At 44.5% G+C, this 71,104-nt stretch overlaps 2 protein-coding genes across 2 annotated transcripts; both read right to left on the reverse strand.

The window, feature by feature from the left end:
- Positions 1-48,607: 48,607 nt before the first annotated feature.
- LOC124691748 (probable beta-1,3-galactosyltransferase 2) lies at positions 48,608-52,672 on the reverse strand. The gene is made up of 11 exons (XM_047225022.1): positions 52,564-52,672; positions 51,852-51,948; positions 51,651-51,712; positions 51,325-51,536; positions 51,168-51,231; positions 50,280-50,352; positions 50,035-50,155; positions 49,679-49,766; positions 49,480-49,605; positions 49,281-49,390; positions 48,608-49,185 (listed from the first exon to the last, which is right to left on the reverse strand). The coding sequence occupies exons 1-11, from the start codon at positions 52,659-52,661 to the stop codon at positions 49,037-49,039; spliced, it is 1,200 nt and encodes a 399-aa protein (XP_047080978.1). The 5' UTR covers positions 52,662-52,672; the 3' UTR covers positions 48,608-49,036.
- A 3,578-nt stretch (positions 52,673-56,250) lies between these two features.
- On the reverse strand, positions 56,251-60,304 carry LOC124686456 (exosome complex component RRP4 homolog). The gene is made up of 7 exons (XM_047220401.1): positions 60,153-60,304; positions 59,934-60,035; positions 59,341-59,386; positions 58,664-58,753; positions 58,329-58,394; positions 57,567-57,635; positions 56,251-57,098 (listed from the first exon to the last, which is right to left on the reverse strand). The coding sequence occupies exons 1-7, from the start codon at positions 60,302-60,304 to the stop codon at positions 56,667-56,669; spliced, it is 957 nt and encodes a 318-aa protein (XP_047076357.1). The 3' UTR covers positions 56,251-56,666.
- Between the last annotated feature and the right edge of the window lie 10,800 nt (positions 60,305-71,104).

Consider the following 71,104-nt stretch of genomic DNA (forward strand, 5'->3'; position numbering starts at 1 on the left):
TCGGGTATAGAAATAACCGAGGCACGCTAAGACGAGGATTTATTCCTGTGTTCCCTTCCTTTGCAAGAAGGTACGTCACGTTTGGAGGAGTGGAGGTCCCACGAAGGATTCCCCGCGCCACGAAGGCTCACCCTATTCTCCGAACCACACCCACGAAGGATAATGGCCCTTTCCTTATGGTTAGCTTTTCCTCCGCTCCGGAGATGACAAGCTCCACAACCACTTCACAAGCTCCACGAAGGAGAAGCCCGGGCCTCTTCACAATCTTCTTGAAGAGATCACCGGAGCACCAACCGCCAAGCCAACTAGGAGGTCTCCCTCCAAGAGTAACAAGCTCACGGTCTCTCACTCGAATTAATCGTGGTGGAGAGCTCAACACTATGCAATGATGCAAAGCAAGAACACTAGAGGTGTAAGTCCTTCACACTCAAATCTCACCCAAGCAACAAATGCTAAGATGAGATTGGAGAGGAAGAACAATGGGGGAAGTCAACAAAAGACTCCAAGATCTAGATCCAAAGGGTTCCTCTCACTTAGAGGAGAAATTGATTGGTGGGGATTGTAGATCTAGATCTCCTCTCTCAAATCCTCAAGAATGGGCAAGAATCATGGGGAAAATCAAGAGGGGAAGCAAGTTCTTCCAAGAGCAACAATGGAGGTGAAGAAGGGGAAAGAACTAACACAGTCCAAGGTGGAAGAAGGGCTATTTATAGCCCAAGAGCAAATATAATCGTTGGGGAAAAGTTGGGCTGAGTCAACCGACGAGGAGGCCGGTCAACCGGGCCTGGGGCCGGGCCGTCCGGTCCAGGGCCCGGTCAGACCGGACCACAGACCGGACCAGGCGTCGTGTCGTGACCGGGGCGGGTTTTGCGCAGAACCTGCGCCGGGGAGGCCGGTCCACCGCCCGGTCAGACCGGGCGAGGGGCCGGACCCGTCCGGTCCAAACCGGGCCTGTGACCGGGCCATGACCGGGACACTTCTGTGTCTTACAGTACATGCCCGGTTGGCAGCAGTCCACGGGCCGGTTTGAACCGGGCCGGCCGGTCACGCCGGGTGAGAAACCAGGCCAGCGGGTAAAACATGTTATACAAAAACTGTGATAACTTTTGTGTCCGGACCCCGATTGACATGAAACCAATTTTGTTGGAAAGATAACGACGAATAGAAATATGGAGACTCCTCACAGGATATTTTTAGATGTTTTTAGAGAGGGAGTCTCCCACCGTCAAGAAACGGTAAAGACGTCCAAACTCAAAAACGCAATAGAAGATGCATGCGGATTCCGTTTTCGATGAACTTGGGCTTGTTGTAAAGCTAGCAACAAGCTCAAGAACCTCTCACAGAGAAACACCAAGAAGCAATAGTGATATGCAAAGTATGCAAAGGATTGAGCTCCCTAAGACGATGTGATCAAGTTACCCAACCGAAAGCCCCTCTTGATAGTGCGGCTATCTATCCTATAATCCGGTCTCCCAACATCCACATTGAGACCGGTAAAAGGAAAACCTAGCAAGGCCATACCTTTGCCTTGCGCATCCCGCTTGATCTTGGTGATAACTCTTCGAGCTCCACTCAAGCCGGAATGCCTTACTTGATCATTGTTGTTTCGTGAAGACTCACAAATGCTCCCCCATACACCATGATGGGAAAGCTCCATTGATGCATATCTTGATGACGATCACCACTTGATGTCATCCTCTCATGGACTATATGAGATCTCACTTTTGATGCATGCTCATGGAAAGATACCTAACCCACATAGACAACACAAGTGCACATATATGATGGGTTAGTTCATAAAGCATAATTGGACAAGGCTTACCATACCACATGACTTTATGTGGCACATTCTTCATGCTTCATGTGTTGACCAAACTTGAATCTATTCTTCACTCTTTGTATTGGTCAACCTTGTATCTTCTCATGCTCTATCATACTATCTTGAGGTGTATAAAGAATTCTTCACTTGGAATCAAGCACTCAAGATCTTGATCATCCATTGCTTATCGCATAAGCTAGAGCATGGCTAATATTGAGTTCCACATAGGAACTCCATCTTCATTTCTTCTTCTTGATCATATCACATATATATCTTCAAATCGATGATCTTGATGCCAATACACAAGGTATATTTTTATCTTCATGGCATCCTGATGTCTACGGGTGCTTCTATTCTTGTAGACAGTGTTGGGCCTCCAAGAGCAGAGGTTTGTAGAACAGCAGCAAGTTTCCCTTAAGTGGATCACCCAAGGTTTATCGAACTCAGGGAGGAAGAGGTCAAAGATATCCCTCTCAAGCAACCCTGCAATCACGATACAAGAAGTCTCTTATGTCCCCAACACACATAATACACTTGTCAGATGTATAGGTGCACTAGTTCGGCGAAGAGATAGTGAAATACAAGTGGTATGGATGTATATGAGTGGTAATAGCAATCTGAATAAAATATGGCAGCGAGTAAACATGCAACGTAACAGTAAGTAAACGGAGTTTCGATGCTTAGAAACAAGGCCTAGGGATCATACTTTCACTAGTAGACACTCTCAACATTGATCACATAATAAAACCACTCTACACTCTCTTGTTGGATGATGAACACCACTAATTGCGTAGGGCTACAAGAGCACCTCAATGCCGGAGTTAACAAGCTCCACAACATTCGATTTTCATATTTAAATAACCTTAGAGTGCATGATAGATCATTGCAATTACACCAAGTACTAACATAGCATGCACACTCGTCACCATCACACTATGAAGGAGGAATAGATCACATCAATACTATCACAGCAATAATTAACTTCATAATCTACAAGAGATTACAATCATAACCTACGCCAAGTACTACATGATGCACACACTGTCACCGTTACACCATGGAGGAGGAATAGAGTACTTTAATAACATCACTAGAGTAGCACATAGATGAATAGTGATACAAAACTCATATAAATCTCAATCATGTAAGGCAGCTCATGAGATCATTGTATTGAAGTACATAGGAGAGAGATTAACCACATAGCTACCGGTACAGCCCTTAGCCTCGATGGAGAACTACTCCCTCCTCATGGGAGACAGCAGCGTTGATGAAGATGGCGGTGGTGTCGATGGAGATGCCTCTCGGGGGCACTTCCCCGTTCCGGCGGCATGCCGGATCAGAGACTCCTGTCCCCCAGATCTTGGCTTCACGATGGCGGCGGCTCTGGAAGGTTTCTCGTACCGTGGCTTTTCCGTATCGAAGATTTAGGTCGAGGAGGCTTAAATAGGCGAAGAGGCGGAGTCGGAAGGCTGACGGGGCCACCACACAGTAGGGGGGCGCCCCCCCTGTGGCCGCACCTCCATGGCGTGTGGGGCCCCTGGGCCTCCCCTCTGGTGGCTCTCGGGTGTTCTGGAAGCTTCGTGGATTTCTAAGATGCTGGACGTTGATTTCGTCCAATTCCGAGAATATTTCCTTACTAGGATTTCTGAAACCAAAAACAGCAGAAAACAGGAACTGGCCCTTCGGCATCTCGTCAATAGGTTAGTTCCGGAAAATGCATAATAATGACATATAATGTGTATAAAACATGTGAGTATCATCATAAAAGTAACATGGAACATAAGAAATTATAGATACGTTTGAGACGTATCAAGCATCCCCAAGCTTAGTTCCTACTCGCCCTCGAGTAGGTAAACAATAACAAGGATAATTTCTGAAGTGACATGCTATCATAATCTTGATCAATACTATTGTAAAGCATATGAGATGAATGCAGCGATTCAAAGCAATGGTAAAGACAATGAGTAAACAAATGAACCATATAACAAAGACTTTTCATGAATAGTACTTTCAAGACAAGCATCAATAAGTCTTGCATAAGAGTTAACTCATAAGCAAAAAATTCTTAGTAGAAAGCTTTGAAGCAACACAAAGGAAGATATAAGTTTCAGCAATTGCTTTCAACTTCAACATATTTATCTCATGGATAATTGTCAACATAAAGCAATATAACAAGTGCAATAGGTAAACATGTAAGAATCAATGCACAGTTGACACAAGTGTTTGCTTCTAAGATAGAAGAAATAGGTAAACTGACTCAACATAAGGTAAAAGAATGGCCCTTCGCAGAGGGAAGCAGGGATTAAATCATGTGCTAGAGCTTTTCAAGTTTTGAAATCATATAGAGAACATACAAATAAAGTTTTGAGAGGTGTTTGTTGTTGTCAACGAATGGTAGTGGGCACTCTAACTACCTCATCAACCAGACTTTCAAGAGCGGCTCCCATGAAGGACGTTATCTCTACCAGCAAGGTAGATCATCCCTCTTCTCTGTTGTTTACACATGTATTTTAGTTTCATTATTGATGGATGACACTCCTCCCAACCTTTTGCTTACACACAAGCCATGGCTAACCGAATCCTCGGGTGCCTTCCAACATTCACATACCATGGAGGAGTGTCTATTTGCAAAATTAAGTTGCTTACTGATGAATCAGAGCAAAACATGTGAAGAGAATTATTAATGCAAGTTAATTAATAGGGGCTGGGAACCCCATTGCCAGCTCTTTTTGCAAAATTATTGGATAAGCGGATATGCCACTAGTCCATTGGTGAAAGTCTGTCAAAAGTAAATGACAAGATTGAAAGATAAAACACCACATACTTCCTCATGAGTTATAAAACATTGACAAAAATAAGGAGTAATAAAGTTTTGAATTGTTTAAAGGTAGCACATGAAGTATTTGCTTGGAATGGCAGAGAAATACCATGTAGTAGGTAGGTATGGTGGACACAAATGGCATAGTATTTGGCTCAAGGATTTGGATGCACGAGAAGAATTCCTCTCAATACAAGGCTAGGCTAGCAAGGTTGTTTGAAGCAAACTCAAGTATAAAACGGTGCAGCAAGACTCACATATAAACATATTGTAAGCATTATAAGACTTTACATCGTCTTCCTTGTTGTTCAAACACCTTAACCAGAAAATATCTAGACTCTAGAGAAACTAATCATGCAAACCAAATTTTAACAAGCTCTATGTAGTTCTTCATTAGTGGGTGCAAAGTACATGATGCAAGAGCTTAAACATGATCTATATGAGCACAACAATTGCCAAGTATCAAATTATTCAAGACATTATACCATTTACCACATGTAGCATTTTCTGTTTCCAACCATATAACAATGAACGAACCAGTTTCAACCTTCGCCATGAACATTAAAAGTAAAGCTAAGAACACATGTGTTCATATGCAACAACTGAAAGAACATCTCTCACATTATGTTTTGTATGTTTGATGTCAATATATGTGATACACTAATGTTTGGTTAAGTGGTACAGGGATTACATAGATATTTATTCATGTGTGTTGGATTTGATCGTCCGTCAAAAGTTATCGAAAAAGTTGGCCAGGCCGGATAATCCGGGCCGGATATTGTTGAAATATCCGGCCCCCGTTTTTGGCTAAGTCTCCGAGGAAAAGCAGCGCAAGATAGGGGCCGGATTTTTGCCCGGATATTGTCCCGGTATTGTACCGTGGCCGGAATATCCGGGCCGGATATTTTGGAAATATCCGGCCCCTCGATTTTGGCTAAGGACTCGGAAGAAAAACAAGTCTCGGCATGGGGCCGGACATTTGGCCGGATAATGTCACGGTTTTGTCTCGAAGGCCGGATTATCCGGGGGGCGGATTATCCGGCCCTTACTTAGGCCGGATTATCCGGCCCCCGAAGCTGCAACGGCTCATTTTGAGGGGAGGTATAAATACCCCCTTCTTCTACCTTGGTTGCTTGCTCAATCATTATACAAGAAATCTGCCAAGCCACCTCCATTAGAGCCACCTCAAGAAAGTCAAGATTTGCAAGATCTCCTTCCTCCCCCAACCAAAGCTCTTGATCTTTGGAGATTCGAAGGAGAAGACACCGATCTACATCCTCACCGAAGCGTTCTTCATTTCCCCTCTCTTGTTTGAGGGATCTCATGCTAGTGTTCCTATTTGGTTCCCTAGTTGATTTGTTGTTGATGTGTTGTTGTTGATTGTTGTATTGTTACAGATTTGGGAGCCTCCAATTTGGTTGTGGATGTGTGCCCCAAGAACTTTGTAAAGGCCCGGTTTCCGCCTCGAGGAAATCCCTTAGTGGAAGTGGGCTAGGCCTTCGTGGCGTTGCTCACAGGAGATCCGAGTGAAGCCTTCGTGGCTGTTGGTTTGGCTTGCGTAGCAACCACACTCCTCCAAACGTAGACGTACCTTCTTGCAAAGGAAGGGAACTACGGGAATCATCTCCGTGTCATCGCGTGCTCCACTCTCGGTTACCTCTATCCCACTCTATCTCCTATTGCGTAGCTATACCTTGCTTAGTTGATATCCTTGTCATATAGGTAAATTCACTTAGTTGCATATCTAGAGAATTTACCTTTTGTGTCAAGCCTAAATTGAAAAAGAACTAAAAATTGGTTAGCACCTATTCACCCCCCCTCTAGGTGCGGCATACGATCCTTTCAATTGGTATCAGAGCCTCGGCTCTTATTTCGGGCTTAACCGCCTAAGAGTATGCCGGACGAGGAGCCCTCGGAAGGGGCCGCCAAGTTGGTCTCCGTGGAAGACTTCAATTCGTTGAAGTCCTCCATGGAAGCCCAAATGGAAAGCATGAAAAGATGATTGCCGAGCTTTTGGCTCCGGCCCTTCCCAAGGCTCCTAGTGTAGAGGTAAAAGACACGGGTGCGTTAGATGAGGGAGAGGCTTCGGACTTACCCTCATCTACCAAACCCGTGGAAGGTGATAACTTAAACACTATCAAATCTACCAGTGCATCTCCTAGGGGAACTAGTGGAGGTGAAAGCTACAATCGAGTAGCTCCACCTTTCCTATCTCCCGATATACCGGTTCCCCATCCCCATTTGAACATTCGGGGCGACCCACCTAAGTTTTCTATTGATAATTTCGATACTTGGCAATTTGAGTTCCGCTCTCATGTTTGTAGTGCCTCCAATGAACTATGGAGAATCATCATGGAGGGCTTCAAGCCATACAACCCCGACAAGTTGACTAGAAGAGAAGCGATTGATAGTCAACTCAACAACACCGCCTTACACATGATTCAAACTAGTGTTGGGACACCGGAATTGCATCGTGTCCGGAACTACACCACCGCCAAGGAAGCTTGGGATGGCTTGGCCGCTAGTTGCATTGGAAGTGAGAGCACAAGGAGGAACAAGTATAATGCTCTTAAGAATAAAGCCGAAGGGTTCATGAGGCTACCGGATGAAGATCATGAAGTCATGTATGGAAGACTTCTCACCGTTGCCGATGCCTTCCGGCTTATTGGTGCCACCCACATCAATGACACTTGGATCAAGGAGAAGTACATTGAATGCATGATGCCATTTGTACCCATTGATGTCAAGACTCTTGTGGGGAGGGAATGCTATTCCTCTCTCACCTCTCAACAAGTCGTGCACGAGATGCAAGCTCTCAAGGTGCTTGAGGAAACCTCTCATGATTCTCGCAATCGTGCTCTTGGGATGGCAAAAGGTTCCAACCTTGCCTTGGTGGTCAACTCCGTTGAAGAAGTGATTCCTCAAGAATCTTATAGGGCATCTTGGAGTATGTCCTATCCGGAAGATTTGCAATGCCACTACCATGATCACATGGCCTTCCATGCAAAATCCTTTTGGGTTGATCCCTCCAAGGCCAAGGAAGACAACATCAAGAGGAACAACAAAAGTGGGTTCACTAGCTTTGGTCCAAAGACAAGATCTTGCTACAATTGTGATGACAAGCGCCACTTCATTGCCGAATGCCCCTATGAAAATAGAGAGCTTCATAATGGGAGGCTCATTCCCAAGGACAAGAGCAAGGACACAAAGGGCAAATATTCAAAAGCCCCCAACAAGAAGTTCTACAACAACAAGACCAAGAAGGGCAAGAGGCCCTCAAGAGTTGTGCTAGTAACAAGGGAAGAATATTCATCCGATGAAGTTGAAAGTTCTAGTGGTGATGAAGATGAAGAAAGCTCAAAGGAATTGGCCGCCATCGTCACCACCAACATACCCTCTTCATCTCTCTTTGAATCTCCCAATGAGAACCCTCCTATCAAGAATGCACATTGCTTCATGGCAAGGTCCTCCTTGGACACACCTATTGTGCTATCAACTCAAGAAGAGTATACCTCCGGAGATGATGATGTTGATGATGAAGAAGATGCAACCTCTAATGGATTGGTCGCTCTTGCCTCCCTCTCCACTAACTCTTCATCACCAAGTGAATCCCCCAATGAGGTCATTCTTGTGGAGGAAGAAAGTTGCCTCATGGCTAAATCCTCCGAGGTATCATCTCCTAGCCCCTCTATGCCTAACATATCTAGTGATCTAGGGGTTGATGATGCTAGTCTAAAAGTGAAACAAGAAATGCTAGATTTTGATGATTTCATTCTCAACCTACAAGGTAACACTAAAAAGCATGTTTCAAACCTCATGATTCGTTTAGCTCAACAAAGTGATATGCTTGAGAAAAAGGGTCAAATAGAGAGAGAAGACTCTCTCGAAATTCATGCTCTTAAAAATGCTCTTGAGGAAAGTCAAGAAACTATAGCTTCTCTTGAGGAGAGGCTAGAAACTCTTGAAGAGCCTCAAGATAAAATTAACAAGCTCACTAAAGCTAGAGATCTTGCTAGGGCTAAGTCTAAAGTGCTTAAAAAGGATAAGGCCCAATTTGAGGTTGATCATGAGAAACTTGTGAAGGATCTAGATGAACTAGACAAAGCTCACAAAGCTTTGAAGAGTGAATTCACTCTCCTATCCAAATCCTATGAGCAACTTCAAATTAGGCTTGCTTCATATGATGTGCCTAGTTCCTCTACTCCTCTATGTGATCATGCAAATATTGTTGAGGAAAATGCTAGGTTGAAGGATGAACTTGCTAAGGCCTCCTCTCCCCAAAGTAAACTTTCTTTGGATGATCTTTTGAGTAAGCAAAGATCAAACAATGGGAAGGAGGGCCTTGGTTTTAATGCCAAGGCAAAGAAGGCAAACAAGCAAAAGGCCAAGCCCGCACAAGAGAAGAAGAAAGACGTCACTAATGGTGAAGCCTCCAAGGGCAAAACCATGAATGATGATGATGCGGGAATTGCTAACCCTCACTATGTTTTATTTAAAGATTATTATGGTGATGTTTATGCTAAATATGTTGGCCCATATGATGGTTATGTTGCTTGGTCTATTTGGGTCCCAAAGACCCTTGTTGCTAACAAAAGAGGACCCATTGCGAAATGGGTACCTAAATCCAAGAATTGATCTCATGTAGGACTATGCCGCCGGAGGTTCAAAATGGGTACTTGATAGTGGATGTACAAGTCATATGACCGGCGGCAAGAACCTCGTCAAGGAGTTGAGGCCTAACATTAATGATATCACCGTCTCCTTTGGCGATAATTCTACATCCGAGGTATTGGGTTTTGGCAAGGTTGTGGTTGCACACAACATTACTCTTGTGGATGTCATGCTTGTCAAAACCCTTGGTTACAATTTGCTTTCCGTTTCCGCCCTTGGCAAGATGGGTTTCGCCGTCTTTATTGATAATGATATTGTGGTCCTCTTGTGGAGCAAGACTCTAAAAGTCGCTTTCGTTGGGTATCGCGAACACAACTTGTATGTGGTGGACTTTTCGGGGACCACCACGACAAGTGCGATGTGCCTATTCGGAAAGGCGGACGTGGGTTGGTTGTGGCATCGCCGCCTAGCCCATGTCAACATGAGAACTTTGCAAAGTCTTCACAAGGGGAACCATATTGTGGGACTAATGGAAAATGTGTCTTTTGCCAAAGATCGTGTTTGTAGGGCTTGTGTTGAAGGCAAAATGCATGACTCTCCGCATCCAAGCAAGACCATTATCTCTTCCAAGAGGATCTTGGAGCTCCTTCATGTGGATCTCTTTGGTCCCGTTACTCATGCAAGTCTTGGTGCGAAGAAACATTGCTTGGTGATTGTCGATGACTACTCAAGATACACTTGGGTCTACTTTCTCAAGACGAAAGATGAGACTCAACAAATATTCATTGACTTTGCTACCGAGGTGCAACGCCAACACAACCTCCTCATTATGGCAATAAGAAGTGACAACGGCTCCGAGTTCAAGAACTACACACTCAATGATTTTCTTAGTGATGAGGGGATTCGTCATCAATATTCCGCTGCTTACACCCCTCAACAAAATGGTGTTGCGGAGAGGAAGAACCGGACTCTTATGGATATGGCAAGGTCTATGATGGCGGAGTATAAATCCCGCTATAACTTTTGGGCCGAAGCCATCTCCACCGCTTGTCACTCCTCCAACCGGCTCTATCTCCGCAAGGGCTTGAACAAGACTCCATATGAAATACTCACCGGGAACAAGCCTAATATCTCATACTTCAAGGTGTTCGGGTGTAAGTGTTTCTACAAAATCAAAGGAGTTCGTTTATCTAAATTCGCTCCTAAAGCTTTGGAGGGTATATTTGTTGGTTACGGTGCCGAATCTCACACTTATAGAATCTTTGATGTATCCTCCGGGATTATCATTGAATCTTGTAGTGTGAAGTTCGAAGAAAATGATGGCTCCCAAGTGGGGCAAGTTGATGTTTGTGCAGGTGATGAAATACCTCAAGATGCCATAGTAAGAATGGGTGTGGGATTTTTCCGCCCCATTGAGGGACACGGTGTGGCGTCTCGGGAAGAACTATGCTCTACCACGGTGGAGCCCTCATCTTCTCAACATCAACAAACCCTACCTAGTGAAGCAAATGATGCACCAACCCAAGAACAAGAACAAGACCCTCCCTCTTATGTGCAAGATCAAGGACAAGATCAAGGTCAAGATCAACCAATCATTCATAATGGCTCCAATGAGGATCCAATCAACTCTTGCCCTTCTCCGAACATTGTTCAAGATCAAGCACATGAGATTGAGCAACCCCAAGCAATTGAGGAAGCTCAAGTTCAAGGTCAAGACGGGGACCCAAATGATCAAGTTGATCAAGTGACACCTCCAAGGCCTAGAAAGACCAAGGAGGAGATCGAGGCCCGTCGTCTAGCAAGAAGAGAAAGGAACCTCGAACTTCGTGGACACACTCATGACAAGGTTCTTGGTGATGTAAGGGCAAAGGTTTCCACAAGAAGGCAATTGGCGAACTTTAGCCATCATCATGCTTATATCTCCTTAGTGGAACCCAAGAAAGTATTTGAAGCCCTTGAAGATTCGGATTGGTTGGAAGCTATGCATGAAGAACTCAATAACTTCAAGCGCAACAAAGTGTGGACTTTAGTAAAGAAGCCTAAGGAGTGCCGCAATGTTATAGGCACTAAATGGATTTTCAAGAACAAGCAAGATGAGTTTGGAAATGTTTTTTTTGACCAAGAACTGTGGGGCAAAACCCCCACAGCATTTTATTAAACCCCAACTTTACAAAAGGTTATGTACAAAAAGGGAAGCTATACAAGAAAAGAAGAAATAAATTACAACAGAGTTTCTATCCAAGACCTGAAGGATTCAGCCTGTTTGTCCTTAATCCTATGTGCATGTAGTGTAACTTCATGCTTAAATTTATTGACCCAAGCTCTGAAAGAAGGTCTCTCATGCTGAAAAATAAAAGCATTCCTCAATTTCCAAATATGCCGACGAGGCCAGGATCACAATTTCAGTGAAGAATGGTTTAGCAAATGTTGTTCTTGTCCGGATGAACATAGTTTCAATATTATCAGCTTGTACCCAATCAATCTGTAAATAAGTCCATATTCTTCTACTAAAATTGCACTCAAAAAAGAGATGAACCCAATCCTCAGTGATATGACAGGGGCAAAGTACACAGTTATAGTCATTGGTGACATTCCAGTGTCTCCTACTCAACATGTCTTTGGTATTCAGTCTATCACTCACCAATAACCAAGCAAAAACTTTAATTCTTAGCAGCACTCTGCATTTCCAAATCCAGGAGTAAATCTTGGAGGAAGTGACATTGATATAACAGTGCTTGGAATAAAGATTGGCAGTATAAACTCCATCCTTCCAAATTGTTTCCCACACATCAGTCTTCACAGGATCCAAAGAAATAGAGCCTATGATATTCTGCATTCTATTATATTCCTCAAAAGCCTGCTGTGATAATGGCCTATAAAAGAGCTCGGCCCTGTTTGTACATTGAAACACCTCCTTGACGAGATAACCGATTATTGAGAGCAAAAGAATGCAATCTCGGAAATTCCTGAGCTGGTATAATACTCGACCATTTATCATGCCAAAACAGAATAGAATCCCCACAACCAGGTGTAGCAGTACAAATGGCTCTGTATTTGTCAACCAACTTCATGATATCCCTCCACCAAAAAGAGCCACATAAATTAGTGTCCTGTGGCACACCATTAGGATAGTAATTCCAAACAAGTTTTACCCAAGGAATGTCCTTCTTGTTGAAGAAATTATGAAGATGCTTAATCAACAATGCCTCATTTTGCTTCTGGAAGTCCATAATACCCAGTCCACCCTTCTCTTTTGGCTTACAAATCATATCCCAGGAGGCAAGGGATTTCCCTTTTGTCTCAGAGTCTCTGTTACTCCACAAGCACTGTCTTATGATTCTATTCATCTGAGCAATAATTCCTTGGGGAATATCCAAAGAGCACAAAAAAGTTATAGGAATAGAGCTCGAGCAAGATCTAATAAGCTGCAACCTCCCCCATATGCCAAGAAGGAAGAAGTGGACACCAATCTTCTCTCCATTCTGTCGACCAAAGGCAACAAATCCTGAATCTTTGGCCTAGTAGTACCCAGAGGCAAGCCTAGATAAGTAAATGGCATGGCGCCCACAACACAGCCAAACTCTTGTGCAAGGAGCTGCACCTGCTCTTCAGATATATTTATAGGCAGCATACATGATTTATGAAAGTTCACAAAAAGGCCAGTAGATTTACTGAAATCATTGAGAGCCTGCTTCAAGGCTAACAATTGATTGACATCAGCATGCATGATTAACAGAGTATCATCCGCATACTGAAGGATTGGAAAATCTTCATCACCAGTGATAATTGGTAAATGCAACAGGTCTTGTCTCAAAAGATCATTCACCACAGATTGTAACACATCTCCTCCCAACACATATAGCAAAGGTGAGAGAGGGTCACCCTGCCTCACACCTCTCTTACATTTGAACTGCTTTCCTGGAATACCATTGAGCAAAACTGAGGAGGACCCGAACCAAGAAAACACCCGACCCATCTAATCCATTCATCATTAAAACCCTTGTGCTTTAAAATCTGAACTAAAGCTTCATGTTCAATTGTATCAAAGGCCTTCTCAAAATCCAACTTCAAAATAATGCATTCAGCTCCAGCAGCTTTACATTGATAAATGTATTCAAAAGCCCAAGCAACACAATCATGAATTGTCCTCGTTCTCGATAAACCCATACTCGGTTTTTATGGATACACAACATAATTTTATCTTGAAGCCTATCAGCGAGCCATTTTTGTGAGAAACTTGAGACAACAATTTGTGAGGGAAATAGGCCTGTAGTCATTTATTTTTTCAGGACTTTGACACTTTGGAACCAGAGTGATGTAGGAAGTATTAATTGGCACCAGGTTTACTCTACCATGATAGAATTCATCAGCTAACTTGTAGAAACTTTCCTTGACAATATCCCAACATTTCTTCAAGAAAAGACCATTAAAACCATCTGGTCCAGGAGCCTTATCTGGAGGCATTTTCTTAATGACATTATCCATTTCTTCTGTAGTGAAAGGAGCAGTAAGAACCTCAAGTCCATCCACTCTTTTAATTAAAGCAGGCAAATCCAAACACATGTCAATTTCCCTAGAAGTTCCCATTCTGTTTTTGTAACAATTGAGGGCCAAAGCAGCCATTTCCTCATGATCAGTGACAGTTCTACCATCATCAGCAAGAAGACTCACCACATTATTCCTCCTGTACTTGATGGTTGCCATAGAGTGAAAATATTTAGTGTTTTCTTCACCTAACTTCATCCATCTAGCAGTACACCTCTTTTTCCAATAAAGGAATTGAGCATGCAAAAGCTTTTCATGATGCATCTTTACTATCTGCCTGAAATTTTGCTCCTCAGTAAATAAAACTCTCTCCTCCTCAAGAGTATCAAAGAATAAGATAACAATATTACACTTAGCAATGGATTGCTTTAACTTGGACAAACCAGTCTTCCATCTCTTCAAGGCTTGCCTCAAAAATTTCAACTTCCTAGTCAGAACAGAGGCTTCATTTTGTCCCATGACATTAATGTTCCAAGCAGAAGATACACAATCCAAGAAACCAGGTTGATCTACCCAAAAATTCTCAAATCTGAAGATGTGAGCCTGTGGTATAACTGTATCAATAGAAACTACACAAGGCACATGATCTGAAGTGGGCTTTGAGAGAGGAAGAACCATAGTATTTGGGTAAACAGAGGTCCAATTTGGAGTTGTGAAAAACCAGTCAAGTTGTACAAGAAGAGGATTAGACTGCATATTAGACCAAGTAAAAGACCTCCCTTTAAGAGGCAACTCAAGCAAACCCAGATGGTTAATGAGTTTGGAAATGTTGTGAGGAACAAGGCAAGATTGGTGGCTCAAGGGTTCTCTCAAGTTGAGGGTATTGACTTTGGAGAAACCTATGCTCCCGTGGCTCGCCTTGAGTCCATCCGTATCTTTCTTGCTTATGCTTCGCATCATAACTTTAAGTTACAACAAATGGATGTGAAAAGTGCTTTTCTTAATGGTCCTTTGCATGAAGAGGTTTATGTTAAGCAACCCCGGGGTTCGAGGATCTCAACTTTCCTAACCATGTCTACAAGCTTGATAAAGCACTTTATGGTCTCAAACAAGCTCCTAGAGCTTGGTACGAGCACCTTAAGGAATTGTTGGTAGACCGTGGGTTTGATGTTGGGCTAATCGACCCCACTCTTTTTACTAAGAGGGTCAATGGGGAGCTTTTCGTTTGCCAATTATATGTTGATGATATTATATTTGGGTCTACTAACAAAGCTTTCAATGATGAATTCTCAAAGCTTATGACCGATAGGTTTGAGATGTCTATGATGGGAGAGATGAAGTTCTTCCTTGGTTTTGAGATCAAGCAATTGAGGGAAGGAACCTTCATCAACCAAGCAAAATATCTCCAAGACATGCTCAAGAGGTTCAAGATGACCGAGATGAAGGGCGTGGCCACTCCTATGGTTACCAAATGTCATCTTGCACTAGATCCCAATGGTAAAGAGGTGGATCAAAAGGTATATCGCTCCATGATTGGATCCTTGCTTTACCTTTGTGCATCTAGACCGGACATAGTGTTGAGTGTTGGTGTGTGTGCAAGGTATCAAGCTTCTCCTAAAGAGAGCCACATGATGGCTCTCAAAAGAATCTTTCGATATTTGGTTGATACCCCAAGATATGGTATTTGGTACCCCAAAGGCTCAAGTTTTATTCTCAATGGTTATACCGATGCGGATTGGGCGGGTGACAAGGATGATAGGAAATCAACTTCCGGGGCTTGCCAATTCCTTGGTAGGTCCTTGGTGTGTTGGTCTTCTAAGAAGCAAAATTGTATATCTCTCTCCACCGCCGAAGCCGAATATGTTGCCGCCGCAAGTGGATGCACTCAATTGTTATGGATGAGGCAAACTTTAAAGGAATACGGTGTCATTTGTGACAAAGTGCCTCTATTATGTGACAATGAAAGTGCCATCAAGATTGCCTATAATCCGGTGCAACATTCAAGAACGAAGCATATTGAGATCCGGAATCATTTCATTAGGGATCATGTTGCCCGTGGTGATATTGAGCTTATCTATGTTCCAACTAAAGATCAACTTGCCGATATATTCACGAAGCCTCTCGATGAAGCAAGATTCTCTTATTTGAGGAATGAGCTAAATATCATTGATTCAAGGAGTATAGCTTGACCATCTTGCAAACACACCTTCGTCTCAAAACTTTATTTGGTTTAGATGTGGGCATGGAAATAGGGGGAGTGCGGTTTAAATTATTGAGCTATCCCTCCCCCATAATGCCAACATTAAGAAATCATTCTCTTTATATCATATGTTGATATGTGAGCTTCAATGATGAGTAGTGGCTTGGACCCAAGATATATGTTCGCGGTGCCATGCCACAACACTCATATATGGTGGCTTAGGCCACCACACTCTTCTTTGTGAAGAGTTGGAGTTATTTGGATCTTATCGCCTCTTATTTGACAACTCCATGTTCTTATGGGAAATCACTCTAGTTTGGCCTTATTTGCCCATATCTTGCAAACTTGAGTGACCATGTACCATTAACAGTTTGTATCTTCTAAAACCTAAGCCTACTCTCTCCTATAAGCCATTTCCATCTTGCTCATTTGTCATGTTTGGTAAAAACTTGGAGTTTGAGGTGTTTCGGTCGGATGATCTAGGTTGCTCCATCTTATTGGTAAATTTGCACCTTATATGTGACGTGATACATTATTGCATCACATATGGATCATGCAAATAACCAACAAAAGATGGGCCGGATTCCCGGTGTTTCTGGAATTTTCCAGCACCCCGGATAATCTGGCCCCAGGAGACCCCGGATAATCCGGCCCGGCCGGATTATCCGCCCTAAGCTAGGGCCGGATTATCCGGCCTGGGCAGATCTTGAAAGGGTTGAGGACGAGGCCGCGGGGGGCAAACGGTTCACACCACCCCCACGCGCCTCTCTCTCCTCTCTCTCCTCTCAAGTTCGCCGGACCTCCTCCTCCTCGCCGGAGACGCTCCGTCCGCCCCTCTCGGAGTTCTTGGGTGGATCGGGTGCATCTCCTCCCTAGCTACCTTCTCCTCCAAGCGGTTTCCACAATGGATGTGGGTATGATTCACAATCTCTAACCCTAGATGTTGTGTTTTATATGTGCTATTTTCTTGGTGGAATTGGTGTCTAGTTGTTCCAAATCAATTGTAGTGTACTCCTCTTGCATGCTATGAGGCCGATCTAGTCTTAGACAAGCTTTTGATTGGGAAAGCGCAAATCTCGCAGGGCCGGATTATCCGCCCCCGAGCAGGCCGGATTATCCGGCCAGGCCGGATTATCCGCCCCAGGGGACACCGGATTATCCGGCCTGGAGCTTCATCGCCGCTGCAGTTTTTGCTTCAATCTATCATGTCTAGATTTGTACCGACTTATAGCATGTTTCTCGAGTATATTACTGTATCTTACATGACTTATGAGCATTACCTTTCCTTTGCTACCCGCCTTTGCTTCTCACAGGTGGTGCTTCTCGGGGTGGTCGGAGACGCTCAAGGCATGATCGATCTAGTGACGAGTTTGCACCCAATGCACCTCGCAAGTCCGTCACTTCAAGGCGGAAGAACAAGGAAGTGAGGGAGAACTACAAGGCCATGGACCCAGTCTCTTATTCCGCTATCCGCATGAAGAACTGGTATGAAGATGTCCCAAGGGATGAAGAGATTGAGGGCAGGAGATACTGGTGCATTGAGCAGGAATTCATCTACAAGGACATCTATGAGCCCATGAAGAATCTGAGACCCATGCAAGCTATCGATGTGGAAATTCTGGCTGAAAACAATCACTTTGAAGATGCAATCTGGGTAGCTGGAAGGATGGGCTTGCTTGATATCATGAAGATTCAATGTGACTATAGCCCAGATTTGGTGAAGCAATTCTTTGCCACTTTGGCAATCAAGAAAGATGAGGAACGCACTATGGAATGGATGACTGGCTCCACTCACTGCAGTGCCACTCTGCGCCAATTTGTTGGTTTTCTTGGAGTTCCTGTTGATGGGGGTCGTCGCCTTCATGGACCACAACAGACAGATAAGAATGCTCTTATGCATCTCTATACCTCAGCGGGAAAAATTGGTTTTGCTAAGGGGCTGCTTCCCATATACAATCAGCTGCTTCGGTTCTTTCGGGCAACCATTTGCCCAAGTGGTGGTAACAATGATGCTCTCCGGGGAGTCCTTGTGAACCTTATGCACCTCAGCTATAAGTGTGCTCGTGATGTGTCTGAGGAACGGAACTACACTCTTGATGTCATGGACTTTATCTTCCATGAGATCCATGATGCCATGGTCTCCCGGACCACCATACCCTATGCTCCCTACATTCAGCTTCTCATCAACAACTCTGTGGCTGTGGTTGGTGAAGACTTGAGTGGGTACCCTCTGGTGAAGCACCATGTCAAGAAGGCCTACAGGGTTAAGCCAGTCTCTTCAGCTGTACCTGCTCCTGACACTTTCATGGGTGATGCTCGTTCTAGTGGTTTTGCTCCTGCTCGTCATCGTGATGTCCCGGCTATGAGGAAGCAAGTGACCCGGCTTAGTTGGTTTCAGCGTCACATCCTTTGCATGAACATTGAGATCCATAAGGAGAACTATGCAGCTAGCCGAGAGCGTTACGAGATTAAGCATACTCGGGCGGTTATTCTTCACAAGCTCGGTGGTGATCAAGGACTCCCGCCTCAGCCTCCGGCTCACCGGGGTTACGGTGGATGGCACTCGCACGAGGTTCCATGGAGTGATCTTGATGATTGTCTTCAAAGGTCCAACACCTCTCGCCGCTCTCCGGATGCACCGATATCGATGAGGAAGAAGAGGAAGCGGCATACGAGTCCGATGATGATGATGCGTCCGAGTGATTCCCATGGGACGTGTAGCATCGCGCTTGTCCCCTTTTTGGCGTCTCGATGTCAAGGGGGAGAAGTGTTCTATTAGGATTCTCGGGGATTTGCATGGTTTGGGCACAAGCATATGCGTTTATCATTCTTATATTGCTTGTGTTCCCTCTTCTTTGAACTATTTGGTTTGTTTGTGTGCCGTTCAAAACTATGTGCTATGTGGTGTGAGACATTGTCATGGTTTTCGGATTTCTATTTGTTGAGATCAAGGATATTACATTATGTGTGATACTATATCTCCGTATTATATATCTACACATGGGTATGATTTCTTTCATCCTATCTCAACTTCATATTTGACGATGTCTATGTGTTAGAGCTCATGTTGGTTGCCTCTTGTGTTGAGGCACCTCCCTCCTATGTGTTGTGTATTTGTATTCAAATGCAAATTACTTATATGCACACATGTAGGGGGAGTGATTCTCTTGCAAATCCGTATATTGTCATCAAACACCAAAAAGGGGAGATTGAAAGAACATCTCTCACATTATGTTTTGTATGTTTGATGTCAATATATGTGATACACTAATGTTTGGTTAAGTGGTACAGGGATTACATAGATATTTATTCATGTGTGTTGGATTTGATCGTCTGTCAAAAGTTATCAGAAAAAGTTGGCCAGGCCGGATAATCCGGGCCGGATATTGTTGAAATATCCGGCCCCCTGTTTTGGCTAAGTCTCCGAGGAAAAGCGGCGCGAGTATAGGGGCCGGATTTTTGCCCGGATATTGTCCCGTATTGTACCGGGGCCGGAATATCCGGGCCGGATATTTGGAAATATCCGGCCCCCTCGTTTTTGGCTAAGGACTGGAAGAAAAACAAGTTTGGCATGGGGCCGGACATTTGGCCGGATAATGTCACAGTTTTGGCTCGAAGGCCGGATTATCCGGGGGGCGGATTATCCGGCCCTTACTTAGGCCGGATTATCCGGCCCCTGGAGCTGCAACGGCTCATTTTGAGGGGAGGTATAAATACCCCCCTTCTTCTACCTTGGTTGCTTGCTCAATCATTATACAAGAAATCTGCCAAGCCACCTCCATTAGAGCCACCTCAAGAAAGTCAAGATTTGCAAGATCTCCTTCCTCCCCCAACCAAAGCTCTTGATCTTTGGAGATTCGAAGGAGAAGACACCGATCTACATCCTCACCGAAGCGTTCTTCATTTCCCCTCTCTTGTTTGAGGGATCTCATGCTAGTGTTCCTATTTGGTTCCCTAGTTGATTTGTTGTTGATGTGTTGTTGTTGATTGTTGTATTGTTACAGATTTGGGAGCCTCCAATTTGGTTGTGGATGTGTGCCCCAAGAACTTTGTAAAGGCCCGGTTTCCGCCTCGAGGAAATCCCTTAGTGGATGTGGGCTAGGCCTTCGTGGCGTTGCTCACGGGAGATCCGAGTGAAGCCTTCGTGGCTGTTGGTTTGGCTTGCGTAGCAACCACACTCCTCCAAACGTAGACGTACCTTCTTGCAAAGGAAGGGAACTACGGGAATCATCTCCGTGTCATCGCGTGCTCCACTCTCGGTTACCTCTATCCCATTCTATCTCCTATTGCGTAGCTATACCTTGCTTAGTTGATATCCTTGTCATATAGGTAAAATCACTTAGTTGCATATCTAGAGAATTTACCTTTTGTGTCAAGCCTAAATTGAAAAAGAACTAAAAATTGGTTAGCACCTATTCACCCCCCCCCTCTAGGTGCGGCATACGATCCTTTCAACAGCGGAGCGTGTCTCTCTCCCATACAAGAATGAATTTATTCAGAGAATGAAAATAACAAAACGAAAATAAAAGCACACAGACGCTCCAAGTAAAGTACATAAGATGTGACCGAATAAAAATATAGTTTCAAGAGAAGAAACCTGATAAGTTGTCGATGAAGAAGGGGATGCCTTGGGCATCCCCAAGCTTAGATGCTTGAGTCTTTTTGAAATATGCAGGGATGATCCACGGGGGCATCCCCAAGCTTAGACTCTTCACTCTTCTTGATCATATTGTATCATCCTCCTCTCTTGACCCTTGAAAACTTCCTCCACACCAAACTCAAAACAAACTCATTAGAGGGTTAGTGCATAATCGAAAATTCACATGTTCATAGGTGACACTATAATTCTTAACACTTCTGGACATTTCTCAAAGCTACTGGAAGGTAATGGAACAAATAAATCCATCCAACACAGCGAAAGAGGCAATGCAAAATAAAAGGCAGAATCTGTCAAAACAGAACAGTCCGTAAAGACAAATTTTAAAGAGGCACCAGACTTGCTCAGATGAAAATGCTAAAATTGAATGAAAGTTGCGTACATATCTGAGGATCACGCACGTAAATTGGCAGATTTTTCTGAGTTACCTACAGAGAGGCATATTGAAATTCGTGACAGCAAGAAATCTGTTTCTGCGCAGCAATCCAAATCTAGTATCATCTTTACAATCAAAGACTTTACTTGGCACAACAATGCAACAAAATAAATATAAGGAGAGGTTTCTACAGTAGTAACAACTTCCAAGACTCAAATATAAATAAAAGTACTGTAATAAAATAAACACATGGGTTATCTCCCAAGAAGTGCTTTCTTTATAGCCATTAAGATGGGCTCAGCAGTTTTAATGATGCACTCACAAGAAACAAGAGTTGAAGCAAAAGAGAGCATCAAGAAGCAAATTCAAAACAAATTAAGTCTAACCCACTTCCTATGGAAAGGAATCTTGTAAATAAACAAATTCATGAAGCATGATGCAACAAGCATAGAAAGATAAAACAAGTGTAACTTCAAAAATTTCAGCATATAGAGAGGTGTTTTAGTAACATGAAAATTTCTACAACCGTATTTTCCTCTATCATAATAATTTCCAGTGGCATCATGAACAAACTCAACAATATAAGTATCACATAAAGCATTCTTATTCACATGCATAAAAGTATCATTACTCTCCACATAAGCATAAACAGTTTTATTAGTAATAGTGGGAGCAAATTCAACAAAGTAGCTATCATTATTATTCTCATCATCAAATATAGGAGGCATAGTATAATCACAATAAAATTTACTCTCCATAGTAGGCGGCACCAAAAGACCACTATCATTATAATCATCATAAATAGGAGGCAAAGTATCATCAAAGAAAATTTTCTCCTCAATGCTTGGGGGACTAAAAATGTCATGCTCATCAAAACCAGCTTCCCCAAGCTTAGAATTTTCCATATCATTAGCAACAATGGTGTTCAAAGCGCTCATACTAATATCATTGCTACTAGCATGCAAATAAGATTCCATAGGTTTTTTAATTTTCGCATTAAACCATTCATGTCTTGACTCAGGAAATAGTACAAAAAGCTCACAGATGTTTTCCATTATGCCTTACTAGTGTAAAACAAGAAACAAAAAGATGCAATTGCAGGATCTAAAGGAAATAGCTTCGAGCACACACACAACGGCAACAGAAAAGTACTTAGTTACTCGGGACCGGAGTATGAGTGCCTTTTACCTTTCCTTCCCGGCAACGGCGCCGAGAAAAGTGCTTGATGTCTACGGGTGCTTCTATTCTTGTAGACAGTGTTGGGCCTCCAAGAGCAGAGGTTTGTAGAACAGCAGACAAGTTTCCCTTAAGTGGATCACCCAAGGTTTATCGAACTCGGGGAGGAAGAGGTCAAAGATATCCCTCTCAAGCAACCCTGCAATCACGATACAAGAAGTCTCTTGTGTCCCCAACACACCTAATACACTTGTCAGATGTATAGGTGCACTAGTTCGACGAAGAGATAGTGAAATACAAGTGGTATGGATGTATATGAGTGGTAATAGCAATCTGAATAAAATATGGCAGCGAGTAAACATGCAACAAAACAGTAAGTAAACGGAGTTTCGATGCTTAGAAACAAGGCCTAGGGATCATACTTTCACTAGTGGACACTCTCAACATTGATCACATAATAAAACCACTCTACACTCTCTTGTTGGATGATGAACACCACTAATTGCGTAGGGCTACAAGAGCACCTCAATGCCGGAGTTAACAAGCTCCACAACATTCGATGTTCATATTTAAATAACCTTAGAGTGCATGATAGATCATTGCAATTACACCAAGTACTAACATAGCATGCACACTGTCACCATCACACTATGAAGGAGGAATAGATCACATCAATACTATCACAGCAATAATTAACTTCATAATCTACAAGAGATTACAATCATAACCTACGCCAAGTACTACATGATGCACACACTGTCACCGTTACACCATGGAGGATGAATAGAGTACTTTAATAACATCACTAGAGTAACACATAGATGAATAGTGATACAAAACTCATATGAATCTCAATCATGTAAGGCAGCTCATGAGATCATTGTATTGAAGTACATAGGAGAGAGATTAACCACATAGCTACTGGTACAGCCCTTAGCCTCGATGGAGAACTACTCCCTCCTCATGGGAGACAGCAGCGTTGATGAAGATGGCGGTGGTGTCGATGGAGATGCCTTCCGGGGGCACTTCCCCGTCCTGTCCCCCAGATCTTGGCTTCGCGATGGCGGCGGCTCTGGAAGGTTTCTCGTACCGTGGCTTTTCCGTATCGAAGATTTAGGTCGAGGAGGCTTAAATAGGCGAAGAGGCGGATTCGGAAGGCTGATGGGGCCACCACACAGTAGGGGGCGTGCCCCCCCTGTGGCCGCGCCGCCATGGCGTGTGGGGCCCCTGGGCCTCCCCTCTGGTGGCTCTCGGGTGTTCTGGAAGCTTCGTGGATTTCTAAGATGCTGGGCGTTGATTTCGTCCAATTCCGAGAATATTTCCTTACTAGGATTTCTGAAACCAAAAACAGAAGAAAACGAACAATCGGCCCTTCGGCATCTCGTCAATAGGTTAGTTTCGGAAAATGCATAATAATGACATATAATGTGTATAAAACATGTGAGTATCATCATAAAAGTAGCATGGAACATAAGAAATTATAGATACGTTTGAGACGTATCACATGCATACTTGAATCCAACACATGGAATACAAGTAGTACCTATGGAATATTCCATCATATAAACTTAATGAAAACATTAGTCCATAGGGGTTGTCATTAATTACCAAAACCACACATAGGGGCAATATACCCTTACAGTAGCACCAGCCACGCATCGGGGTTGTAAGGGCTCACACCGCTGGAGTTGACCCTGCAGGTGATGCCCTGTCGTTTGACGTACCTGGTGACCTTTAGCTTGCAGATCGCGTCCCGAATACGGACAGCTTGGCCGGGATGCGGTCAAGGACGGCCTTGGACAGGTGGAACACGGACGCCAGCACGCCAGTCGCGACGAGCCCTAGTGAGACTGCATCATCCATGGGCATCAGCGGGGCCGCAACGTCCACATCGGCAGATTGTTGAGGCATGTTAGGCCTAAAAGTTTTCGCCTAGAGCTAAACGATAGAATGTTCGGCTAAGGCCAAAAATTTGTTGCCTTGATGCTAGGGTGGAAATATTCCAGCCTACACTGACACGTCTGACATAGGCATCCCAAATGGACCTGCCGAAGATGGTACCCGGGGTTTATTGAAGGCCCATAACCCGAAGAATATGAAGCCCAGAAGCCTACTAAAGCATCGACTATGGCATGAAGAGATTTGTAACTTTACGGGTCGAACTCAAAGAGTCTCCCGGATTCTGTAACTATACGAAACCCTCGGCTCCGCCTCCTATATAAAGGTGAGTCGAGGGACAAAGAAAGGATCGATTTTATTATCAACACAACCCTAGTTTTCTAGCAGTCGAGTACTTTTCCGGCTGAAACCCTCGAGATCTACTTGCCCTCTACTTCCACGAAAACCCTACTCTACAATCCGTAGGCATTGACAAGTCGATACCTTGTCAACATCCTCGTGTACCCTCGACGCTAGAGACGATACGCCGCAGCTCGCGTCGACGGAGGCTGGTCAGAACTGCGATACGCAAGATAATCCGGTTGGCGCTTTTTAAGACCCAAAGCCCCTATTCCTTCGTAGGGACCTGTTGGAGGTCCTGATGACTATGTGCTGAACTTGGCCCGATTAGACCGCTCCAAGCTCGATCTCAAGGGAAATCTAGGCGAAGTCGCCAAAGAATGGAAGCATAGACAAGGGTTTGAGGAGGCAAAAGATAGATATATTGATGTTTAACGATTGTGTGCTTAATTTCAAGCGGATGTCACCTCTCACATATATATGAGGTGGATGAACTTCTCGTACAAGGTTTGAACATCTCTTTTCATGTTTACAAGGTGGAAACATAGTCTAACTCTAACTTTAAAATAGGTAAGTCTTCATCCGGCTTGGTACTGGATCCGGATCCAAATATCCATGCCTACTCTTGTTTAGAGACGCCTTGATCCTTTAGTGTTGGATTCAAACTTTCCTTCGTATTCATGCTTGAGACACATAGATTATGGTATTTGAGCATCTGTCAACTATTGTCTGGTTAAAGTTGACCAATTTTTTTTGTATTAAACATAAGTTGACCAAAAACTGCCTTGGAGGTAAAAATGGCCCATGACCCTCCTAGGACCTTATGTGATCATAATCCCACCTAGGGACCAAGGTGGTCGGAAATCTTCCTTGAACCCATGATATCCTAGGATCCTCCTAAGACCTTAGGTAGTCATGATTCCACCATGGGACCAAGGTGGAAAATAATATGGCTTGGTCCTAAGGTGGTTTCAATTGGCTTTCCTTCCCATCACGATTTTTGGATTTCTTCAAGTTCATGCACCTTCTTTTCTCGCCAAGTTGGCTTAGGCCTAAGGTGGCAAAATCCGCCTTGGACCTAAGATGACCAAATCCTCGACGGATCCTCCTTGAGGCTAAGGTGTACCCGGATCCGCCTTACTCTTCAATCTAGTTCAAATCCAGACGCGTCCATCTATCATCTTTAGCTTCAACACGTCCAGCTTGTTTGACCGACCAGTGGCCCATAGCGTGGGTGATAATATATGTCCCCTGTTTTCTGGTAGAGCTTGGGTGCCAAAATATAATATGTGTAGAGCTTGTATAAGGGCGATGCTCAAGCTCATCAACCATTTTCTACTAAGAACGATATGTGTATATTGGCCGTTTGAGTGTTTAGGAGGATTTCCATACACTTGGGTGAAATGTCTTCATGTATTTTCCATTCATAGCGCGAGGAAGCATGTTTCCCTTCATATATTTCACCAAATACGAGTTTTTTCGATAAAGGGAATATATTAATATAAAGAGATACCAATTACACCCAGCCTCTGCAACAACGCACCACCCTAATGGCACTACGGATGCACACAACCAAAAAAAAGGAAAAGAAAACTAAGAAACAAAAGTCCCGCTACAATATCTCGGGCCAAACAACAGCAATACATCCACCGCCATGAAAACACCTGAATTACAGACTCTCCAAAAAATGACGCCTCCAAGAAGGGAACAGTGCTCAAACACCGTCGTCGCCCGATAAAAAATCTTAGGTTTTCACCCTGAAGATAGTCCCCACTCTCAAAACAATGCCTCCACCAAGGTCACTGCCAGGCACAACCAGTTAAGGCCAGACCTTGGGTTTTCACCCTGAAAGGTATGACTCGCGCTTCACCCGTGTTGTCGCCCCCACTTTCATACCGCTGCTCCGAAGCCCGGACACCAAGCAAGCCCCTCAACAGCGCGGAGACTTGAACCTCCCTTAGCTAGTCCTCCCTCCGGCCTTCATGAAATTCTCTTCTTCCGGCTTTCATCATGGATCCATAGTCACTTGATGTCAACACAGAAAAGAGCTTCGCGCCGCTCCCTCCAGAACCAAACGGTCGGAATAAACGCATGGGTGCGCACGACCGAATACCCCCGATCCAGCAAACTCCAGGCAAATCACTATTACATTCGCTGGCGGAGCCTTCCGGAACTCAACCCTCCGGCCAGATCACGAGTACAGGCCTCCGGTAGGTCCTCCTCTTCACGCAAGAGAGGCCCTAGGACCGCCGCCTTTATTCAGGTCAGACCCCCACGTCGGCGACCATCCCGGGCTGGCCAACCCAACCCTCCACCGGCGACACCATCGCCGGCTTCCATGCACCTCCATCTCACCGCCGGATGGCGGTGATAGATCAGAAATCCACCACCACCAACCGCAGGCCGACCCTCTCCGATGCATATCAAGGTCAAACTTCATGTATGGATCTAGCCAAACAATGAAAATCCAATAAAATCCAAGAAGATTCAGCTTTGTGTTTATAATACACATCCTTATATGCCTGAATACAACAGTTGGGTAAGACATCCCTAAACATCAGGATCAGATGTGTAGTATATAACACCACATAAGATAGGTTTAGGTTGTGATACTTAGCACGAATACGTGAATTTCTACTATTTGTCTCAACATTTATCTTAACTGCACATTTGCAATGAGACAAACTTGAAACAAAATGGCCTGGGATAGTTGAAGTTAACCTAGTTTTCTTTAGAAGTACTAACAGAATAGTATACCATATATATGTGCTATTGAGGACTACTTCCTATAATACAATTAGTTCTAACATGTCTACTCTAAACACATGATTGTTTAGAATATACCACCTATAACTCTATGATTTCTCTATGTGACATGCTCTCAATAAGCCTTCTTTAAACTAAGGACTATGGTTCCAGCATACTTGGTACAGTTATTAGGATTTTAAGGCCTAAGCTTTCGAACTATTCCTTAAATCCTACTCCTCATCATACTTCTATTAACTCACTTATGATGTTCTACTCCCTCACATCATGATTCTCAAGTGAATCATATATGATTACCAACTTTACCATGAAAAGTAAACTTGTATAACTCCTATCACTCTTCCTTACCTCCTATGATTGTCTCATCGTAGACATATACTACCTTATATAACTTATCTCCCGTACTTAACATCAGTCATTTGACATTTTAAATGACTCTTACTTAACCATACTTGTATTGGTATACTTCTTCCAATAGGATATCTTCCTTGTGGTTGTATCCTCTCTTTGGACTACCATGTGTTGTATACCAACTGTGGTCTACTACCACCCATTATCTTAAGCTTCAATGGTGTTCTAGTTGTTTGGAATGAAGCAAGATAACTAATTCACTTTACTAAAGAAAGATAGATAAGAAAGATTGACTCAAGTGTGTCGAGATTATTCTCAAGTGAATACCCATCTCAAGTCAAAAGAATAGTTCGTTTAGCATAGTTGGCTTAACTAAGATACTTCCTATAGACACTACCAAACCTATAGGTCTCCTTTAAAGGGTTTTAATCCTAGGGTCAAAGCATTTGCTTCGATACCAGTCTGTGGTGACCCCGCGTACCACTCGCATGGTGTAGTACACAAGTCGTTGACATAACACAAGTGAAACACCGTTCCACTCATATTACATCTCTCGAGTGGTACAACGAAACATATGCGAGTCCAAGGTATGTCTATAGAAGTACACACGAGCTGTTTACATAAGATCAACACAACCTCCTACTTTACAGTGAGGTAAAACTTCAAATAAAGCTCCAGAAGAACGACTCGTAGTCTATCTTATTGCTAACTTAAGTTCAAGAGCTACTTGGCTTGCTATAGAAATCTAGCTACTTAGGTGCTAGGATTAGGGAAAGGTTCCCTTCTATTACTAGTCTAGGTTTCCATTATAGCTGATGCGAAGTTGACTCCATTGACTTCTTTGATTGGATTCTTCTTCTTGTTGCAGTTGACTCCTTTGTCTTCGAGTTCCACGGTAGTTTCTCCTTCGGTGCCTTGATCTAAGAAGGGGTTCAAATGGGATAGAATGAGTACGAGCGTACTCAGCAAGTTCATATTAGGAAATATGTGTATCATGCACTAGCTACAGCCATAGACCAGAAAGTCATAGGCCAATGCAAGTTTTCATAAACATTTATTCAAACGGTTTATTTTATTCTGAAAACTATGCCCGTCAGTCTTCACAGGTTGACTAGAACTTCGTGGAGTTCCTTTCCTGCCGCGTTCGCAGTTCCCTTCCCGGAACAGGGAGTGACAGGCACAATTCTTGATACCCTCTGCAGAGGTGCGTTACTTTACCCCACAAGAGATCTTAACCATGTTGCCGCCGAGAGTATGTCCCCGTCCACACTTCCTTGGGTGTGAGGCCCGATATAAGATCCAAGCCAATCACCGCCTTCTCCGCGACCCCGCAAACCCACCCTTTTGTCCAACCGTACACCTCCAGTAGACTTCCCCGATAATACGGCTTTACTCATGGTGTACTCGGACAATCCCTCATAGATCGAAGAGCTTATCATCACTAATGGATGGGGATTTAAAAGGATTTCCCAACCTATTGCGGCGAGTGCCTCCAACACCCCACCGGCTCTCCGATCCGTTGGCGTGCAGAAGGGAAAAGATACAGCTGACTTCCCAGAGCCATTATAGATCTTATGGATAACGCGATATGTACGGCGCTAGAATCACTGGACGGCATTGGTACTTAGTCCTAGATGAGTAGTACCCATGCAATGGAACCTCCACCATATCAACACATACCATGGTTCCATTGCCCACCACATAGTCATATTCATAATTGTAAAATAATACTTTGCTTTTCAATGCATGAGTGATAAGTATAGTACTTTGCATATAGTTTGATACAAATAATCAAATGACATGAGCAAGCGATGAACTTGCCTTTCTTGACTGCAAGATTATGCAGGCAAAAGCTTCGATACGTGATAACTCCAAATTCTGAAATACCATCATCGTCCGGTAAGGACAATGTTTAAAGAACTGGCAAAGATGCTATAATGCATAGTATGAGATGCAATCGTCCCGAGCGTAACCTAACCTCGATGATTTAGGATGTATGAGTTGTAATGATTTCTTTAGGGTTGGTTGCACTTTTTAGAATGGTTCTCAAACAAGGTTCTTATTAGGGTTTGGTTATATTAGCATCATAACCAAGTGATATAAGGCATCATAATAATCATGCACATAAATAATAGTGGTGGAATAATATGTAAGATCGAGTTGTCAATTTTAAGTTCTGCAGAACATGGTTGATGATTACTTATACTATATTTTAAAAGAATAACTTTTGAAGAACATGTTGATTAAGAAATAATAAGTATTTCAAAGAAGTATTGGGCTTCTAAGGTTTGATTGACACTTGTACTTCAAAAGAATAACTTTTGAAGAACAGGTTAAAATAAGAATATGAACTACTATACATAGGAGCTATGGCTTTCTAGGGTTTACTATTGAATTCATTTAGTTTCAATAATAGGAACTAGTTGGTTCTTAACTTGGAATGGGTTTCTATATAACAAGTATTGGTAGGTTTATTGCTATGGTTTCTTCTAAGCATTATATATAAGGATGGTTATTAAGATGGTCCCATAAGTTTGCTATTAGGTTTACTATGGCTTCACATTTGCTTCATTAAGTAGTCACTAATGATTGCCAAGCTAAGTGGTTTCTCATTTCCTGAGTAGGGTTGAGTGGAATAGGAACATGTGATGTGCATTACTACACAAGATTGGTATTAGGGTTTATCATTATGGTTCAATTAGGGTTTGATGGTTGAGGTTGATCCTAATGGTATGGTATAATGGATTGATGATCAATGGTGCTAACATGTGGTAACAAGCTAGGGTTTATACCTAGGTGATACTAGTGAATCATATATATTTTAATTAAGAATAGGAACATGAAATGATAATCTCATGTGACTTGGTTTTATGTTGATGGATTATAAGCATGCATTCATTGGTTTCTTACTAGGGTTCTATAGGTATAGATGAATCTCACATGATCACATGTGATAAGCAACTAGGGTTTTAGAGTTACTACTAATGTGTAATGATCACATGAAATAATGAAATCAAAGTCTTACTAAATTGAAACTAGGGTTTCTAAGCTATGGTATAACTCCTAAAATGATAATTGGTAATAGAGTTGTGGTTACTAATTACTTTGAATCAAAATTAGTGATGGTTTGACATTTTATTAATTCTCACAAGATTTAATAATTAGAGTAACTCCTATTTAGGTTTTAATTAAGAATCAGAGTTTAATAATTGTTATTAGGTTTTAAAATATTTAATTTGTTAACTTAGGAATGTTTTAGTAAATAAGTTTTGATTTACCAAAATAATATTGGCTTATAATATTTTCTTGAGTTATTACTATTTAAGGAAAATAGAAAATAGTAATTTGCAAATTAGGGTTTATGAATTACCACTAATAATTAAGTTAATGCAAATATGATAAATAAAATTAATCTTAACATTTTACTTAGTTACTGCATAGTTAAAATTTAAATTTGAAATTTCACTAATTATTGAATTCCAATTGTATTTTGAATAAATGAAATGGCATAATTAATAAAGATAAAAATAAGTGAATTTTTATTTTGACACACATTTTTGTTTTATATTTTATTTGAATAGAGTTTATTTTTGTGAGCATTTTGATATATTATTCATAATTTTCTAAGCTGAAATGAATTTTCTACAATTTTTCAAAGTTTTAACTATTTACTGGTTTTTAATTCAAATGCTAATTACTAAACATACCGGTTTGCTCTACACACCAGAGACAGACAGGTGGGACCTTGTCCGATCAGCTGCCACGTCAGGTGCCACATGCACTGACCAAGTCAAAATGTTTGATCGGCCGGGAACACGGTGGCCGGCGAGAAATCAAGGGCGGCGCCGATGATTCGGGGTTTCCGCGCGTGTGTGTAGGTGCTGGTTGGATGCATGGACCTCTGATGAGCTAAAAGGTGGCGGCTCCCCCTCTGAATGGTCACCGGAGTTGCTCTGGTGAGCATCAACTGTGGCGGCGCACGGCGGCGGTATTCTAATCGGAGGCTAGGGGTGATGCCGAGACGAAAGGAAGAGTTCCTGAGATGCGCACGCTCACCGTGAGGCTTCCCAGATGCTTGACGGAGTCTGCCGGAGACGAGGACGACGACAAGCTCCACTTTTCTGCGGAAGGCCGACGAAAGGAAACGGACGATTGGTGATGATTGAGACCTCCTCTCCTCGATTTCCTTCCACGAGGATGCTCCCAGAGACACGGCGCTCCTCCTCGACTATGCGGCTGAGACGGGGGTGGTCTTAATCGGCGGCTAGCCGGAGAACTGGCCGTCGGTGGTTTTTGTTGCTTGCCAGAGATAGAGAGGGCTAGAGGGAAAATGGAGTGACGGAGGTGAACAAGGAGTACACGGAGGTGCTTCCCTCTATTTATAGGCCGTGGCTAGGTCGGCATTGCCGGCGCGTCGCCGGAGACGGTGCGGATATGGCGACGAGGATGAACTCAATTCGGGCGCGAATCTTGGCACGATTTGGATAGGCTCGGACGCGAGAAACTTGTACGAAATTCAGAGATGGTCTGTGACGTCCGGCGGCGTGCTTATCCTCGTCGAGGACGTGGCCGAGCTCCGCATCTGTGCTGTCGACGACGGGGAAGAAGACGATCTCGTTTTCTTCTCGCACGATTCTTAAAGCAATCGAATCGGTATGTGGCTTTGGGCTGGGCTGTGTCTGGGCTGTGTCGGCCTGCTTCGGCTGGTGTGGTGTTGGGCTGCGACGAAGTGGTGATGGGCTGCTGCGATGCTGAGGTCCAGGTAAGTTTCCCTCCAATTCTCTTTTCAAATTTGCTATTTGTATTTTATTTTCTGTTTTCCATTTGTTGTTTAAATTCAATTTGAATCTGATTAATTTTTGCAGGTTCTAAATTATTTGAACATCAAAACCATTTGATAATGATATTCACTATCTTGTTTTGTTTTCAAACATCCATTTATAATTGAGTAATGTTTGTGCTTATGAGGCACAAGTTAAAATTCAAATAGATATTATTTTAGGGTTTTGGTAATGCTTCACTAGTTGAAGTATAAATAGGCATGAGGCATGGCAGGGTTCTACTTCTAATCCAAAGTGATACTTAGATTTAAATGCAAAGGTGATCTAGGGTTCTAGTGGTGAGCACCCATGTGATACACAATTAGTATTTGGCTATGGTTAGCATCTATAATCTCTCTATTCTATTACTTCTCTCACTTCTCAATGTCTTGGAATATTCTAAGGTCCTACTTAAGAGATGATGATATGATCCTCTAAATATATGATTTCCTAGGAATTCTACCTTGGTATCTTCTGTAGCTTGTTCTTCAGGAATTCGATAAACTCTGCATCTTGTGGTATGCCTCCACCTCCTAGCTTCTTCATCTTGATCCTAGCTAATGCATGGAGTGGCTCTATGTGTGTGCTTCCTTGTTTCATGCTACAAGATGATGAAATGGATGAAGGGTGTGGCTCTATTTATAGGCTTGGGCAAGCTCTAGTATCATGACACATAGGTGGTGACTCTTGATTTGGTTTGATGAGTAAGGTGCTTGGTTGTCATGCCCTCATCCATAGCAATCCTTTGAGCATGAGGTGGCAAAGCTTGGAAAGCAAGTCATGTAGATATTTTCATCCCATGTGGCAAGATCATTATCCTCTCATATGATTTATTTTTGGATAGCCAAGTGGCATTTGCTACTAAATATCATGTGGATGATTTTATTATTGTGGATGAGTCATCATACCATCTTTGATTGGATTTACATTATAATATTGGTAAAAAGGTTAATGTTGAGGGTTATTTCTCAAGTTTGGATAGTTGGGTTTGATTTCACCAAGGCATGATCATATGAGTTTCAAAGTACTCATAGTTAGTTTTATTCAAATAGTTTGAACTATAATTCGTAATGTAAATGGATTTAGTTTTATGATATTCCATATACTTAATAAGTTATGATTTAAATAAGAATGTGTGGCATTTATGCACTTTAGACCCTGTGGTTTACCTTATTTGGTAATAAGTTTGCAAGTGAATTAAATTACACACAAAGGTAGTTGCTAACTTTTAAGTGTTAATAAGTTAGGGTTTGATTCTTAAAGAATGTGTTGTTGTAAATCTAATTCCATTTGATCTAATCCATAGATCAAATCATCTCTACCAAAACAAGGTTTAGCAAAGATCACGAGTGAAGTTTATAGCGCTTGACTTGATGATCTACTTCAATTCCAGCAAGTCAAGTGAAACTTCGATTCATCGTGGTAAGTTTTATTTGAAAGCGCGAAAATTCCCGGATTTTCTATGCATGAATGCAATGCACACTTTGGTGTTTTCTCATTTTGTAGCCTCTAAACCTGGGATATTACAGCCTCTCCCCTTAAACCGAACTTCGTCCCGAAGTTCGAACGCTCTCATGTTTCGGAATGTTGAAATGTCTTGAACAGATCACCATCCTTCAACTCCATGGTGATCACACTAGATATAGTGAAATATATCCCTTGTCCAGATCCTTCCGGATTCTTCGATATCCGGCATCGATACTTTCTTCAATTCTATGATTTCTTCCAACACTCTAAGCTTATAGGCTTACTATCCAAAAATTCTTGGATTAAGACATCTTATTGTGTTAATGGACTTTCCTAATGGTTGTGGTGACATCTACCTATTTGGGTACTCAAAGCTTGGTTCTACCAGTTGCGGTAATCCAAATTGCGGTGTAATATGGCACTACGATTTACCAATTTGCGATACTCAAACCTTAATTTTAAAAGATTTATTTAAGGTAGGGTATTGTTTTCCCTTACTACCATAACGAAAGTAATGGTACTTGGTAAGATATTACGATAGGCATGGTCCTGGTTGTTTAGTCCTACGAATGGATTAGACTCATTTAGTCCATCCAATCATGGCTTCTAGTTTTAAGCTAGTTATCTTCCTTTTGGGTTCTTTTAGGCTCCATGAAAGGAATATTTCTAATAGTCATTAGTTTTGGTATAGTCAAACTCCTTCAATCTTTTGTTTTCTTAGGCTTTGATTGTCCTCCGATATCTTCTTCATCCAACTTCATTATCTTAGACTTACTTGAGGTCTTTTACTTCTGAGTAATTATCAATTACCCACTCAAGTTAGGGTCTAACCCTTACTTCTTCGAGATATAAACCTCGGCTTCTGGTCTGACAATCTCCTGAGAGTACTTTTATATGGGTACTTCCCAAGAACCTTATAAAAATAAGATCGGACTTCCTCTCAGTTCAGACCTTTTTCTCCAGTCTATCATACTCCAAATCATATTTTAATACTTCTCCTTCAACCTTCCTCTCCCCCTTGGAGTTTACTAATGATCTTCAAACTTCCTTTCTTCTAATCATTAAACTCCAAGGTTAGAAGTTTAGTCTTGGTCTAACTTGTAGTTTGTACTTTTCTAGAGTCTCACAAAGAATCCTTTGTGGTGTATCCACTCAGTTGTGGGTATCCATTAGGAATCCTCCAATAAAAAATTACCAGCTACGAGATACCAGCTGTGAAATACTAGCTGCGGAATCCCCCTTTCTTTTAGGTAAAGAAATGTTCAGGCTGTGGCTATCTGGTACCAGCTGCAGACTACCTAGTACCAGATGTAGCTTATTGGATACTAGTTGTGGCTATGTTGTGGTTGTCAATATCTACCTACCAGCTGTGGCTACTTACATAGCTTTAGTTAAGATATACCTCACTTAACATTCTTTCTCTTCATGGTTATCCTATATCAGCTGCGGTCTTATCATACCAGCTACGACTTCACTTGTCTATTTTCCTTCTTCCAGGGTTTGTTTTACAAGATAACCACTTGTTGACACTATGAAAATAGTATTGTAAGTGACTTCGCTTGCATTCCCTTCTTCCATAATGAATACGGCTCTACTTCTACTGCTCCATATTCACTATTTTTCTCACTTTCATGGTACTTCATGTTGAAGTACTCCTTGATTAAGGATAAAAGTAAGTTTCGATTGGTCCTTCCTTTAGAGTATTGTGGTTGCTTCCCACAATTTGACTTCTTTCTTCCAGTGAACCTTCATCTTGTCTTCCAAAATCTTCAGAATTCGTCACTTCCTCACACGAATACCTTTACCCTCTAGACCTATAACATCAAGTAAGAGCTTGATATTGCAACATGCATTTGCATATCAAGGTCAAACTTCATGTATGGATCTAGCCAAACAATGAAAATCCAATAAAATCCAAGAAGATTCAGCTTTGTGTTTATAATACACATCCTTATATGCCTGAATACAACAGTTGGGTAAGACATCCCTAAACATCAGGATCAGATGTGTAGTATATAACACCACATAAGATAGGTTTAGGTTGTGATACTTAGCACGAATACGTGAATTTCTACTATTTGTCTCAACATTTATCTTAACTGCACATTTGCAATGAGACAAACTTGAAACAAAATGGCCTGGGATAGCTGAAGTTAACCTAGTTTTCTTTAGAAGTACTAACAGAATAGTATACCATATATATGTGCTATTGAGGACTACTTCCTATAATACAATTAGTTCTAACATGTCTACTCTAAACACATGATTGTTTAGAATATACCACCTATAACTCTATGATTTCTCTATGTGACATGCTCTCAATAAGCCTTCTTTAAACTAAGGACTATGGTTCCAGCATACTTGGTACAGATTATTAGGATTTTAAGGCCTAAGCTTTCGAACTATTCCTTAAATCCTACTCCTCATCATACTTCTATTAACTCACTTATGATGTTCTACTCCCTCACATCATGATTCTCAAGTGAATCATATATGATTACCAACTTTACCATGAAAAGTAAACTTGTATAACTCCTATCACTCTTCCTTACCTCCTATGATTGTCTCATCGTAGACATATACTACCTTATATAACTTATCTCCCGTACTTAACATCAGTCATTTGACATTTTAAATGACTCTTACTTAACCATACTTGTATTGGTATACTTCTTCCAATAGGATATCTTCCTTGTGGTTGTATCCTCTCTTTGGACTACCATGTGTTGTATACCAACTGTGGTCTACTACCACCCATTATCTTAAGCTTCAATGGTGTTCTAGTTGTTTGGAATGAAGCAAGATAACTAATTCACTTTACTAAAGAAAGATAGATAAGAAAGATTGACTCAAGTGTGTCAGGATTATTCTCAAGTGAATACCCATCTCAAGTCAAAAGAATAGTTCGTTTAGCATAGTTGGCTTAACTAAGATACTTCCTATAGACACTACCAAACCTATAGGTCTCCTTTAAAGGGTTTTAATCCTAGGGTCAAAGCATTTGCTCTGATACCAGCTGTGGTGACCCCGCGTACCACTGCATGGTGTAGTACACAAGTCGTTGACATAACACAAGTGAAACACCGTTCCACTCATATTACATCTCTCAGAGTGGTACAACAGAAACATATGCGAGTCCAAGGTATGTCTATAGAAGTACACACGAGCTGTTTACATAAGATCAACACAACCTCCTACTTTACGGTGAGGTAAAACTTCAAATAAAGCTCCAGAAGAACGACTCGTAGTCTATCTTATTGCTAACTTAAGTTCAAGAGCTACTTGGCTTGCTATAGAAATCTAGCTACTTAGGTGCTAGGATTAGGGAAAGGTTCCCTTCTATTACTAGTCTAGGTTTCCATTATAGCTGATGCGAAGTTGACTCCATTGACTTCTTTGATTGGATTCTTCATCTTGTTGCAGTTGACTCCTTTGTCTTCGAGTTCCACGGTAGTTTCTCCTTCGGTGCCTTGATCTAAGAAGGGGTTCAAATGGGATAGAATGAGTACGAGCGTACTCAGCAAGTTCATATTAGGAAATATGTGTATCATGCACTAGCTACAGCCATAGACCAGAAAGTCATAGGCCAATGCAAGTTTTCATAAACATTTATTCAAACGGTTTATTTTATTCGAAAACTATGCCCGTCGGTCTTCACGGAGTTGACTAGAACTTCGTGGAGTTCCTTTCTCGCCGCGTTCGCAGTTCCTTCCCGAACGAGGAGTGACGATCCACAATTCTTGATACCCTCTGCGGAGGTGCGTTACTTTACCCCACAAGAGATCTTAACCATGTTGCCGGCCGAGAGTATGTCCCCGTCCACACTTCCTTGGGTGTGAGGCCCGATATAAGATCCAAGCCAATCACCGCCTTCTCCGCGACCACCGCAAACCCACCCTTTTGTCCAACCGTACACCTCCAGTAGACTTCCCCAGATAATACGGCTTTACTCATGGTGTACTCCGGACAATCCCTCATAGATCGAAGAGCTTATCATCACTAATGGATGGGGATTTAAAAGGATTTCCCAACCTATTGCGGCAGTGCCTCCGAGCACCCCACCGGCTCTCCGATCCGTTGGCGTGCGAAGGGAAAAGATACAGCTGACTTCCCAGAGCCATTATAGATCTTATGGATAACGCGATATGTACGGCGCTAGAATCACCGGACGGCATTGGTACTTAGTCCTAGATGAGTAGTACCCATGCAATGGAACCTCCACCATATCAACACATACCATGGTTCCATTGCCCACCACATAGTCATATTCATAATTGTAAAATAATACTTTGCTTTTCAATGCATGAGTGATAAGTATAGTACTTTGCATATAGTTTGATACAAATAATCAAATGACATGAGCAAGCGATGAACTTGCCTTTCTTGACTGCAAGATTATGCAGGCAAAAGCTTCGATACGTGATAACTCCAAATTCTGAAATACCATCATCGTCCGGTAAGGACAATGTTTAAAGAACTCGCAAAGATGCTATAATGCATAGTATGAGATGCAATCGTCCCGAGCGTAACCTAACCTCGATGATTTAGGATGTATGAGTTGTAATGATTTCTTTAGGGTTGGTTGCACTTTTTAGAATGGTTCTCAAACAAGGTTCTTATTAGGGTTTGGTTATATTAGCATCATAACCAAGTGATATAAGGCATCATAATAATCATGCACATAAATAATAGTGGTGGAATAATATGTAAGATCAGTTGTCAATTTTAAGTTCGCAGAACATGGTTGATGATTACTTATACTATATTTTAAAAGAATAACTTTTGAAGAACATGTTGATTAAGAAATAATAAGTATTTCAAAGAAGTATTGGGCTTCTAAGGTTTGATTGACACTTGTACTTCAAAAGAATAACTTTTGAAGAACAGGTTAAAATAAGAATATGAACTACTATACATAGGAGCTATGGCTTTCTAGGGTTTACTATTGAATTCATTTAGTTTCAATAATAGGAACTAGTTGGTTCTTAACTTGGAATGGGTTTCTATATAACAAGTATTGGTAGGTTTATTGCTATGGTTTCTTCTAAGCATTATATATAAGGATGGTTATTAAGATGGTCCCATAAGTTTGCTATTAGGTTTACTATGGCTTCACATTTGCTTCATTAAGTAGTCACTAATGATTGCCAAGCTAAGTGGTTTCTCATTTCCTGAGTAGGGTTGAGTGGAATAGGAACATGTGATGTGCATTACTACACAAGATTGGTATTAGGGTTTATCATTATGGTTCAATTAGGGTTTGATGGTTGAGGTTGATCCTAATGGTATGGTATAATGGATTGATGATCAATGGTGCTAACATGTGGTAACAAGCTAGGGTTTATACCTAGGTGATACTAGTGAATCATATATATTTTAATTAAGAATAGGAACATGAAATGATAATCTCATGTGACTTGGTTTTATGTTGATGGATTATAAGCATGCATTCATTGGTTTCTTACTAGGGTTCTATAGGTATAGATGAATCTCACATGATCACATGTGATAAGCAACTAGGGTTTTAGAGTTACTACTAATGTGTAATGATCACATGAAATAATGAAATCAAAGTCTTACTAAATTGAAACTAGGGTTTCTAAGCTATGGTATAACTCCTAAAATGATAATTGGTAATAGAGTTGTGGTTACTAATTACTTTGAATCAAAATTAGTGATGGTTTGACATTTTATTAATTCTCACAAGATTTAATAATTAGAGTAACTCCTATTTAGGTTTTAATTAAGAATCAGAGTTTAATAATTGTTATTAGTTTTAAAATATTTAATTTGTTAACTTAGGAATGTTTTAGTAAATAAGTTTTGATTTACCAAAATAATATTGGCTTATAATATTTTCTTGAGTTATTACTATTTAAGGAAAATAGAAAATAGTAATTTGCAAATTAGGGTTTATGAATTACCACTAATAATTAAGTTAATGCAAATATGATAAATAAAATTAATCTTAACATTTTACTTAGTTACTGCATAGTTAAAATTTAAATTTGAAATTTCACTAATTATTGAATTCCAATTGTATTTTGAATAAATGAAATGGCATAATTAATAAAGATAAAAATAAGTGAATTTTTATTTTGACACACATTTTTGTTTTATATTTTATTTGAATAGAGTTTATTTTTGTGAGCATTTTGATATATTATTCATAATTTTCTAAGCTGAAATGAATTTTCTACAATTTTTCAAAGTTTTAACTATTTACTGGTTTTTAATTCAAATGCTAATTACTAAACATACCGGTTTGCTCTACACACCCGAGAGACAGACAGGTGGGACCTTGTCCGATCGGGTGCCACGTCAGGTGCCACATGCACTGACCAAGTCAAAATGTTTGACTGGCCAGGGAACACGGTGGCCGGCGAGAAATCAAGGGCGGCGCCGATGATTCGGGGTTTCCGCGCGTGTGTGTAGGTGCTGGTTGGATGCATGGACCTCTGATGAGCTAAAAGGTGGCGGCTCCCCCTCTGAATGGTCACCGGAGTTGCTCTGGTGAGCATCAACTGCGGCGGCGCATGGCGGCGGTATTCTAATCGGAGGCTAGGGGTGATGCCGAGACGAAAGGAAGAGTTCCTGAGATGCGCACGCTCACCGTGAGGCTTCCCAGATGCTTGACGGAGTCTCGCCGGAGACGAGGACGACGACAAGCTCCACTTTTCGCGGAAGGCCGACGAAAGGAAACGGACGATTGGTGATGATTGAGACCTCCTCTCCTCGATTTCCTTCCACGAGGATGCTCCCAGAGACACGGCGCTCCTCCTCGACTATGCGGCTGAGACGGGGGTGGTCTTAATCGGCGGCTAGCCGGAGAACTGGCCGTCGGTGGTTTTTGTTGCTTGCCAGAGATAGAGAGGGCTAGAGGGAAAATGGAGTGACGGAGGTGAACAAGGAGTACACAGAGGTGCTTCCCCTCTATTTATAGGCCGTGGCTAGGTCAGCATTGCCGGCGCGTCGCCGGAGACGGTGCGGATATGGCGACGAGGATGAACTCAATTCGGGCGCGAATCTTGGCACGATTTGGATAGGCTCGGACGCGAGAAACTTGTACGAAATTCAGAGATGGTCTGTGACGTCCGGCGGCGTGCTTATCCTCGTCGAGGACGTGGCCGAGCTCCGCATCTGTGCTATCGACGACGGGGAAGAAGACGATCTCGTTTTTCTTCTCGCACGATTCTTAAAGCAATCGAATCGGTATGTGGCTTTGGGCTGGGCTGTGTCTGGGCTGTGTCGGCCTGCTTCGGCTGGTGTGGTGTTGGGCTGCGACGAAGTGGTGATGGGCTGCTCGCGATGCTGAGGTCCAGGTAAGTTTCCCTCCAATTCTCTTTTCAAATTTGCTATTTGTATTTTATTTTCTGTTTTCCATTTGTTGTTTAAATTCAATTTGAATCTGATTAATTTTTGCGGGTTCTAAATTATTTGAACATCAAAACCATTTGATAATGATATTCACTATCTTGTTTTGTTTTCAAACATCCATTTATAATTGAGTAATGTTTGTGCTTATGAGGCACAAGTTAAAATTCAAATAGATATTATTTTAGGGTTTTGGTAATGCTTCACTAGTTGAAGTATAAATAGGCATGAGGCATGGCAGGGTTCTACTTCTAATCCAAAGTGATACTTAGATTTAAATGCAAAGGTGATCTAGGGTTCTAGTGGTGAGCACCCATGTGATACACAATTAGTATTTGGCTATGGTTAGCATCTATAATCTCTCTATTCTATTACTTCTCTCACTTCTCAATGTCTTGGAATATTCTAAGGTCCTACTTAAGAGATGATGCTATGATCCTCTAAATATATGATTTCCTAGGAATTCTACCTTGGTATCTTCTGTAGCTTGTTCTTCAGGAATTCTGATAAACCTGCATCTTGTGGTATGCCTCCACCTCCTAGCTTCTTCATCTTGATCCTAGCTAATGCATGGATTGGCTCTATGTGTGTGCTTCCTTGTTTCATGCTACAAGATGATTAAATGGATGAAGGGTGTGGCTCTATTTATAGGCTTGGGCAAGCTCTAGTATCATGACACATAGGTGGTGACTCTTGATTTGGTTTGATGAGTAAGGTGCTTGGTTGTCATGCCCTCATCCATAGCAATCCTTTGAGCATGAGGTGGCAAAGCTTGGAAAGCAAGTCATGTAGATATTTTCATCCCATGTGGCAAGATCATTATCCTCTCATATGATTTATTTTTGGATAGCCAAGTGGCATTTGCTACTAAATATCATGTGGATGATTTTATTATTGTGGATGAGTCATCATACCATCTTTGATTGGATTTACATTATAATATTGGTAAAAAGGTTAATGTTGAGGGTTATTTCTCAAGTTTGGATAGTTGGGTTTGATTTCACCAAGGCATGATCATATGAGTTTCAAAGTACTCATAGTTAGTTTTATTCAAATAGTTTGAACTATAATTCGTAATGTAAATGGATTTAGTTTTATGATATTCCATATACTTAATAAGTTATGATTTAAATAAGAATGTGTGGCATTTATGCACTTTAGACCCTGTGGTTTACCTTATTTGGTAATAAGTTTACAAGTGAATTAAATTACACACAAAGGTAGTTGCTAACTTTTAAGTGTTAATAAGTTAGGGTTTGATTCTTAAAGAATGTGTTGTTGTAAATCTAATTCCATTTGATCTAATCCATAGATCAAATCATCTCTACCCAAAACAAGGTTTAGCAAAGATCACAGTGAAGTTTATAGCGCTTGACTTGATGATCTACTTCAATTCCAGCAAGTCAAGTGAAACTTCAGTTACTGTGGTAAGTTTTATTTAAAAGCGCGAAAATTCCCCGGATTTTCTATGCATGAATGCAATGCACACTTTGGTGTTTTCTCATTTTGTAGCCTCTAAACCTGGGATATTACAGAAAGGCCCACGCCGCCGCCACGCCCCGAGGGACTTTGCCCCCCCCCCCCCCCCGGCGCTACCGGCGGCGGCGACGGAGGGTGGGGTGCGGGAGATGTTAGGGTTGGCGTGCGGGAGAGGTTAGGGTTCACCAAATACGAGTTGCCGGGTACGATCCCCGCGATCCATAGAGGCCCTTTCTAGCTAGGTGACCACTTGTCAAATTTCCAACTTCTAGATCGAATCAATTGGCAGGATAGTTTTCCAGACCAAATCTCCAACTTGGAATTCTTTAAGTCGAACCTTGTTGTTGTATTTTTAGCCACACACAACTTTTCCTTCTCAATGACATGTAAGGACACCAGGCATCTATTGGCCACTTCGTTGATGTTGTCCACCATGAGATCGTGGTAGTCTTTAGCCGATAAATCATTATGATGAGCAAACCTTAGGGCGGCCAGATTCACCTTTACAAGTAAGACGACGTCTCGTCCGTAGACCAACTCAAAGGGAATAACTTTGGTTTCTCCATGCCTTGATATTATATGATCCCACAACGCCTCTGATAACACCTCATGCCACCACCTTCGATGAGCCTCAATTTTCTTCTTGATAAGCTTGATCAAAACTTTGTTGGTAGACTCGGCGTGTCGATTGGCTTGGTCGTAGTAAGGAGATGAACGGATCATCTTGGTCCCATGGGATTCTACTTGACCTCCTTCGCCATGAAAGATGTGCATTGATCTGTAGTGAGAGTCTGGGTATGTCGAATCGATGAACAATATGCTCGCATATAAACTGGATCACCTCCTTGTGAGTTATATTTTTGAGAGGTACTGATTTAGACCATTTAGTAAAGTAATCGGTGGCCACCAATATGAACAAATGCCCCTTTGATGAAGCCGGGTGGATCATGCCAGTAAAATCAAGCACCCATCCTCGGAAAGGCCACAGTTTTATTATAAGATTAGGCATAGAAGTCGGAGCCAGCTGAATGTCGCCAAACTCTTGGCACACTTTGCACCCCCTTGTAGTATCTGAAGCATTCATTAATCATAGTCAAACAGTAAAATACGGCTTGCCATTACATCCATTTCATCTTTTGGGCCGACTGATGTGTACCACATAAGCCGTCGTGTTATTCTCCCATGGCGGCTCTAGCTTGGTCTTGACCCAAGCATTTCAAGAGCAAACTGTCCACGTTTCGGCGATACGGGTCATCAATCATCATCGACCAATGTACTATTTAATAGTCATTTGTCGAACAGCATTATCCGTTTTCTGGCTTGGATCTATAGATAGGTGATAACGGGCTTCCTCCAGTCGGCGATCTTGCTGCTCTTGGATCCCCTACCATCACCTGAATCATCGGTTAAACTGGATTTATGAATGTCTTCGGAAATTTCAATGCCAACCAAATCAGCAGGCAAGGCGGATCTTCGAAGGTCTTCGGATATTTCATTGTCAACTGAGTTAGCGGGCAAGGTGGATCCTTTCCATGCGAGCGAAAAACGCTTCGGGCTCGCTCTCGCCCCCCGCGCGGGCGAGAGGAGCCAACCCTAGCGCTGCCGCCCGAACTCCTTCCCCTCCTCCTCCCCTCCGCCGCCGCTGGCGCGGGCCGCCGGGCGTTGCTCGTGCGGTGCCGGCGGCGGCGGCCGGCCATTCCCCGCGCGCGTGGCAAGGAGGCGCGGAGCTCGGCGCCCGCGGCGGTGCTCTTCGGCGGTCGTCGGTCCGGCGCGGCTGGGTGGATTCGGTGGCGATGGCGCTGCTCCTTGGCGGCGGGGCGGCGTGGTGCGGGTAGGCGGCAGGCTGGTCGCCGGCGTGCGGCCGGCAAGGTCGTCTCGGCCCAGATCTGGACCAGTTTGGGCCCAATCTGGGCTTGGACGGGCTGCCCTATGCGCGCTGTGGTCGTTCCCTGGAGGTGGCGGAGGTGCGTCGGCGGGGTTAGGTGGTGGCGGCACTGCCGCCGGCCTGCTGCAGCGCGGCGGCGGAGACTTCACGGGCCAGTTTGGGCTCGGTCGGGCCAGCTCGGGCCTGGTGTGTCTCTGCTACTACGTCCGGTCGGCTACCGCGAAGGCGTTGGAGGTAGTGCCCTCCCGCGCGGCTGCGGTGCTGCTGCCCCTTACCCGCTGCCCCTCTCCCTTCTCTAGGCCTCACGATGGTGTCCGCAGTGAGACGGCGAAGTTGTAGTCAAGACCGTGGTGGCGCATGCTGGTGGGCGACATGTTGGGTGGGCTCTTTGGATCGTTCAGGGTGGTGGTGGTTGGGGTTAGGAGAAATCCTTGCCGGCTCGTTCGGCTCCGATGCGGTGACGCCTGCGGGTGCCATCCTTCCTTCCTGAAGGGCATCGGGTGTACCTCCTTCACCACCCCCGCCGCGTACCGGGGGAAACCCTAGGCCTTGTCCGGGCAGCAGCGGCGCCATCGTCGCTTTCCTTGTTGGATGTGTTGCTTGGTATGGGGGCGATCCAGAGTGCGAGGCGCGTGGTGGGACATGTCCGGAGGGCGCAACGGTGGCGACTCGTCTTCGTTTTTCCGTCGAGCTGCCGATGACAGCATTTGTTTCTCTTTTCTTTCTTTTTGTGTCTTTTCTTTTGGGCTTGGTTGTGCTGCGGCCCCAGCGTGCTCGTTGTATCGTGTGGTTGCTATATTAACATAGCGGGGCGAAAGCCTAATTCGAGGATCCTTTCCATGCAAGGGGTATTTTCTCCAGCCGGTCTAGAAAGCAAATCGGCCATGTGCACGTCGGCTTTCTTGAAGTTAGCAGAAGAAAGCATCAGCTTTTTCGATATGAAGAAAATGCCCCGACTAACGTGATATATGGATGCTTGTTGTGTCAACTCATTGGCAAGCCAATTGTCATGTCTAGACACGTGAGCTATGATGAAGTACTTCAAGCCAAATATAATGTCCAGAAACTTGTTGTATGATCTGCAGAGAATCACCATAAGGCTCAATATGAGTAACCCCTGCAGAAACTAGAAACTTCAGCCCGAATAACAGTGCTTCATATTCGGGTTGATTGTTAGTGCAATTATACTCTAGTCGGCAAAAGGCTTAAAAGATGCACTACTAGAAAAAGGCTCATAGCCGCAACTGCTTGCATGTTGCGAAACCGAAAGTTCGCCGGTGGTAACCCGACGGGCCAAAAAAAATCGTGAGCGGTAGCTCATGAACTGGTCTCCGCGACGCGTACCGGTGACACACTAAATAAAAATCCGTTGTTGGTTCTTTCTTTGAGGCCTGACCTAGGGGCTGAAAAAATCGGTGACAGTGGACTATTGCTGGGGGTCACAGACGTAGGATGAAGCAGTGACAGAGTGGTAGAAAACGTCCGTGGCTTGTTCTTCTCAAAAACTAGTGACATACTTGTTTTGCTTGATTGTCACTAGTTATACATAGAATGCTGATGAGCTTTATATAATTATCATCGTTTGGTCACATCATTAGTCGTGATGTTTAGTATCGACGAACGAGAAATATGCATACGTCCCCCTCCCCCTTTATCTATATACCGCACCGGCGCTCACTGTTGCTAGAACGCTTCTCTCTCCTTTCCATTGATTCTCCACGCCATATTGTCATCATGCCACGCCGGAGCAATGACCATGAGGCTAGCTCTAGCCACGACGTAGGAGGCGGCGCCCGCTACAATCTCCACATTTAGGAGGCGCGCTCGCTCGCCGGCCTCCGGATCCTCGCGCCGCCAAAACTGTGGGCTGCCTAGCGGCTGGGTGCTGAGCCTTGGCGGCGTGCCCGTGCCACTGATTCCCGCCGCCGGCTGTGACCGCAACATCAAGGTGTACCGATGCTGGCACGCATCCCTGCAACATAATTATAGAAGGGCGCCTTTAGTAAGCTGAACCGCAAACAATTTTACCTTTTTTGTAACAAAGGAAAAATGCTTTGCCATTTTTACTAAATAAGAATTTAATAGATTTCTTTAGCACAAATTCCTAGAACACATCCTAGAACTTTTTCCACCATTCTTTGGGTTTAATTTGTTGGCCTAAGATGCGGGAAGAGTGTCATGCAAACCACTCCATGCAAGGATTGCCGTCCAAATACGGGTGGTGAAGCGACACTTGACTAGAAGGTGCATCACCATTCTTGAACTTGCAAAGGGGGACATTTTTGTAGTTTGGCCATCCCCTACTCTGAAGACGATCCGCTATATAAATCCTGTTTGTTATGACCAACCATACAAAGAAAACTACATTTAAGAGGTGCCCAAGTTTTCCAAATAACCTTATTCGTGGAGTTGGCCAGGATGCCCTCGAATTTAATTTTATAGGCCGATGAGGTGGGATAGTTGAACCATTGGTAAATTTCTAATGGATGGTGCCATGGGCTCCATGAGTGAGGTTGATGTTGGAGACCATCTCCCATGCCCGACTAATTGTTGTATGTGGTTGATGTCAATGGCATGTTGGGTGTCAAGTTGTTCGACCCTAAAGTTGTTATCAAGAGCTTTCCTAATCAAACAATTCTTCCTTTTTGTGCATTCAAAGAGCTTTCGAGCAATGTCTATTGGTCAGCTACCCAATGACCATGTGGTTGCTCTAAACTTTTTCTTCTCTCTGTCGCGGAACGTGACCACTGTGTTTGCTGTAAAGAGGTGCCTGTCTCGTTCATTACAAGGGTTCCCAAACTCGATACAAGCTTTAGTGTCATCAGCCCATTGAAGACAAAGCCATCTTTGGCTCACTTTTCAAGATGCATAGTGCCAAGGTCACCAAGCTTCATCGAACGTCAAACGGTCTCCAAGTTACCTTGCATTTTTCTACGAGTAACTTTGTCACAACCGATCCAAAGATAAGCACGGAGCAGCACAATAATCCTTTTGATAACCTCCTTAAAAGGTCAATGGAATTTAAGTGGTAGATGCATGTCTTGTGAATTAAAGGTTGCAAGAACAAGCACCCTATGACTGTCCATGTTGACATTGTTCCAATTGTCACACGAGAATTTTTTGGCGACCATATCTTCTAAGCTTTGGAAGTCAATCTTTCTAAGTCGTGTGGTGTCAAGCGTTAGTCCCAAGTAACGTATACGAAATCTGTCATATTTTGCCAGAAATGATTGAAGGATGACATCAAGTAAAGGTCATTGCATCGGATCAGTGCACCACTGCTTCTTTGGCAATTGGCGCGCAAACCGATCACTTTCCCAAAGGAGCATGAGTGTTCGTGAGGAACTGAATATCCTCCTTGATCGGAGAAGCAAAAAACAACGTGGTATCATCGACATAAAGTGAGGTCCGACCAACCAGGCCTCTTCCGCGAAGAGCATGAAGATGAACTTGATTCGTTGCCTTGTGAAAAATGTGATTAATGGGGTCAATGGTCAAGTCAATTTAGAGTGGTTCCATTATATAGCTCAACATGCGAGTGGTGATGTAACATGACGCAAAATTCTTAATATCCACTAAATCTATGTCCAAGCAACCCACAAGATCAAGATTGCCAGGCTTCTTACTAGTGGGAATGTAAACTTTATTGCATCGCATATACTGCAATCTTTTCAGTGATCCAATTCTGCATTTAATGTATATTTCCTGACCATAAATTTATCATGTTCATACTTGAATACATATAGCGTGTGCATTGAGGGAAGGACGACCTCCTCCTTATACAGGTGGCTCCGAGGGAACAAAAGACCAAAGTATATAGTTGTATCCGGTGCCACTTTTTTTGCTCTCCGTGTTTCGCTCAGTCCATAACGAACCAAAGGTCTAAAACAGCAACTTCTAGGGCCCTTTTAGGAATATTGGACTTTTTTTTGTTGTTGGTCATGATTTGATTTGCAGCTTGAGTTCTTCATTTAGGAATATTGGAAATTATGATAAAATTCTGGTAGGAAGAAAGAAAACAAGAACTACATCCTGAAAAGTGACAAATCATATAGTTGCAAACTTACAACCTTTGGAATAGCACATGATGGAAAAAAAAATTCTTTCATTTCAAGTGAGCCTCAACTGTTACTCTCAACAGAACTAGTACAACTGGTCCAGAATGCACTGAAAGGAAGTATCAGCATTCAGGGGGAGTTTTATTCTGGTCATACATCTCGCCATCTCGGTGGCCAAACAGTACAGGAGATCGATACAAAATGGCCACCTGAAACATTTTATCTGCGAAAAGAATGCATCAACAGCTCGTATACCTTCTGGCCTTCGTCACCTTCACCGCCACCGGCAGACAGACACTACGTAAAATTGTGGTCCGCTTCGTCGGTGTCAGCCAGTCCCAGAACCAAATCATAGCTACCTACAGATGAATTACATACACAGCACCGTGGGCAATCTAATATACAACTAACACACAGGCAAGCTTCTGCTTTTGCTTCTGTGGTGTTTCATTTGCGCTAGAAAGTGGAATTCCACAGCGCCTTGTCTCCTTCAGCGCACTTGTTGTGCACCTCCCAGATCCTCCCTTCAGAATTGCATATGCCGCTGCATTTCCAATCGAAAGATGCGGCGCAGATGTTCCCCGCCTGAGCTTTCCATTCGCAATCTGTAAGCAGAGTCAGGGAAAATATGTGACTCCATGTCCACGCACTAGGTCAATGATTAACTGGAGTTATAAGACATGAAGTCACGGAAGCTCACCAGGAGGAGTACCACAACAAAGTCTCCGTTCATCAATGTGCTCCGCATCTAACCCGAGGAACCAAGATCCTAGTGAAACATCCTCGTTTATATACTGGTGCAGGACATGCCTATCATAAATTGGGTTAACAACGACAGAATTAGCATTCACCAGAAAAGATCGACGTATGTAGTTACATGAAAACGGATGCCATCTCACTTGTTTATAGATATGTAGGTCGCTAGATCTTTGGAAATAGCGTACAATTGACCAGTAGCATGTCGAAAATACTTATTGCCTGGTTCACCAAATTTCCAGTGCTCAGGCTCATAGTATCTCACGCCCCTGGATAAAAAGAGCTAACATATCTTAACAACTTGAAAAGCAAGAAAAGGAGAGATCCAAATGATGTACTTACTTTTCAGATAGGACAGGTCCAGATTTCATGCACCCAATATATACTCTAGGCTTCCAAGCATGTTTGGACAAAATCTGTCCAAGCGTTGCTGCAAATGCAAGACAACAATTTTTACACAGAGTTCATTATTTATAGCAAAGCCTTTTTCGCCTAAAAGATGTTCTAGTTAAATCTGATATTTCACACATGTTATCCTACAAATTTTTGATATTTTGGCTAATACTTTTACACATACAATAGGTACATTGTTGAGTCGGTGAGGAACTTTCAATACAGATATGACAGGTGCAGACACATATTGTCACTTTGCTCCTAGCTTCACAGCAGTAAAGGGCATACAAAAGATAGAGATTTACCTATGTTAACATGCACATCATCGTCAACTTTCACATAAAAATCTGCATCCCATAACGAAACAGCTGTAGAAAAGTATGTCTTGGTTTTGCCAGATAGTGCAAGGTATCCCTCAACATGGTCCTGCATACAGATGCAACCACTGTAATTAGTGAGGCAAAACAGCATTCCCAGCCAAAATGAGAACATCAATCACATCATCACTCCAATGTGAAAATCAATAGGCATTAAAGCAACAATTACTTACTATTTTCATGAAATCCCCATGTTTTCTGTCCTCTGCTTCAATTGCTCTATCGATAATTCCACCTGATATAGCGCTGCACAACATGAGGACAATGATGTTATGCATGTCTTGCCATAAACAGATATCAAAAGAAGAATAGTGAACCTATTGATAGAGCAATTGTCCACAATAACATCTTCTAGTTTTAACATTGATTGCCAAAAAAGAATCACATTGCTTTTTAGTTTATCTCTGAACAAATATTACTTCAAAAATAACATCTTCTATAAATATATCTTGTACAAAGACATTGTTAGGAAGAGCTGAAGGGGGCACTGAGGCTACATTGCGTCACAGCTCACTATTTCAGTCTTGTCTTGCACAAGAAGGAAACAAATATATGACCGATATTCATGAGCTAACTTTTACTCAAAATTTCTGGCTGTAGTCACCTTTTCATGTGCATTCTATAAATATCATCAATTGCACTCACTAACTCGGGAATTCGTTTATCTGTAATCGACAGGAATTATCTTTGGAAGCATCATTCGACTATATTAAAACCTGAGGTCATATATAATATTTATTCTGAGAGTAAAGTTGACTGAAACAAACATTTAATGTATACAACTGCAATTGGAAAAACGCAAAGAGAATAACTAGGTGGAATTTATGTTCCCACAACTACGTGGAAATTATGTTATGACATTGTTGTGACTTGAGAGTTCTTTTTCTCAATGGTAAAAAATGATAAGAACTATGAGTTTCACACTGCTGATCTAAAAATATGAGTATGATAAGTTATTTTCAAGAATCCTGATTGAAGGAATAAATAAATCCAGTACTTCTTAATATGGAATAGCATACCAAAGATAGTTAGATACACATATAAATCTATCTGCACCATACCTGTGGCCTATGACAAAACGAATAATGATTCCCTTCTCTTCTTCAAGCTTTTTCCTCTGTTCACCTATTATTTGCATTGCTCTGTTATTAGTCATTCAGGGTGTCCCAGTATGAGTATTCCGAAGTAATTAACCATATGAAAGTTCATGTCAGCAACCTCGAGGCATCCAGGTGTAACGTATGGAGTCTCTCCTCTTGCGACTGCTAAAGGCGGTATTGATTCCAATCACCATGCGGTACTTTCTCTTCACGATCGACTCGGAAACTTTGAACTCTTCTGCAACGGGGGAACCATTTAGCAAGGATTCTTGCAGGGTCCTTGCAGCCGAGAGTTCTGTCTCTAAGCTCGCTATTGTCTTATCTAGTGTCCTACATCAGAAACATTTGAAATGACAATCAGAACTATTTTTTTTCATAAAGATGGTACTTCCAATGAAGGAGCAAATGCTGTGCCCAAGAAAGATAAGGTCGATCGGTACGTACTGTACATCTTGATGAGCATCTTGAACTTGTAACACGTCTTTGTAGCTTTGCAGTTCTTGGACCTAGTAGCACATGATGATCAAACTATGTATCAAACGATGACTGCACATACCATTGTAACACAAAGAGATAATTGACTTTTATAACCTAATCAATAGCTAATCATCATGGCTTTTTTTGTAGGGGAGAAGTACACCACACCTTTTTAGAACCACAATCTCCAGCAGCTACGTTGTTACCTTCCTCGTCGTTTTGATTCGGCCGCGCAATCTCAGTTGCCTCAGGCAGTGTCCACATTCTGGATCAAGCAAAAAAAAAAAAAAAAAACAGGTTAGCGTCGGAATCATTTCCTGAACTTCCATGCCGACTAGCATGGCCAAAATTGAGGAGAACAGAGGTAGACGTCCATAAGCTGTGGTTACAACGCTGCAGTAGGATGCCACTGCAGAGTACAGTTATTGAATGTGGGATGGGGATACATCGCCTAGCAATAACTCGTGTCTACAATTAAATCGAGATTCTGTGCAGGATCATTCCCAATTGGTGAAGAGAAATGTCCCAGTGCGGCAGTGCGGAGTAGCAATACAGTGACTTTCTAAGTTGATGCTGTCGTAGAACACCCACAACTCGATAGCAGCAAATCACAGCTTAACCAAATTCGCAAAGATTCCAGAAAGCATTGGCGGAAACACGCGAATTATATGGTGGCGCCGCAGAGCGAGGATACTGCCGACAGAATCGCGAAATCCCCAAATCGAGAACACAAATTCACCCCCGTACGCGCCGGGCCCCAGATGCGGACGGAGGCGGCAGATCTTGCGGCCACCATCGGAGCTGAATTGAGCTGAGCTGAGCCAGCTGCGAATCTAGAATTGAAGAAGCGGGAGGGGGAATTGGCGCGGGTGGTGGTTACCTGTTGGTGAAGAGCAGGCCGAGGCAGAAGCTCCCGAGGCAGAGCAGCACGGCCCAGCGCCTGGACACGCCTCCATCCCCTCCTTTTTTCCAGTTCATGGCCGCCGACGCCGACGACGCGCAACACCAGCTCCAGCTCTTCGCAGTCCCTCACCTCCTCTCGCAGCAGCAGCGCATGGAGTAGTAGGGGGAGCAAGAAGGGAGGGATGAGTACGTACTACGCAGTCGTTCTTGGCTCGTCGCCGCTGGCGCTGGCGGTGTCGCACGCACGCAGCTGTGCTGTGCTCTGACTGCCCACCTCACCTCACCTTGCCCCCACGACGGGCCATGTGGGCGCGGTGGTCAGTGTCCAGTGGCGCACGCCATTACGCGACAGCGCGGGGCGGTAAACTCGAAGGTCTGTCGGTCCGTCGGCAGCGCCAAGAAAGAAAGAAAACAACCGAGGCCGAGGAGAAGGTGGCGGGTAAAACAAAGATGGATCGAATCAGATCAGAGCGGCCGTTTGTTGTTGTTACCGGACCGGAACAGAGCACGGGGATTCGAGATCGTCGAGGTGGCGGGAGTGCGGTCCTGGGGTGGTTTTTTAATGGCGGGGTTCGTCCTTTCCCGGCGCAGATAAGAGTTGCGCCACGAGGACCACGGTGGTTTTCACATGCGTTTGCTCGTCTGAGGTGAGCTGAGCTCCTCTCCACTTGGTTGCAGAGGGTGGTGGTGGTGGGTCGGGGGATGTGGAAAGCCCAACCGCCGTCTGTTCCCCGTGCCGCCGGTGCACTGTCGCTTTCCTTGCCTGGCTGCCTGCGGTGCGGGGTGTGGCCGTGGCGGCAGAAGGTGGTTGGACGGGCCGGTGCCGGCATGGTCAAAACGTGTTTTCCTGGTCGAAATGTCGGTCTTCCCTGGGATACTCGAGCGATTGCCTGTATACATCGGGTACTTTTATACGGAAGCGGCCTGACCCAGTTTCATAACATATGTATCTGTTTAAAAAAAAAATTGCATGGTAATACGATTCTCATTGATAAATAAAAGATGAGATACAAAGTACGTATACACCGATCTTACAGATATGGAAAGATAGGATAAACCTATGTGACAAACCAACACCTATCCATTTTCTTCGGCACCACCGTAGCAGCCACCAAGGAAAAAATGGATAGATCACCTCTTCACCTGAGCTCGACGCGGCTCCATCGCTGATCATCAGCTTTTCGGACCTCCAATGTAGTTTGCCATAGGACAAACCATTGCCGTTGAAAGAATCGGACCAGGGCGAGCATGTCCCCGGACACGCCATCGAACTTCAAGACCGGCACCCACGCACGACGATGTCGGAGTAGGGAACCGTAACCATCCGCCTTCAACCACGAACCCACCACAAGGTGCACCATCTTCCAGCTGTCACCGGTGCGGACCACCATCCGCACGTACTCCCGGACGAATCCTCTCTCGCTCCACATTGGCGCCGGAGACAACGCCGCAGACAACGGGGACAAAGCGAGGAGGAAAAAACCATCCGATGGAGTCGCCGCCGCCGCCTCGCCGACACCATCCATGAACCCTAAAGCCACCAATCTGAAAGATCGGCAAGCACACAGTGCCACCAACTCCGAGACGCCGCCATGAAGGACAACGCCGGTGTGGAAGAAGAGTTGATGCAGATTTATTTGCCCGGGCGCCGCTCCCACCACCCGAACGGCGCGCCATGCCAGAGAACTCCTAGCCCTAAGTACCATGTAAAAAACGGGGTCCCCCTCCCTCCTACCGCCGGAGCGGCAAGCGGACGGAGAGGGGCCCAACGCAGACGTCGGAGATTGGAGCAGGAAAAATTTTCCCCCGCCGCCGCCTGGGAGACGCGGAAGACCTAACAACCGTATCATGGGTCTCTGCAACGATCGATAGTTTGATACTGCTCCAGATGTGTCCGTTTTGATTAGTTTCCATGGATAAAAAAACGAGATACGGAGTATGTTTTTTTCTATCGTATTTGGAGGTGTGTATGTGGTGTACCCATCACGCCGACACATTTGCCCGTTGTTATATTGTGATCTAAATTTGTGTAAAAATGGCCTAATTTACCGGTGGAGATACCCACATATACAATGCATGAGGACAACGAGGCGACGTCTGAGACGTACAGCAAGGGGATGGGGGCGGTGGAGGAGGCCAGGACGCTAGGCCGTGGCTCTTACGGTAGAGGCCAACGCGGCGATGATGGCGAAGGCCAAGGTGGTGTCGATGCGGTTTCCCATGAGCCCGCAACCAAGGGGCCGGAGATGGAAGAGGACGACATGGATGGCGTAGAAAACTCTGACAACGAGGTCAATGTACAGCGACAAGCATAGTGTGGGGCGATGGGCTGGCAGCAAAGAGAGATGACGACATGCTGAACTAATATGCAAAAATAATATTTTGTAGTTTTAACTAGAAAAGTATATACTACTTATTTATTTTATAAAAAATAAATTATGAAAGTATAAACGTATGGTATAATAATAAATTCTCTTAACTCGTCTCGGGATTAAAAAATGTGTATTATTTGTAGTATCAGTGCAACATTGTCATTGACTCAGGGCAGTTGATCATTAATCATGTGCATTTAAGAATCACATATAGCTTTTTATATTCTAAGATAAAATGGAGAAAATATTAGAGATTCTAAGTGTAGCTATCGCCACCAAGAAAGGTGTTGACTCTTCAAATGAAAAGGTTGAGGTATTAGAAGAGCTAATAAGATTGTTGGAGAAATCATAGCCTATGCTTGAGGCTGAGAGGATATTAACTTCAGTTGAGAAGATTGTAAGAATTCAAAAGAGAGAAACTCAATTACATGTAGATTTACTACTTGAGACGGAGACAACAGCACGGATTGGTATGAAGCTGGCTAGGAGGCGAATACAATGGAGAAGCCTTCAGGGAAATGGGTGTCCAAATATTCACTATTCTGGCAGGAGTATAACGTGCGGTTACATGGCTTGCTTAAATGTTTCCTTACCTGGAATTTTTGAAGGACTTTCTCACCATGATAAAAGACCCAAATGCAAACATGTTGCAAACGTACCATGAGAGTGACATTCAGAAGTAAGTGCGCAAATGTTATGAATTGATTGTTGGCGGGGAGATCGCCTTTAACCTGACAGAGCAAGGTAAAACAAATAAGAAGGGCAAATTGCTGCCAACGGCTGGTACAAGCATCGAAGGAAGCCTAACAACCCTTGATGACCCGAAGTAAAGGGGTAAGGAGGAAAGAAAAGAGGCTCAGGATCTTTTCAACACTAGAAGGAGCTGGAGTCTCAGGATCTTGAACACAATAGGCAGTTGGCTCTCTTCAATATTACTCCATACACTCTTGCCTTGTGAGCCCTTATTTGTATCTTTTAGTGACCTATTTTCAACAGCGCTCCCGCGATAGCTAACTGTCATTCGTAAGTCGCAACTGAGAAAAAGGGAGAGGTTATGAATGTAATTCTACAAATGTTATACTCTTCCAGTACAAACACGTTCCACATAATTGAAGGAACACCAAATTTGCTCTCCACGTGAGAAAACAGATGGCAGTATCTGGGACATGAAACCCGGGAGATATGACAGGCGAGTATGGGAAGTGGATTCTTTAATCTAGAGTAGAATAAAATACACTTTGTTCGTATCACTATTTGGAGTTGCATCCCCACACTAAATAATCCTACTGCTGACATAGCACCTTCATTAAATCTTTAGAAAGTGAACAGTCGGATACAAAGCAGATAAAATATTTGCTATTGACATCGTTGAAAGAGCCTGGCTTTAACACCATGAGAACTCAAATTCAAGGAATCGAAGTTCAGAATACTGAATGAATCTCCAAAAGCAAGTAAACGCACACCAGAAGAACAGGGTATATAGGCTATAGCAGCTCCATTTGTCAGCTGCTATTTTGATACTCTCACTACAAAAAATGCAGGCGACAGAGTGCATCAAAAGCTCAGTGAATCTCAAAACCGTTGTCTCCATGTTTTACAGTATGGCGCCACTGATTGGCACTATTTTCATTTATAGCTCTCGTGCGGGTCATCTACTGTTAGTCTGTTACTTATACTCGACAAATCAGTCAGGCAGGGCCAACAAAGTTTACCTTGCCCCATTCATCTTCTTCAAGGAATCAGCTCGACGCTTAGCCTCTCTCTCTGCAGTCTGGACATAAAATTCAGCTCCGAGCATTCCGTTTATCCTGACAGTTGATGATAGACTTGCTTCAGCGGTTTGAATTATCAGTTCAACGGTCAGAGTGAATCCTAGGGCTGAAAGCACTCGAACAGCATTGGCAAGCCGACAAATATGTCTTCTAGTTTCTATTGGGGTAAAGTTCTCTACTTCCACGGTCAGCTTCTGTTGATCTTCATTCACATCTGTATTTTCAGCCACCGCGGCATGCTCACCAACCCAGATGAAACCATTGCGGCCAAGAATCAAGTCCACGTTATATTGCTTAAGATGGTGGAAATGCTGATTACACTGTTTTACCAAATATGCAGCTACAGTGAGTAATTGACCCCTCTGAAGCTGCAGTAAAAACCTCAAAACAAATCAATAACAAGTCATTACGTTAATGCTGTCCTGGTAAGCAAAGCCAGGTCTGAGTAGCTGAAGTTGTAACTCTAACAGTCAAATTCAAATCATTGGCCTCTATCTACTTCATCATCAACAGTTCAACACTACATACAAAATGAGATGTTGGGACTTAACAACATGACTATGAATTAGATCATCAATATGTTTCTCAGTACTGCACTGGGTAATTAACATCAACCAACTTTTGCATGCACATGAGCTCTGCCTATATTTATTAAAGAAGAGGTTTGAAATAATTGCAAGAGTCAGCATTGTAAAGGCAGCACCTTTCGAATAATGCATAGCTGCCGTGGGGGAATATGAGTGGAACAGATTCGTCACATCAAAAGGTACCATTACCTGAAGTGGTACCGCACTGCACAATAACAATGGCAAACACAGAGTTGGTCTAGTATGTACCTTTCCATATTTTTGACTACTTGCATGTAGCTCAAGAGAACCATCAGGTACGTATCCACGAACTTCAGCCTGATAATTGATTCCATGGAACGTAGCAGCATCAGATTTTAATCAGTAATCATCCATTAAAAAACAATAAAGGATATCAAACTATAGAAAATGGTAAGGCATCGCAAGCAATGTATCCAATATCATGGACTTCCCTAGGGAAAAACAGTAGAAGAGAATGTACAAAAAAAAAATGTGGTGCTTGGATACATGAACTAATTGAGGGCCATGAAATAAATAATGTCTAATCAGGGAGTCCTTGCCTGTCAGAAACCAGAATGCCTAGGTTCCAAATATTTCATCAGAGAACTAGTTCACAAAACACAGGAAAATTTTCCACGCTACAACTCTCACTATGATATATTAAAGTGAATAATGCTGGTAGTCCATTGACCAGATATGGAAAATTATCGTCAAGTCTCTGTAAAATGGAAGTACGGCGCTGCCTATAAGCACGCGCTTTTTCTGCTCTTGGTTGTTTCCATGTTCTGATAACACTTGGTTGCAGCTTGGCTGCTACAGTCATAGGTACACCTTTGTATTGGCAAGTGCTGCAGCCTTTTATCTAGTCAAGTTTCGTTTAAATATGCCAAGCTGAACTGCTTATAGCACTGGTCATGCATATTTGGTAGCTTGGTGCTACTCACAGGACAGATATATAGGTAAATAACATATAATCATTCATACATAACGGGGAATGAATTCAATACTTACACAGACAACATCATTTTCTGCAAATATACTCCGCATATTAAGCTCGTCAACAGCGGTTCTCCTTCTCTAATAGGGGAATGGGTAAGAGTCCAATAACCAGAATATTAGAGAAATAACTAGTGAAACTTCTGAATGATGACAGTCAATGATCTCTTTGAAGATACTGCTACGTTTAAGCTGTCATTCTAAAATAAAATTGCAACTACACATCGAGAAAGTAAAGGCAGTATACCTACTTTCCAACAAACCAGTAAATTAGATAATTTATCGGTCGCCACTGTGTTTAGTATATCACTAGAAAGGGTGCTTTGAACCTTTGATGCAGAATAGCATACCTGGACTCCGTCAGGCAAATTCACAGAAGAAAGCATCAAAACAGCACCTTGGCTAAAGTTTATCTCCAACCTCCAGCGCTTAGGAGCAATCTTGAGTGAAAAAACAACATAGTAACGTATATTGGCCAAAAATGGAATACATTGTTTGCATCGATGCTGAACACACAGTGAATCACAAGGTGGTAGTATGACTAATAATTGAAGCCAAATTGCCCAATGTACTAAAATAAAATAAATAGCAGTGGAGATTACACTCGTATACAATTTGAGATGCTAGCCTAGCAAACATAAGGAAAACCAATTGCCCAATCCATGTGTCTACTATGATGGCCGGGCAAAACAGATTCTCATATCACCAAATTTTTACAACTTCCAACAATACTCGTAGGTTAAACCGCAAGCTTTAAGCCAATATAGAGATGCTAGCCTAGCAAACATAAGGAAAACCAATTGCCCAATCCATGTGTCTACTATGATGGCCGGGCAAAACAGATTCTCATATCACCAAATTTTTACAACTTCCAACAATACTCGTAGGTTAAATCGCAAGCTTTAAGCCAATATAGAGATCATCGTCATGGACTGAACATATTTTATTGCGTTGGGGCCTGTAGGGCATTCCTAGCATAGACCATGCTGTAAAAATGGGAAGCACGTTGAGATACCGAGTGACATACCTCAGTGACACGGCCAACAATGATATCCCCAAGTTCTGGCTTATACCTGAAAAGATCCAAGAGAACAAAATGAGCTGACAATCCTAAATGTTATACTCACTGAAAACAAATTTATGTAAAGTAGAATGAGATGGGCTCCTTCCCACCCCCGCTAATAACATTATTGGTTTTTACCATGTGACAAGGCCAATTATTCAAACTGAGAAACCGATCGAGATAATCAAACAAACAACTAGTAACTTTAGGGCGGCAAGAAGAACTCATTACCAACTCAATCCTTTATTACTCCCTGACCTTTAAACTAAATCAATTAATATAGTAAGTTATAATGAACCGAAGTGGAGTACATACAGTTTTATTTGGCAGAAATAAGAATCTAACATACCCCATTGCTATCTGAGATGAAACTACATTGAGAGCTACATCAATCCATTCATCGAGTCGCAAGCAAACCCACTGATCCATCCATATGTACACCACCCATTACACCCAGTAATACCACAGTTATGTAACAGTATTGCAGTGCAGGAAAACAGAATTCGATCAAACTGCCCGGAGAAACTGATAGACCGAGTTAGGCCGGGAGAGAGCACCTTGCCCGGAGCGTCCGCACGCGTACGAGACTCTGGACCCGCTCCACCACGCCGCACACCGTGGCCACGACCTCCCCGTCCCGATCCGACGTGCCATGCCCTCTGCAGCCAAATTAAACACGCGCACACCCAACCAAAAAAGAAACAATCAGTCCATCACCAAGCACGAGCGGAGAAACGGGCGGAGAGGGGACGAGAAGAGGAAGGGCGGGTTATTACTTGAGGATGCTGTCTTCGTGGTTGACGGGGATGTTGTCCGCGACGTTGACGGCGGCGGCGGCGGGGGCGAGGGTCTGGAGCTCGTGGAGCGCGGCCTCGAGGCGGACCCTCTGGGTCTGGCTCAGCCGGAGGTGGAGGTCTCTCGTGCTCATGGCCGCACGATGTCGGGGGAGTATCGGAGGACGGCGGAGGAGGAAGCGTCGGGGGTCGGTCGTCGGCGTTGGCCCCGGCCGACGGTGGGAAGTTTGGCCAAAACCCCAGGGTCCCAAGACCGTGTCCGTGCGCGCTCGAAAGCCGGTGGTGACGGCCGGGCACGGAGGCCCAGCACTTAATGCTAACTGGGCTTGGGCTCTTAACCGCCATAGTATTTTACTGGACCGGGCGACCAGAATTACGACGTTCTCTCTAAAAGAAAAGATGGATTACAACATGCAGTGCACATCATGAGGCTGGGCCGGCTCATAAGTCCCTAAACACAAATTGAAAAAACCCAGCCACCGGACTTACCGCGTGCGGGGGTGTGCGTCACGCGGTACGCGACGACGTGATCGGTGTATAGGAACCACCGTATGAGTCACCCGTGCTGCCTGAAGCGGTCGCCCCGTGGGTCGCTCAGACAAGCCCGCTTCATGAGTCTCATGTTCTATTTGCTTAACTATTTGTTCTCAAAAAATGAAAAAGACAGTTTGTGTAGTTCGTCGCTATATGTTTGTTTCGTCCTATTCCGTTACATAGAGGAATAGTAAAAAATGGATTATGTATGTTCTTTTTTTACGAAACATGTAGACCCTCATTAATATGTATGTACACTTACATCTATAAATGTATCCAAGCACATTCTTCCTCTATAAGCATTTTTGAGAGACTGGGTCTAAGAAACTTATCCGGTGGATCTTAAGATTGACTGTTCCCACATGTGCCTAGCTATCAACGGCAACAACGTCTCCCGTTGAAAATTATTCCTCTCTTATAAAACTGCAAAGTGTTAAACCCGATGTTTGATCCCTCGTGGTCCGAGGGTGCCACTACCTACTAACCACTTAACTATAGGTTAGTTCTCTAGGTTATGTAGTCGTAGACAATGTCTAGGAGGGAAAATCCTAGTTGAGTCCGTGTGCCACGTTGACCTGACCACGAGTCCCACCCGACAAAGCGAGGGCAATGGTTAAACATGGATAAAATCTAAAACAAAGTCGGTTAAATGAGATAATTTACAGAAGTTTCCTAGACATGTAGTAAAGAAAAACCATCCCGTCCCCTACCCGTGTTGCCCCCGCGTGGCGGCTGGGGGAACCCTACCGCGCCGCTGCCGCTTCCCCCTATCCCCCTCCCCGCCCTCGCTGCCGCTAGGGGCGCGTTCAGGCAAAGCCTGGCCAGCGTCGGGGGGGGGGATTCATCGTCCTCTCGCCCGCGGGGGTCGGGCGCGGGTCACCCTCCTCGGTCTAGGACACGGCCCTATCGTCGGGGGCCTCGATGGCGGCGCTTGGCCTCGGCTCAGTGGCGGCATGATGGACGACGAGGCGGTGGTGAGCCCTGCCGGCGGCGGAGAGAGGGGTGGGGGAGGGCTGCAGGGGGAAACCCTAGGTCCCCTTCTCCTCGCCTCTCGACGACCAGCGGTGGAGGGCTGGCGTTCGGCTGCGGCGGTGCCCAGGCGTGTGCGGTGTCTCCGGTTACGCGATCTGTGCTTGGTGTCTCCGGCGGCAACCTTGGCTAGCCTAGGATGGTCGCCGGCGTGGGGGCCCGACCTGAATAAAGGTGGCGGTCCTAGGGTCTCTCTTGGGCGAAGATGAAGACTTACCTGAGGCCTGCCCTTCTCGATCGGGCCGGAGTATTGAGTCCGGAAGGCGCCGTCGGCGAATGTAATAGTGCTTTTTTGCCTGGAGTTTGCCGGATCGGTGGTATTCGGTCGTGCGCACCCATGATTTTATTCCGACCGTTTGGTTCTGGAGGGAGCGGCGCGAAGCTCTGTTCTGTGTTGGCATCAAGAGACATTTTGGTCCATGATGCAATCAGAAGAAGGGAATAACATGAAGGCCGGATTGGAGGACTAGCTAAGAGAGGTTCAAGTCTCCGCGTGTTGAGGGACTTGCTTGGTGTCATGGGCTCCGCAGCATTGGTATGAAAGTGGGGGCGGCAACACAGGTGAAGTTCAGAGTCCTACCTTTCAGGGTGAAAACCCAAGGTCTGGCTTAACTGGTTGTGTCTGGCAATGACCTTGTTGGAGGCATTGTTTTGAGAGCGTAGACTATCTTCAGGGTAAAATCCTAAGATCTTTGGTCGGGCGACAACGGCGCTGGTGCACCATTCTCTTCTTGGAGGCGTTATTTTTGGAGAGTCTGTATTTCAGGTGTTGTCTTGGTGGTGGTTGTACTGATGTTGGTAGGCCTGGGATGCTATAGCGGGAGGTGCTGCGTTGTTGCAGAGGCTGGATGTAATTGGTATATTTTAATATTAATATATTTCCTTTATCGAAAAAAACATGTAGTAAAGAAATACATAGAAAATGGAATTCCCTCTATTATCTTCCATGAATTTGCCCCAAAGGTTTGCTCACAACAGCGTGAGAGCATGCGCTCGTAAGAGTAACAAAATGTTTTCATGCCGAGGCGATAACTCACATTTGGGGCCACGTGTCACCTCTTTCGATGGCCAGTGGTCACCGTCTCTTCACCGTCCATATATGGAAAAATTTAGACAAAAACGTAATTCTCAGATGCATATCGTCTTCCTGCCCGACTACGCACGGCGTTGCTGCGCATCTCAAACGCTAGCTATTCCATATATGGATAACGCCGGCCGACCCGCCGGCCGGACGAGATGACGACGTACACGTACCCAGTTCTCAGTAGCGGAACCACTCAAATTCCTGCATGCATGGTAAAATGGTCGATGGAGCCCTCACCGGGCGCACGCGCGACACGTACGTCCGGCCCCCTCCCGCCATCGATCGCCGTCGCCATCGCGGGGCGCGCTCCGGCACCGATCTAGCTAGCTCATTAAACCGAAAAGGCGCGCGAGATGCCGACACGCCGGCGCCAGCGCGCGCTGCGACACGCCCCGCATTAACTCCCTTTGAACACTCGCTCGTCTCGGCTTGACCGGCCGGGATCTGGCGCCATCGCGCTTTCCTTTCGCCGGAAAGCTACCTTGAAATCGTGCATGGAGATCGGGCTAGCTCCTCAACTCGATCTACGACCCGCCATCCCGAGGAGGCCGCGACGACGACGTCCGTTTCTAGCTGCCGTACGGCCCATGGCAAAGCCGGTCGTCCGTGCGAGTATAAATACGGCTTGCATGAGCCCTGAGGTTATCACACGCAAAGACGTAGTGACAGTCCAGCCAAGGCACAGGCTAGCTCTTGCTTGCAAGCCTAGCTAGCTATAGACACAAAGCTGTTTCCATTAGTGCGTGACGCGCATGGCGAAGGCGCAGGTGGCCGCGAGGTTCGTGACGGAGGTGGCGCCGCCGCAGCTGGTGTCGATCATGCGACGGAGGAAGGTGCCGAGGAGCCTCGAGACGATCGCCGAGGACGACGACAGGGAGCTGCAGCAGCTAGCCTGCAGCGACCCTCGCCATCAGGCCGCTACCGCCGCGGCATCTCTCAAGAGGGCGTCGCCGGCCGGCACCCGCACCGGCTGGTTCATGAGGGAGCTCAGCAGCTGCTTCTCCAGCAACGTCGTCAACGGCCAGGCGGCCGGCAGCGGCTGGGAGGGCTGGCAGAAAGGGCATGGCCGGCGAGACGTCTATGCACACCAGCTGCATGGAAACTAATTAAGCTAACGAACAAGCTCTCGGTACTGAACTCTGGTGTCATGCCAAGCATGTTTGGTTAGCTAGCACCATGCCGCCTCTCATGTGTACTGTGCTCCTCATGCATGCACCGAGCCTCTTAGCTAATTAAGGTTTCCAGTGATAATTTGTCTGTTCGCCAAAGCATGCTAGTATTGATGTTGAATCTGCATAGTAAACGGGCCATGTCCTGCCTATATAAGAGCAACAGGACATCGTTTGATACGGGCATGAAGGCCAAGATGAAGCCCAATTTTAGAACTCCACTTAGCTAGTTATCTTATTTATTGTATTTTATATCTATGGTCATATGTGGACCAATTAGAATTTTTATTGAATTGAGTCAGTTTAGTTTGGGCCTGTCCAAACCAAGGTAGAGAGGCCCACTAGGGGCTGGCCGGCCATCCCCTCATATAAGGGTGGGTGCGGCTAGGATTAGGGTTAGAACCAGTTTGAGTTAAGTCTAGAGTCTAGATGCTATCGCGTGTGTGCTTGGTGAAGCATCCCTCCGGGGACGGCGCCGCCGTTTATCTATTATAGTTGTTGCGGAGGTTCTTGTGTTCATCAAGTATTGTCGTGCTTTGGTTTTGAGGCGTGGTGATCTCCATCACGTTGCTTGCTGGATTTATCCCCCACTTTAGGTTGTGTTCCGCGCGTAATTGGAGGTATCTATCTACCCGGGTTCTCGATGTGAAAGATCGGACAACACCTACGAGGATCTGCTGGGATTCCCCTTATCATGTGGTATCAGATTTCTGGGTTGCTCACGGCGAGGTTGTGTTGATCGATCTCATCGGATCGGTTTGCATCGGAGGAGATTGGTTCTAGGTCGAAGGAGGTTGGGTGGAGGAAGATTGGTGTTGTTGTGGTGCAGTTTTCCTATCATCTATGGCTGTTCCAGGTGCCAAAGTCGCGAAATTTTGTGTTTGCCGTCGCGAAGAAGAAGCAAAATCGCGACACCATCCGGCGCCAGGGCCAGCCGACCGGCTCTAGGACCGGCCGGGCCGGTGCCAGACCGGGCCAAACGGGGCCCAGGCTGGCCAATCCGACCAAAACCGGACCCCAGGCCGGTGCCATCCGGCCAATCCAGGGGCCTCCGCACAGTCGTCCGGTGCACAGCCCGGCCAGACCGGCCCCTAGGCCGGACCAGCCGGCGCCCAGGCCGGCCAAACCGGCTGATAGGCCGGACCAGCCGGCTCCCAGGAAGGTCCAAGCAGCTCCCTGGCCGGACACACCGGTTCCCAGACCGGCGCAGCCAGCTCCTAGACTGGCTGTTCAGCAGTCTTTCGCGACGGATTCGTTTCCAGGCGATGTTTTTGGCATGCGGTGTTCTCTTCGGAAGATATCCAGTGTTGTTTTCAATGATTATCTTCACATCCGGAAGGGAGTAGAGTGTCAGGCATCTCAACTTCATTGGTATCTACATCATTACGCGACAGTTGAGGAGTACGAACATTGGGAAAGGAACATGATATTGGGTTTCAATCGATGTCGCCGATACAATGGAAAGTTCAGTGGGTATGATGCGTATGTCCTTGCTTACCGGCGTGTGGACGAGGAGTTAGACCATTGTTGGTGTGATGCGGTTGAAAGAGGAGAATTTGCTTGCACTTGGGAGGATTTCAAAACTTTTCTTCGTGATGGTTTCGTGTTACCATATATGGAGGCAAGTGAGCAGTCATCCAGAGTTGTGCATGCAATAGAGGAAGTTGGCAAGTGCATAGTTCCTATTCAGGAGGTTGGTCCAGTACCAACAATCACTGAGGGCGAGGTGATATTTTCAGAGGAGAAGGAACCTGGCTCTGATACCATGGACACTACTGTGACTATGGAGGAGGACGTACCATTGAGTGGGCTGAATATGCAACTCAAGAAGGTACAAGATGATTCTTGCAAGATAGTTGACAAGGTTCAACGGTGGAGTTTGTTTCAGACTCAGTGCATTATAAAGGGCAAGGCTTGCAAGTTGATGATTGATGGTGGTAGATGTACTAATGGCATAAGCAAGGCGATGGTGGCAGCATTGGGGCTGTCTACATGGCGTCTTCCTGAACCTAAGCGTCTTGAGTGGTTGAATATAATTGTGGTATGCTGAAGATTACTCATAAGGTGTGTGTGCCATTTACAGTTGATGATTATATTGATGAGATAGAGTGCGATGTGTTGCCATTGGAGGTGTGTGGATTGCTACTTGGACGTCCATGGCAGTATGATCGTAATGTGACACATGCTAGGAGAGCAAATACATATTCTTTTATGCATGGTGGCAAACAGTGGACTTTGAAGCCTATGGGTGATGATCATATCAAGTCCGATGTGGAGTTAGTGGTGTGTAAGGAGAGGTTGCACAATCCTAAAGTGCAGCATGAGGTGCATGATGTTCCAAGCATTGATGTTGGTGATGTTTCAGCCATGCCTGTAGATGACAAGCCAGTTCTTGTTGGTGACAAGCCGGATGAAGCTACACTTATTGTTGATGTGGATGTTGTAGTATGTGCTGCAGTTTCAGTTTGTGTTGATGCCAGTATACAGACTGATGATGTTTGTACTGATAGTGTGTCGGTGCATATGGCGCAGATGCGCGTGGGAGGAGTGGGAGGCGAGCGCGTCAGTGGAGACAGTGGGCAGCGGCACTACCGTGCTACAAGTCATGCAGTCCAGTTTTCCGTGACACCATGGATGCATAGAGGCAATAATGGTCGTGTTCGACAACTTTGTGGCCCGGGCATTACTCGTTTGCAGGGTTGCACAAAGAAAGTTCATATTCCGCAACACAGGGTTCCATCAAGACCTCACAAGAAGAAGGCATTGGCGCCAAAGTCCAAGCTCTTGTGGAGAAGAAAGGAGGCGCCAAGTGTTGCATCAAGTCAAGCACGCCGAGAGGGAGGATGTGGTGTGGTAGGCAGGCAAGACTTGAAGACGGCGCGGACGTGTGATGTTCATATCACGTCACTTTTTTCAGAAGACCCTCACGCGTTGGGGACAACGCTTCTTGAAGGGGGGAGGATGATACGGGCATGAAGGCCAAGGTGAAGTCCAATTTCAGGACTCCACCTAGCTAGTTATCTTATTTATTGTATTTTATGTGGGCCAATTAGGGTTTTTACTGAATTAAGTCAGTTTGGTTTGGGCCTGTCCAAACCAAGGTAGAGAGGCCCACTAGGGGCTGGCCAGCCACCCCCTCATATAAGGGTGGGTGCGGCTAGGATTAGGGTTAGAACCAGTTTTGAAGGGATTCGTAGCATAGAAAACAAAAAATTTCCTACCGCGAGAACGCAATCCAAGCCAAGATGCAATCTAGAAGACGGGAGCAACGAGGGGATGAACGAGACTAACCCTTGAAGATTTCCAAAGCCTACAAGAGGAGGCTCTCGTTGCTGCGGTAGACGATCACTTGCCGCTTTCAAAAGCGCGTAGAAGATCTTGACGGTACCACAATCGGGCAAGCACCTCCGTACTCGGTCACACGTTCGGTGTTGATGAAGACGACGTCCTTCTCCCCGTTCCAGCGGGCAGCGGAAGTAGTAGATCCTCCTTGGAATCCCGGCAGCACGACGGCGTGGTGGCGGTGATGGTGGAGAACTCCGGCAGGGCTTCGCCTACGCATATGCGGGAGTTGTGGTGGAGGAGGAGAGGCTAGGGTTTGGGGAGAGGGGGTGGCTAGGGCGCCGGCCATGGGCAGCCCTAGGTGGTGCGACCAAGAGTGGCTGCCCCCTCCCTCTTCTCCTCATTATATAGGTGGAAATCCCCAAGAGTTGTAGTCCAAGTCTTCGAATAAGACCCCAACAACAAAACCTCCCATAGGTGGGAAACCTACTCAAGGAGGGAGTCCTACCCAAGGTGGGACTCCCACCTTTCCTTTAGGTGGGGTGGCCGGCCACCTATGGTGGAGTCCACCCGGGACTCCACCCTTTAGGGTTTGGCTGGTCATGCAAGGTGGAGTCCCTCCGGGACTCCACTTTCCATGGTGATTTCTTCCGGACTTTTCTAGAACTTTCTAGAACCTGCCATAAATGCACCGGATCATTTCCAAACTTGGAATATGAGTTCCTATATATGAATCTTATTCTCCGGACCATTCCGGACCTCCTCGTGATGTCCTGGATCCCATCCGAGACTCCGAACAAAACTTCGAACTCCATTCCTTATTCCATATCTACTTAAATGACATCAAACCTTAAGTGTGTCACCCTACGGTTCGCGAACTATGTAGACATGGTTGAGACCTCTCTCCGACCAATAACCAATAGCGGGATCTGTAGATCCATAATGGCTCCCACATATTCAACGATGACTTAGTGATCGAATGAACCATTCACATACGATACCAATTCCCTTTGTCACGCGATATTTTACTTGTCCGAGGTTTGATCATCGATATCTCTATATGACATAGGCATCCCAAATGGGCCTGCCGAAGATAGTACCCAGGGTTTATTGAAGGCCCACTCGGTCTCCATCGCCGGTTCATCTTCGCCGTCATCACCGGGACTACATCGACAACGCCGCCATCGACTCCGATCTGCGCGTCGTCCACGCCATGGCGCCTATAGCGCTGCCGTCGGTCTGATCAACTGATAGCGCGCACGTCTCCGCCAATCACGTCCCCGAGCACGCGCCTACCACTGATCGAGCTACGGGTTGCCGCTGCGTCGCCCCTTCGGGCCGCAGCGCCACCGCCTTTGGTCCATGCTGCCGGCCTCCGACGGGCCTTCCGAGGCATGTACGTCGCCGGTGGCCTCCCGCCGCGGCACCGACTTGCGCCCTGCAGCCACGCCGGCCCCTCGGGTCGTGACGTCACCGCACGCAGTCTACTTCGCCGTCCCCCGCGCACAGACGTCCGAGGCCACAACAGCGCCGCCCCTTCAGCGTGGGTCACCTCCGTTCGCGCATGTTCTTCGTCACGCCGCCAGGTCTTCCTTGCCTACTTCGTGTACCACCGCAGCGCCTCCACCCCAAGTCGCCACTGGGCTCGCCAACCACTCGAGGTCGCGCTGGGCTCATCGACCACCGCAAACGCCTGTCTAGGCGTCCAACATGACCACCCCGGGTCACCGCTGGGTTAGCCGCCTTCTACGTCTTCGTCCACTACATCTCCTCCGACAGCGTCCTCGCATCTTCCCCGACTACGACACCTGCTACTCTACTCCGACAACTGTCGTTGAATCTTCCTCTGCTAAGTCTATCCTTCTACAATACCTTTCAATTTTGAAGCGGACCACCTTCCTCAAATTCTTGTTGCTAGAGACATCTTGAGGTTTTCCTAGTTATGTGTAAGACACCAAATGAACTGGACTTTATTGCCCAACCACTACACTAGATTCTTTCATCGGCTACCAAATAATTTGCCAAAAGTGACCTAGAGCTTGGTCGGAATGGGCTAAAACCTCCAGAGCATAAGCTACCAAACAAATAAGCTGCTTCGTCTTTTCCAATTCTGCGGGGCCACGGAACCTTTTCTTCATATCACCATCACCACTACTATTAAAAGGAAGAGAGGGTGGTGATCCAACTAATCTTGACCGTACAGAGCATATCCTACGGTAAAATCTTTTCGGAGCGGACCATTGTCCGTCGCCCATAGTCCCGCACCAGCGAATCCAAACGAGCGAGAGGCGTCCTTTTTTTTTATGGAACTGTCACCCACTCGCCACCCACACTCACTGGTGGAAAAAGGGCCTTTGGTCGCGGTTCGCAACTGCCATTAGTCGCGGTTGCGCAACCGCGACCAAAGTAGCGCGACTAAAGGCCCCCTCTTTAGTCGCGGTTGCTTACGAACCGCGACTAAAGGCCCGTCCACGTGGGCGCCGGGCGATCGTCGGGCGGAGCCCCTTTAGTCGCGGTTCTTCCGGCCGACCGCGACTAAAGGCCGCCGCAGGTTTAGGGTTTTAGGCCTCCCCCCTAAACCTGCCCCCGCCCCCCCCTAAACCTGTTTTCTGTTTAATTTGTATTGTTTTATTTCTTTTGTGCTTTATTGTAATTTTGAAGGAGTTTCACATATTCTACGGTACTACATACATGCATGCATATGAACGTACAATTTCCAACAAATTTGAAATTAGAACCAAAAAGAATTCAAGAGGAATATACAATATATATTCAATATTATCGGATGACCATATACAAGTTTGAACAAGTTTCCATACATAATTTAATGCATGTATAGTTCTACGTTCTCCTAATGGTGTTCTCCTTTAGGATCGAGGACTTCCCTCCTGAACCATCCAGCTAGTTCCTCTTGAAGTGGTCGGAAGCGAGCTTCTGGACTAAGCATCTGATACGTCTCCAACGTATCGATAATTTCTTGTGTTCCATGCCACATTATTGATGTTATCTACATGTTATATGCACACTTTATGTCATATTCGTGCATTTTCTGGAACTAACCTATTAACAAGATGCCGAAGTGCCGCTTCTCGTTTTCTGCTGTTTTTGGTTTCGTAAATCCTAGTAACGAAATATTCTCGAATCGGACGAAATCAACGCCCGGGTTCCTATTTTACCCGAAGCATCCGGAACACACGAGAACCGCCCGGAAGGGGGGCAGGGCCACCACACCACACCGGCGCGGCGCAGGGGGGGCGCGCCCCTAGGGTGTGGGCCCCCCGAAGCCCTCCTCGCGCCGCCTCTCCGCCTATATAAAGCCCCTGACCTAAAAACCTCGGGGCGTTCGACGAAAACCACGAAACCTTCCGCAGCCGCCGCCATCGCGAAGCCAAGATCCGGGGGACAGGAGTCTCGTTCGGCACCCTGCCGGAGCGGGGAAGTGCCCCCGGAAGGCTTCTCCATCGACACCGCTGCCATCTCCACTCGCCATCTTCATCACCGCTGTTGCTCCCATGAGGAGGGAGTAGTTCTCCATCGAGGCTCGGGGCTGTACCGGTAGCTATGTGGTTCATCTCTCTCCTATGTGCTTCAATACAATAATCTCATGAGCTGCCTTACATGATTGAGATTCATATGATGATGCTTGTAATCTAGATGTCATTATGCTAGTCAAGTGAGTTTTACTTATGTTGATCTCCGGAGACTCCTTGTCCCACGTGTGTAAAGGTGACAGCGGTGTGCACCGTGTGGGTCTCTTAGGCTATATTTCACGTGAATACTTATTCACTGTTGAATGGCATAGTGAGGTGCTTATTTATATCTCTTTATGATTGCAA

The sequence above is a fragment of the Lolium rigidum genome, chromosome 2 (assembly GCF_022539505.1).
Source record: "Lolium rigidum isolate FL_2022 chromosome 2, APGP_CSIRO_Lrig_0.1, whole genome shotgun sequence".
NCBI lineage: Eukaryota > Viridiplantae > Streptophyta > Magnoliopsida > Poales > Poaceae > Lolium > Lolium rigidum.

Bases quoted from the DNA above. Each gene is read 5' to 3' on its own strand.
- LOC124691748 (XM_047225022.1), bottom strand. From the start codon at position 52,661: ATGAACTGGAAAAAAGGAGGGGATGGAGGCGTGTCCAGGCGCTGGGCC. The intron at 51,713-51,851 runs GTGTGGTGTACT...ATGTGCTACTAG, and splicing joins GAGATTGTGGTTCTAAAAAG to GTCCAAGAACTGCAAAGCTA. The intron at 49,391-49,479 runs GTGAGATGGCAT...AATTTATGATAG, and splicing joins ACCTACATATCTATAAACAA to GCATGTCCTGCACCAGTATA.
- LOC124686456 (XM_047220401.1), bottom strand. From the start codon at position 60,304: ATGAGCACGAGAGACCTCCACCTCCGGCTGAGCCAGACCCAGAGGGTC. The intron at 57,636-58,328 runs GTAAGTATTGAA...ATCAATTATCAG, and splicing joins CAGAAAATGATGTTGTCTGT to GCTGAAGTTCGTGGATACGT. The intron at 57,099-57,566 runs GTACATACTAGA...TTTTTACTGCAG, and splicing joins GTAGTCAAAAATATGGAAAG to CTTCAGAGGGGTCAATTACT.